The sequence below is a fragment of the Taudactylus pleione genome, unplaced genomic scaffold, assembly GCF_031769625.1.
Source record: "Taudactylus pleione unplaced genomic scaffold, aTauple2 ptg000494l, whole genome shotgun sequence".
Taxonomy (NCBI): domain Eukaryota; kingdom Metazoa; phylum Chordata; class Amphibia; order Anura; family Myobatrachidae; genus Taudactylus; species Taudactylus pleione.
In genome coordinates this window covers 586239-658327 of record NW_028284896.1, presented here as the reverse complement: position 1 = coordinate 658327, position 72089 = coordinate 586239, and the positions used below count along the sequence as shown (strand labels likewise).

General features: G+C 45.5%; 2 protein-coding genes across 2 annotated transcripts in view; both read right to left on the bottom strand.

The window, feature by feature from the left end:
- LOC148502519 (ly6/PLAUR domain-containing protein 3-like) overlaps nt 1-8282 on the bottom strand; it is a 20280-nt gene extending 11998 nt beyond the window's left edge. Inside the window, exons 1-2 of the mRNA XM_088449718.1 lie at nt 8204-8282; nt 1176-1313 (exon numbers count right to left, since the gene is read on the bottom strand). Of these exons, the coding sequence (XP_088305844.1) occupies nt 1176-1313; nt 8204-8282 (217 nt within the window). The remainder of the gene's footprint in view (nt 1-1175; nt 1314-8203) is intronic.
- Nucleotides 8283-25447: 17165 nt separating this feature from the next.
- PINLYP (phospholipase A2 inhibitor and LY6/PLAUR domain containing) lies at nt 25448-46892 on the bottom strand. The gene is made up of 5 exons (XM_088449717.1): nt 46841-46892; nt 40828-40935; nt 34078-34230; nt 29112-29258; nt 25448-25608 (listed from the first exon to the last, which is right to left on the bottom strand). Exons 1-5 carry the CDS (start codon nt 46890-46892, stop codon nt 25448-25450), a joined length of 621 nt encoding a protein of 206 aa, XP_088305843.1.
- Nucleotides 46893-72089: the final 25197 nt, after the last annotated feature.

Below are 72089 nucleotides of genomic sequence, written 5' to 3'. Positions count from 1 at the left end.
GGGAGAAGCAGTGGGTGACAGGGAGAGGAAAGAGGCAGTGGGTGACAGGGAGAGGGTGATAGGGTGAGGTGACAGGCCGTGGGTTACAGGGAGAAGCAGTGGGTGACAGAGAGAGGTAACAGGGAGAAGCAGTGGGTGACAGAGAGGGGGAGAGGCTGAGCCTGACTGCACTGTGCTTCGGTCCCCTGCGTGTAGCTGCCGGCCGGGTCAGTCACAGCCTTGATGACTGCCTGGCAAGCTGCTGCACTGCACCTGCCATACAGGCTTTGTGGACCCCTATATTGCGGCAGGCCCCGGTGCAGGGCACCAGCTGCACCACGGTAGTTCCGCCCCTGACTGGGGGCACTGCATAATGGTCACTACTGGGGGCACTGCATAAGGAGCTGACAGTCTGCTGCCAGTTTTCGTTCGGGCTCGCAGACCCATTTAGCACATGCGCAGAATGGGTCTGTCACCTGCGCAGATTCCCGAACGTCAGGAATCTGAGTTCAGCAGTGCACTAGTGTGCACTGTGGTATTAGGCCCTTGGTTTGTAATTCTCTATACTTTATTCGATGTCTCAGAGCTGCTCTAACTACATTCTGATGCTCCAAGACCAGTGTCGTAACTATAGAGGTGCCGGCCGGGTCAGTCACAGCCTTGATAACTGCCCGGCAAGCAGCTGCACTGCACCTGCCATACAGGCTTTGTGGACCCCTATATTGCGGCGGGCCCCAGTGCAGGGCACCAGCTGCACCACAGTAGTTCCGCCCCTGACTGGGGGCACTGCATAATGGTCACTACTGGGGGCACTACATAAGGAGCTCTAATACAGGGGCATTGCATAATGGGCACAACTACAGGGGGTATTGTATAATAAGCACAACTACAGGGACACTGTATAGGTAGACCTATGGGAGTCCCATGGAAATTTTGCTATGGGCCCCCATACCTCTGGTTACGCCCCTGTCCAAGACCCCACCATGTATTGGAAGCCCACATTCCCAAAATGCAACCCCCCTCTAATTCCAAAATCTGCTCTGCCCCAGACAAAATGAAACTGTTGGGTCTATGTAAAATATTAAAAAATATGCCCACTGAGACCACTAAACTGTACACAGCAAGTGCGTATCAGGAGATGCTCCAGGTGGTACCCAGGCGGGCAACCCTTACGTTACATTACATACGGTACATACCTGTCTTGATTGCTGTAATGGCCTCGACACACACATTGTACTCCAGGGAGCAGGAAACATTCACAGCGTGTTCTGGTAAGCAGCCTCCTTCACCTTGATCTGTGCAAGTGTAACATTCAATGCCCTGAGAGTGGACACCTGCAGATAAACAGTATACAGGTTATAGTGATGCTGGTGAGATGCCCAAACATCCATCCATGCTTAGAAATGTACTGGGAGAAGTTCAGGGATTGATTCTAGAGAGGCCTGAATAGATACTCTGCAGAGCTAGTCTGTACCTGCTGGGACAGCGGCCCACTTGTGTGATCCTACAATGGCTGATCGCAGAGACATTCCATGATCGTTTTCAATTTAGAATGTGGCAGCTGGTTTCATCGCCTAAGCTAATACCACCTCCATTACATTCAGGATGACTGTATGTTCCACGGTACTTACCTGAGTGAGTGTGAGTGTGGCTACTGCTGGAGGAGATGACCTCATACTGGGTCCTGTCCTAGTCTGCTGCTACTGAGGCCATCTCTGTCCTCTGACCCATACTGAGCCAAAGGGGTTAAGGCCACCACACTGTCTTCAGTCAGGTAACCCAGATCGGTACTGGGATATTTGATCAGTATGAGTTGTGGTGTGTGTAAGCCTGTCCAGGAATAATACTCTAGGGCGCCGTGGTTCAAAAAGTTTGGGAACCTCTGGTATAGTGTAATGATGGTATTACAGTGACTCTCAGTTGTCCTGATACCACCTTTGGAACGTTCATCACGATTTATGGGAAATAGGGAAGTGTTTCCCTGGGTGCATGCAGCAGAGGGAGGTGGGTCAGCAATCAGTGGTATTTTTGTAGGAGGGAAGGGCAGCCAGGGGTGGTCTAGCATTTCACACTCTCTAGGGGTGTGGCCATGCCAGCACTGAGGCATTTAGGCCCCCGTGTTGGTCTTAGCATCTTGCAATAGTGTATGCATAGAAAATGATACAACCCCTTCAGTAAAAAAACAATACTGCACCATTCATAAAAATACAATAGATTCAGTTCTGCCAACTAGGTTTGGCACTACCCAGTACAGAGATGCGTAGTCTAATACACCAGTGGTATTTACTGGGGACCACCGCAAGGTTGCGACCCTCTGACCGGATACCTAGTATAACTGGTTGGTAAACCTGAGAAAAGATCTGGTAGTGCGGTACAGAATAGTCAGGCAAACCACAGATCAGGACCAGGAAACATGGATGCAATGCTAGCGGAGCAAACATTGCTTATCAACTGCAGAAGTACCAAGGGGTCAGATGAGGAGCTAAGTCAGAAACAGAAACTGCAGGAATCAGATAATTAGGATAGAGGGACACTGTATCACAGTGTGTAGTCCTAATATTCTGACACTGCTCTAGGGATGGCCAATCTACCATCAATACTTAACCATCGATGCTTAACTGTCGATGGCCAATGGTTTTGCAATCGATGGCAGAGAGCCAATTGTTTTTTGCCATCAATGGCTAAGTAAGACCCAATGTCACGATCCTGGCTAATTTTTCCCATATTCTCCTATGTGTTGTTCCAGCTAGTGCTGAGGTCCGCTTGCGCTGTGACCGCACATCACTCCCGGATGACGCAGAGGTCCAGCTACACTGCACATCGCATCCAGCTGGCTAGGAAGTCTGGGCCTGATTCAGAGACGGACGCTCTGAACGAGCGCTCACTCTGAACCAGGGCGTTTTTTTTTTTTGTTCGGCCTCCTGGCCGCTCGCATAGCTGTGGGTGACCATCCACAGCTATTGTGAGCGGCCAGGTTGATGGTCGCGATGGTCAAGACCATCGTGACCATCGGGCTTGCGACTAGACCCTTGTGGTAGGGTCTCGTGGCCGCAAGCCCCAGAGAGCTTCTGGCTCTAATAGATGGTGATGTCAGTGGGGCCACCCCCAAACGGCAGGCGCCCGCTTTGGTGCGAGACCTGGAGCGACGGAGCATCCGTCGCTAGCCGGGTCTCGTGCATGCACACGGCGGAGCCGTCTCCGTCGTGCGCATGCCCAGTGGGCAAACATTGACCCGGTTGTGAGCACTCAGCGCTTACGACCGGGTCTGAATCAGGCCCTCTGTTCACACTGTTCGAGCTCTGTGCTCTCAGTGTGTTTGCTCAGCATGCTAGCATCCCAGAGTTCCTTCCAAAACTTAGTATGGGCGCAGCCATGTTGAATTTAGTCACCTGACTCTCATCCACCACTCAGAGTGCTGCTCCCAGCCCAGCTGATCGCAGCATCCAATCCCTGGGGATCGACCCCTATAAATTCCACTTCCTGACTGGTCTCCATTACCGGTACAACGTTGCTTCTGCTGAAGTTACAGCTCCGTGCTGAGCTCCCAGGTACTCTGTATCTGAACGTTTCCAGTCCGTGTAATGCCAGTATCAAGTCTGGTTGCAAGTCTCCATTCCATCTGTGCTCCAGTCTGGGTTATCCACTGAGACTTGTTCCTAACTACTGTACAACCATCAGTCCCAGCCGATATTCCCACCATCGGTTCCAGACGATATCTCCAACCATTGGTCCCAGCCGATATCTCCAACCATCGGTCCCAGATGATACTTCCAACCATCAGTCCCAGCTGACACTTCCATCATCGGTTCCAAATCGACCCAGTACTGCAATTCCTCCTCATCAGTTCCAAACCGACCCAGTACTGCAACTCATCATCATCGGTCCCAAACTGATCCAGTACTGCAATTCATCATCATCTGTTTCAAACCGATCCAGTCCTTCAATTCATCAACATCTGTTCCAAACCGATCCAGTCCTTCAATTCATCAACATCTGTTCCAAACCTATCCAGTCCTTCAATTCATCAACATCGCTCCCAACTGATCAAGTTAATAAATTCTTCAACATCGGACTCTTATCAATTAAGTTATTCAATTCATCAACATCGGTCCCAAACAATCAAGTAAATCAATTAATTAATATCGGACTCATATCAGTTTAGTTCTTCAATTCTTCCACATCGGTCTCAAACCGATGAAGTTCATCAATTCTTTAACATCAGATTCAATTCCATAAAGTTCTTCAAATCATCAACATCGGTCTCAAACCGATCCAACTCTCAATCCAGCATCATCGGTCCCAATCCGATTCTGCTCATTGATTCAGTATACTATATTCAGTTCCATTCCAACCTGCTGTTTAATAAAGACATTCTATTCCTGTCCTCGTCTTCGGGCCCATCATCCACTGCCGTATCTTTATCTCCTTACATCATTACATGAGGTAGTCCTGGCTCAAGCCACCGAAGTACCTTCATGCATCTCTGATCTCCCCTTCAGCCTCCCATGCCTGTTCCTACCCACACCAACCCTCAGGCGGGATGGAGCTTAACTTAGTCCCCAGTGGCCGCTAAGCCCCACCCCCATTTCTGATTGACCGGCGGCCCACTGTGCACCCAGCAGCAGTGGTCATCGAAGGGTGCAAACAATTGATGATTTACCATAGATGGCTTTTGTGCCATCGATGGTAATAACTGATGGAACCATCGATGGACACTCCACCAATGGCCACGCCTACACTGCTCTAGCACCAATGAGAGGTTTGGGAAGTAGGTTGAAACCACTGACAGGTGTGAAGTGAATAATGAATATCTTGTTACCATGGCACCTGTCAAGAGCTGGGATATATTAGGCAGCAAGTGAACACTCAGTTGAAGTTGATGTGTTGGAAGCAGGAACAATGGGTAAACGTAAGGATCTGAGCGACTTTCACCAGGGCAATATTCTCATGGCAGCTAGGTCAGAGAATCTCCAAAACGGCTGGTCTTGTGGTATGCACTTCTTAGTACCTACCAAAAGTGGTCCAAGGAAGGACAACTGGTGACAGTGTCATGGGTGCCCAAGGCTCATTGTGGGGAGGAAAGGCTAGTCCATCTGGTCCCATCCCACAGAAGAGCTACTGTAGCACAAATTACAGAAAGTTGATGCTGGCTGTGACAGTGTGGTGTACGAACACACAATGCATCCTAGCTTGCTGCCAAGCCGCAGACCGGTCAGAGTTTGCCATGCTGACAACTGTCCACCACCGAATGCACCTACAATGATCACCATGAGCATCAGAACTGGGTCTTGGAGCCATGGAAGAAGGTGGCCTGGTCTGATGGATCACGCTCTCTGTTTTTATCATGTGGATGGCCGGAAGCATGTGCATCGTTTACTTGGGGAAGAGATGGCACCAGGATGCACTATGGGTAAAAGGCAAGCCGGCGGGGGCAGTGTGACGCTCTGGGCAATGCTCAGCTGGCATTTATGTGGATGTTACTTTGACACGTACCATCTACCCCTTAATGGCAATGATATCCCTTGTTTGCAGTGGCCTCTTTCATCAGGATAATGCACCCTGCCACACTGCAAAGATTGTTCAGGAATGGCTTCAGGAATATGACAAAGAGTTCAGGTGTTGACTCCAAATTTCCAAGATCTCAATCTCATCCAGTATCTGTGGGATGTGCTGGAAAAAGTCCGAGCCATGGAGGCCCCACCTCGCTTACAGGACTTAAAGGAACTTCTGCTAACGTCTTGGTGCTAACGTCTTGGTGCCAGATACCACAGGACACCTTCAGAGGTCTTGCGGAATCCATGCCTCGCCGAGTCACAACTGTTTTGGTGGTGTGTATGTAATATATGGGTGTATATATATATATATAAAGTGTATTCGGAATCCTGCATTTCCCAGGTCCATGGAAAGATTTTAACCCACTTTTTCCCTTTGATTCCTTGACCCATCTCATCTGCTATTGGTTACAACATATGAGGAGCAATTTGCATGTCCGCAATCTGCTGAGTGAGGATGAAATCCTTTATTTTCTTTACTTTGCTACTGTTTGACTGTCTGATGACTTCATGGTACATAATTTGATCAAAATTTACCACCAACAGCCTTGCCTTGTATATTCTAAATAACCACCTCTACCATATTATTAAACGAGAGCGTATGGTATGATTCATTATATTTATGTGTTCCCACCGTCTTGTTATTCTCAGTACATTAGTCACATCTGCCTTTGCACAAAATAAACCCTGCCTTGTTCGGCTTTAAAAGCTAGAAAGTCTGTGACTGTCCTCTATTCTAGTTCAGGGCTCGCCTACAAACCATTAGGTGTTTTAAAGTGCCCACGTCTCCTATTCACAATGGAAGCAGCAATTTTGCCGGTGATTTCTGCAGCGTCGTCGGAGAGGTAACTATAGTCTATGGGAGCAAGGTGACCGATGTGGTCACCCCTGTACTGCGCACCATGCCCGCATTATTCAGTTCACCCCTGAATTCAAGAATGTTTTGTGTTGGGGGCTACAGAAGCACTGGTCACATGTGACATTCTCCCCAACATGGTGTGACTCTATACCACTCACCTGCCCGAAACATGCCCAGTGCACAGCAGCGTTGATCAGTTTGTCTCACCACCCTTCAGCTTGCTGGTATGGGTAAATATCTTTACTGGCTTTAGTTGCCTTTTGTTTTGTTGAAACTGATGATCTGTATGAAGTAACCTCAGTGTTGGGTATTGTAGTGGTTACAGGCTTGGTGGCATTAATCAGCCACCTGTTCAGACCCTGGATAAATGGATTAAACCCCCCTCTCACTACAAGATGTGCAGCCCAAGATGGAGTTTGAAAAGGTTAGACAGAAGTCTAGAAGAGGGCCCGCTGCGTTCATTGTGGGTCAGATAGGAGGCCTTAGCAAAAAGGATAGCTTGGAGAAGTCTGTGGAGACCACATTGAGGGATGAGACAGCCAAGTGAGGAATAATCTGCTTAGAAAGTACTGTACTTTGTGCAGCTACGGAACTACTTTTATGCATACCGAGAATGCGTGTGTGTGTGTTTGTGTGTATCGTGTTTTGGGGATTTGCTGCCACCTAGTGTGCTCCAAGGGTATGAACCATACCTGCCTACTTTTGAAAAAGCATTTCAGGGAGATTGTGAAAGCACCACCTATGTGCACGGCGCTAAAGTGGGCGTGTCCTGCTACATCTGAGGGGCGTGTTATAAAATTGATTTACACCCAAATCAAAATGAGCCCCAACGCAGCAGTTGTTGCTCAGTAAGATCTACTTGTTGATGAAAACACACTGATACATCATTGTGCCTTATAACCAATGCAGGGAAATGACACTAATGATCCAATTTGAATATATATATATATATAGCTTATTTCTTTTTTTCTATGTAAAATGTACATAATGGAGGTAAGGTGCAATCAGGGGGATTGCTAGACTCTTTAGGGAGTCAGGGAGTTTGCTACTATTTCAGGGAGTCTCCCTGACATTCAGGGAGAGTTGGCAAGTATGGGATGAACCAGGCCTTCGTGTCGCTGAAATTCTGAAATTCATTCTATTCAAACAGTATTGAAAAGAGCAGAATTAATTTCAGTCGGAGCTGTGAAATGGGATCATTGATCCCTATGACAATCTCAAAGGCCTTCCACATAGACATGCTGGGCAACGCTGGGAGAATGCAGGACAGGACAATGATTGGAAGTAAAATTATCTTACATTACTGCATTGCCCTAAGCTTCCTTGTGACTGTGATATGGATAATTAACACTTGTGTGAGCTGCATTATTAGATCAGCTTATGGGGGGAGGGGGTTGCATTGGACCACTGCCCTCTGTGTAATGCTCCCTTACAGACACCCAATAACATAACACAAAACTTACTACACCATACTAATGACACACTGATACACTAGAACTGAACAAGACACTAATGACGAAATAATTGATTTATCCAATATCCTTATGAATCTTTATGAATCTTTAATCCAAGTTCATACTAACGCACAATGGGGAAGAAAGCGAGAAATTCGATTTTAGTTCCTAAAAGTTGCACAGACTCCCAAAATGTGTAGAGAAAAGTAATGTCTTTTCCTCCTATAAACCTATTAAATAGCAAATAACAACTTCTTTCTGAAAATGAATACTGTCTGTAGGCTGTAATTTGCATTGCAGGCACATGATAAATCCGTCTTCCCATCTGTATATATTTAGGTAAGTGGAGGACACCTCACCTGTTAGTCCCAGTGCAGTGATTACATATATGACTGTTATAGGAAATCCTCCCCATGCCTTATTAGATATCCTGTTCATCCTCAGCGGCAGCCTCTACTCCTGGCTCTAGAGAGAATTATTGTGGTTCCAACCAGTCAGAGGTGCAGAGAGATCTGTCGCTCCTGTCTTGTTGTTTATCAGGAGTGTTTGGATCAAGTCCACAAGTCATAGGTGAAGGAAACTCCCATCCTAACAACATCATCACCAACATTATTTATTATACACCAGCTTTCCCTCCAGCCATTTCTACTCCAGCCATTTAAACTATAAGATCAGCATAGTCGCTGCTGTTAATCCGCTTAATTGGCACGGTACAGTATGTATATCCAGTTTTATAGATGTTACTCAGTGTTGTTGTTGCTACTCTACATAAACAGCGATCTCTCTCTGATACTTCATAAGACCTATAGTATATTCATGCTATCTAGTGTCTAGAGTTCCTCATATAATAAAAGTGAAATACACTTATCCATTTCTACTTTGCTCTAGCGTATAGCAGAGCCGAGCGTTATAAAACACGCTCTCAAAGGCTCTCACCAGAATAGTGTACTATGGGGCAGTGGCGTAAGCTCATCCCAGATGCCAGGAGGCAAGTTATAATTTGGTGCCCCCCCTCGTCACAGCCGCTGAGACTGTAATGTAGCATTTCGCAAGCAGATACACCCGCAGTCACACACAGAATACAGGCATGCCGCATATCATTCTAATCAGCAGAAGCCGCTAGTGCATCCACAGTGTGAATAAGACACATTAGAAGGGGAAAACTAGTACAAAACTATGCTCAACGCTACCGAGTCACTCTGTGCTCATACGTCATGTGTTGCACGGAGGCTATATGTATGTGGTCACATCTCTATGCATTAGTCACAGATAAGATAGTGACCTGTCTGGTGCAATTAGAGCCATAGAGGCTCAGAGTCCTCCTGATGGAGATGAAAGCCACCGGATGCGGGGTGGGGAGTCCTCCTGATACCCCTGATGGAGGGGAAAACCACCCGATGTGGGGGGGTTGAGGACTGAGTTTAAGTCAAAATACTGTAAGACTGCCACTGTGGTGGGACTACAAATCACAAAATGCCCAGTCTACTGCCGACTGCATTACATGCCGGGAAGTTGCTCCACCAAAGATCTGCCCCCCCAGACTCAGTCGCTGGTGCCCCAGGCCCCTGCCTACCATGCCCTCTTACCCGCAGCTCCCGTTCCATGTATCCTTGTTGACATCCAGCCATGGTTATCCTTGGGCCAGCCACTCAGGACTCTGCTGCACAGGTCCACGACTGGGGCTGTCCCCAGGGAAGAGTGATACGGGAAGTTGTTGGTGAGGGGATGCGCCGGGACTGCTGCCCGGGTCCGAGCATAGGCTAGTGCTGCTGCCAGGGAGGAGTGCGACGGGGAGTTGTGGGTGAGGGAGCCGCCGGACATGTCACACTGACATAAGAAGCAGCGACACCAATGAGTAGGGACAGGTTATAGATAGACGGAGGCGGCAGCTGATGGTCTGACACGGAGCTCTCCACTAGTGTATGGTGGCTTCTCGGGTGCCGGGAAGAGGTGCTATGAATTGGGCGGCTGTGACGGTACACTCCGGGTACATAGTTACAGCCCTAAGTGGGGTGAATATATATGGAGGAGGTGCCCCTTCAGTGCTGGAGCCCGACGTCAGGCGCCTCCATTGTCTCCCATAGTTCTGCTCCTGCTATGGGGCCTATTCATTAGCTCTTAAGGTGCATACACGGGCAAGTTTTTGCCGGATGAAAGATTGGACGATTGAACGATTAGCAAACGATCTGCAAACGATTGAACGATTTCAGCCTGTATTAAAATGAATGGAAATCGTACAAAACTGACTGCAAACACATCAAATGTCAGATATCGTTATCTGACAAATGGGAACGCGCATCGTTCATCGTTATTCGTTCATTGTTGCACACATGTCAGATTTTTCTTTCAGATATGAACGATTGAACGATTTTTAAAATCGTTATTGTTCAGATCTGAAGAAAAATCTGACCGTGTGTATGCACCATTACTGTCTACAAAAGTAGGTGAAAATTTAGATTTTCCCCTACTTTTGCAGAAGTGAAGTAATGGGGCCATTATTACAAAGGTAATGCCGAAAATATCATGAATATCTTCTGTTTACTTTTCACTACCAATCTGGCTCACTGTCCCCATAATATAGTATGGGGAACCTAAATTCGGCAAGCTTGGAAAATACAACATTTTTGGAACTTGACAGTGGGAACCATTGCCATCTTCAGATGGCTTTGGTTCCCAACGCCCTGGTCTTTCCTATGGGAAGTAGGTCTAGGTTGCGAAAAGGCTCCGACCCTGTTCAGATCCCTCCTATCAGTTACCCAATTTTATAAAAATAGAATCCTAAATTTAAATAATTTGCTTACGGTGTATTCTCACAATTGAAGATATAAAAATTTTTTTTTTCTTTTAATTCGTTGAAAGCTACTGTATATAGATGTGTCCTGCTCTGATTTGCACCATACGCCATATAGCGCACCATGCTAATCATGCCCTGCCGTGCCGCTACTTGGCGTTCTAAGTCGCATCATACTGCAGTAAGTTGCAACGTAACGTATTGAAGCGCTGGAAAAGCCAGAGCGTGTAATACAACTTTCTGTCCACCAGATGTCGCTTTTCCTAAACTGCACTGCGCATGTGTCAAATAGCCAACAAAGCTTCTGTAGTGCCGCCTGCTGGTTGGCTGACGGAACCTGTCATTCGTTAAACTATACAGTAGCACTGAACTGCATTTTGTCATGAATACAGAGCTGCAGTTGACTGTGCAATAAAGGATTAAATTATTTGGTGACATTATACACATTGTATATAATGTATGCTATAGACATTGTATTGTACTCATTACATGCCGTCCGTACGGTAAACTTATGGTACATGGTGTAAAGACGTCTGCTTTAACCACTTAACTGACATTTTTTTTTTCCAAAAACCCCTCCGAAATTGTAGTTTTTTTTATGATTGAATTAGGTCAAGAACATAATTTTAAAACTTATCCAACACAATTTAAAAAAAAAAAATTTAAACACAGTATACCATAAAAATAGCAAATTGGTATATTGTATTGATGGCTATTGACAGCTGTAACATTGATGGTCAATGGGCCAACCATTGATTAAAAAATCATTGATTGAGACCGCAGCTACTGATGTTTCATTAACACATATAGATAAGGCATGGATGGCGCGACTAGCGTGCCTGCGGCTATGGCGTTCGCGTGTGCATGCACGCACACTCCATAGACTTCAATGGGGTGCCTGGCGATTGCCGCGTTGCATGATGAGGCTGGCTACATCTGTATATACACACACGCACACATATATATATATATATATATATATATATGTATATATACACATACATACATATGTATATATATATACATATACGTATACACGCAAATATATATGTATATATATACACACACATATATATACCTATACACACATATATATATATATACATATACACGCACATATATATATATATATATATATATATATATATATTAGGGATGTGCAGGCTCGGATAGGTTCGAGTTTGCACGTTGAGTTCGGATTTTTCCCTCCAAAAAAACGGAACTCAGAAAGAGGCAAAACGTCATCTTGCACGGACGAACATCATCATTCCTGTACTTTTGTCCATGCAAGATGACGTTTTGCCTCTTTCTGAGTTCCGTTTTTTTGGAGGGAAAAATCCGAACTCAACGGGCAAACTCGAACCTATCCGAGCCTGCACATCCCTAATATATATATTTATATATATATATATATATATATTTACACACACACATATATATATATATACACACATATTTTTATATATATATATATATATAACACACATACATGTATATACACACACATTATTTATATATATATATATATATATATATATAAACACACATACATATATATATATACACATACATACAGTCAGGTGCATAAATATTGGGACATTGACAGAATTTTCATATTTTGGCCTCTATTCACCACCACAATGGCTTTGAAATGAAACAAACAAGATGTGCTTTAACTGCAGACTTTCAGATTTAATTTGAGGGTAATAACATCCAAATCAGGTGAACGGTGTAGGAATTACAGCGGTTTCTATATGTGCCTCCCACCTGACTGTATATATGAAGTCCTGGTAATAACAGATGGACGAAACGCGTTGAGGCTGTAATTTACGCCGGCTCTGGGACCTGTATGGTTTGCTGCTCTTCCCTCTGGCTCAAATAAGCTTTTTTGCACTGATTAAAACTCTGTGCACATTCTTTTATATACTCTTAACTCATATTTTTTTTGTTAAATAAATCACTTTTTTTAAGCATACTGCACTTTATTTATTGTTTTGTATATCTGCACTTCTTGTGAAAGTACCTGGGAAGACCGGTGGAGCTGGGATTTGATTCCAGGATTAATCACTATGTATTCCCTGGGCTTTATGTATGGTACATATTCTATAGAATGTATATGACACTAGGAAAGTCTACATTTAATGCCTTTATTTTATCACAGAAACTTCACCTATTGGGATATAGGAATTGGCCTGTGGCAGCCACTTGAAGTTTCGGGGAGTGCACATAGTGAGAAGACTTCCATAAAGGACACTTATTTATTCATTTGGATCAAGTTAAGCGCCTTTACCACTATTTGTTTAATATATATATATATATTTATTATTTATTTATAAATATATATATTATTTATTTAGCGCACACATATTCCGCAGCACTTTACAGAGAATATTTGGCCATTCACATCAGTCCCTGTCCCAGTGGAGCTTACAATCTTTATTCCGTAACACACACTCACACACTAGGGGTAATTTGTGTTGGGAGCCAATTAACCTACCAGTATATTTTTGGATTGTGGGAGGAAACCAGAGCACCCGGAGTAAACCCACGCAAGCTCAGGGAGAATATACAAACTCCACACAGTTAGGGCCGTGGTGGATATTGAACCCACGACCTCAGTGCTGTGAGGCAGTAACGCTAACCATTACACCGTCTGTGCTGCCCTGATTTCTTGTACTATTCTAATTTTCTTATGTATGGCAATTATTGTGCTGCCACATATATATATATATAGTTTGAATGAAACGGCGGCACTCAGGGTCTTGTCAGAAAATCAACGGTGTATTAAAAAATAAATCACAGCATGGTTCCAACATTTCAAGGCTCGTAGCCCCTTTATCAAGGTGAGTAACAAAGGGGCTACGAGCCTCGAAACATTGGGATGTTGGAACCATGCTGTGATTTATTTTTGAATATACTTCGTTGATTTTCTGACAAGACCCTGAGTGCCGCTGTTTCTTTCATACTATTTAAATAACTTTTTCAGAAGGCTCCCGGGCAGATTTACTCATTTAGAGGAGTTCCGGCCCATATTTACTTTTTATGTATGTGTGCCTATATATATATATATATATATATATATATATATATATATATATATATATATATAAAAAAGTAACAGACCTGCACACTCAAACTCAGTTAAATCGGTAGGATGCGTGACCATAAAGTCCAGATCAGATGATCAGCACACCAATGTTCATGCAAAAAGAGAGGCCTTTATATTGTACAATAAGGCATATGTCCCACAATCAGTTCCACAAATGTGCAAATAATGCATAAAGTGCAATTTCAAAACAGTGCTTCATATTGTAAAATTGGCACATAATACTCATCACTCCTTGCCAGGAACAAAAATTGGGGTCTGGGCGCATCAGATGTGACCATGTCAGGGAAAGCCCAGCCTGCTGTGGTTGCATCTGATGTGACCATGCCAGGCAAGTGGTTAAAGATATGATAAGATATGTATAAAGAGAGATCATTTCACGTATAATACTTTTAAAGTACTTTGCTCAGCTTTTTGCATTGCTCCGCACTTTCCTCGTCCATTCATCTCCATGTTATGACACCCAGCTTCTTTAGACTATAAACCGATATTAACACTGTATTGTACACGTTGGTGTAAAGACGCACGATAGACTTGACATACTCAATAGGTGTAACAAGCTGCCATGGCTGGCTTGCGTGGCCGAATGGGCAAGGTGAGTACTTTCCAAAGCTTGTGCCTCGGGTTCGAGGCCCGGAAAGAGACAATATAATTTTGTAATTCAGTATTTTTTTTTGGTGTGAAGACGCATGCACAGAATTTCTTAAAGACTACTTCAAGGTCAATAATTCTTAAGGTACTTTGCTGTACTTAATACATTGCTCCGAACTTGCCACCACCTTTCAATTCCATGTTATGACACCCAGCTGCATTTTACTATAAACCGTTATAGACATTGTATTATACTCATTACGGGCCATCCGTACTGTACAGAGCCGGATTTAGACCTCATGGGGCCCTAGGCGAGATACCAGTTTGGGGCCCCCCTCCCTCAAACAATCCATAGCACTTTATTTGCGTTCCTGATTCATGCAAAGCATCCCTACCATAATCCTGACCCTAACTCAACCATAAGCTCAAACCTGACCCTAACCATAACCTCTAACCCTAATACCCTAACCGCTAAACCCTACACCATCCCTAATACAACAACTCAAACACCTAACCTGACCCTAATACCCTAACCCAAATTGATACACCAACCCTAATACCTTATCCCTAATGCCAAAACCCAAACTAAACCTAATATCCTAAGGTTATACTCCTCATTATCCATTAAATACATCACATAAGCCTGAGGAGTGCTAAGGATTAGAAGGTAGCTGCGAGGTGGCATCTGCAGTGGGGGTTGTGGTGTGGCCATGCCCAGTATTGTGTGTGACTGTGCTCAGCTGAGTACAATGATGGGGAGGAGTCATCATCATTACAACCCCCCCCCCAACCCCCCCTTTTTTTAAAGTACACTATAGGATTTATTTTTGTAATGGTAAGTGGGGAGTGGACAGGACTGCAGTATAGTATAGTATATTACAAGTACCTAACATGAAAATACCATCGTCCTGGATTGATGTACTAATAATACTAATAATATCATGATTATCATAATGTATATTACTATATGCTTGTAATATAAGGCAGTCCTGTCCACTTCCCAGACCCCATCTACCATAAAAAATAAATCCTACATGATTCAATCTATATTAGAGTAGTTGAGAATAGCACAGTACTTGACCCTACCTGCCTGGCTGCTGTGATTCCCTGAGATCTGGATCCTCGGTCACTGTCTCACTCAGCCAGACTCTGCCTCTGCCTGTCCCTCTGCTCCTTGCTGGGTGCCACCAATGCATGCTGCTGGTGGCAAACTGCAAGCCTGGCAGTCAGTGGCAGAGGCTGCTGTGATAGGGGAGGGTTGGAGCTGTATGGGGCTGGTCGGAGGACCCGGTGACCCTTGTCCTCCCTCTTATGCACAGTCACTCTGTGACAATGCAGACAGCGGTGCCGCAGCAGGACTCTATAAGCGTGTCCTCGTGACATCATGATGTCACACGGTACTTACACAGTGCTCCTCTGGAAGCATTTTGACCGGCCAGATTTCTTGGGGAAAAGGGGGCCGTCTAGGGCCCTGCGAGTCAAAAGGGGCCCATCCACGGGCCCCTTGGGACTCGCAGGGCCCTAGGCGAGCGCCTAGGTTGCCTTGTGGGAAATCCGGGCCTGGTACTGTATACTGTCACTACATGGTGTAAAGATGCCTGGCTTAAAGACGCATGGGCAGTTTTTCATAAAGAGAGAACATTCAGGTTCAATAAAGCTGTGTGCCATAACATGGAGATGAAGGGATTTGGAAAGTGCGGAGCAATGCATAAAGCTGAGCAGAGTACTTTAAGAATATTGAACCTGAAATGATCTCTCTACGAAAAACTGCCCGTGCGTCTATAGGCCAGGTGTCTTTACACCATGTAGCGACCGTATACAGTACAGATGGCCCGTAATGAGTACAATATAACGTCTATAGCGGTTTAGTCTTGAGACAAAGTGATAATTTTAAGCACCTGGAGGAGTAACTGTTTACACTGCCAAAACGTGATTGGCCAGCCTCTTACGGATCACCGCCCACTGCTACAGTATTGTATTCAGTACTGTAGTTTTCATCTGAGGGGCATTCGCCACCCAGGGGTTAAACTGTGTACTGCATGGTGTGTAGACTATCGTGGCATATAGCACACCACACCATAATGCATACTATTGACATGCCACAGCAGGGAAGCTATAATGCAGTGCTATGAGCACAGATGTAGCAGGATACATCTGCACATCGTACCTCTTGGATAGAAAATGTTTTTGATGGCGGCTGTACCCTTTTGGCCTTCCAGCCAGCATGATCCAATCGGGAAAGTGATGGCTCAAAGTCAGGGTTACCCCAAAGAGGCAAATATATAGTAAAGTGAAGGTTAGTGCCACGATTGTTTTAATTTTAAAGGCAATGGTCTCTATTTAGCACAATACACATTTTTAATGGAGGTTGCTTTGCGTTTGTAAATGGAGGGTCTTACATGAGGACGCCCTGTTACTGCAGAGTTACGCCTCTTCAGAGATAAATTATTTACATATGCTTGGTTCCAAAGCATGCACAGCACAAAAAACACTCAAGTTACGCTCTACAAGTATCAGACCCTGTGTGTATAAAGTCATTCAAGATTGTGATTGGTTGGCATGAAGTACACTAAACTTCAGAATTATATCCATATCGTTCCTTTGCTGTCAATGCTAGCATGACAACTATCCCAGTCCCAGTACTACCCAGCTCAGTATTACTCTATTCTCACCCGCCCATTGTATTGGATTGGCTGCTGTAGTCATACTATTGACATTATTTTCCAGCTTAATTCACAGGGATCCGTGCAAGAAATTACATGCTGGGATCTTAGGATGAACTAAAGTAATTCAGTGTGAAACTAATCACGCTCCGTGACCTAATTTCTCCTAATTATATTAATTAATAATAATCAAGCAAGATTAGTTTCACATATTTGTTTTCTCTGTGATGTTGAATCAGGCATGTAAAAAACACTGGCACCTTCAGAGTAAATACCATATGTAGGGTAGGGGTAGTTGGTGACTTGCAGCCTGGAAATTAAAGAACGTCCCAATGTAGTCCCAAGGTGCAAAAGTGGATATTTTTGTGTTATTCTCGGGTGCAGGAGAGGGTACCTTCTAGAGGAGGTTAATGTTTGCCCAAATGCAATATTGCCCGAGGAAGCAGTCAGCGTACCAGGAAACGCGTTGCAAAACATCCCCACAAAGTGAGAAATTCTTTTGTATTTTATTTTTTTTATGATTTCTTTTTTATTGCGTATGCTCTTTTAATTTGTTTTATCGGATGTTGTTAAATGTTTTATTGGCTCAGAACATTGTATGTGTTTTATATATTCTTTATTTTTCTGAAATGCTATCTTGCGCTTTATATTTTAGCGCAGTTTATAGATGAAGAGATTAACACATTTTAATACGGTGCCTTAATTACCAATATTCATTTAAATACTGCGGCGAAGGATTGAACACCGCCGTCAACTGATAAGTTTTGCATAAATAAATAAATAAATAAATACTACTATTTTAATTCCATATAGTGGTTGTTTCAGTATTGTAGGTCTCACAAAAAAAGAGTGATAAAACTCACTGTGTATGATAATGGTGCTCCAGCCAATCAGCTCCCAACTGTCACCTGTTTGAAAAATGACAGTTGGGAGCTGATTGGCTGGAGCACCATTTATCATACGCAATGTTTTAAAACTCGTTGCTTATGATAAAACTTATTTATTTTTAAAGTAGCCTGCTATTGCCCTCATTCTGAGCCCACAATATTCATACATTTGGGCAAATACTTAGTGTCAGGACTGGGGACTTAGGACTGCTCAGTAGAGGCTCAGGTACTTGCTCACTGATGGTACGGGAGGTTTGAAGTAGAGATAGTCATATATGTCCTCCTCGTAGATGGAATAAGCAGCAGGACAATATACATGGATGTTATCAGATAGCAAAGTCTACGAGCATCAGTTATGGTAGGCACTGGGCTGGACTACGACCAGAGTGGATACGGGCTTGGAGAATACACTGGTAATTGAATGACACCAGAGTTGGAGAATACACTGTTGTTGGAGTGGAACCAGAGTTGGAGAATACACTGGAGCTTGAGTCGTCAGAGTGACTAGCACAACTAGCATGGGAGCTAGGAACAAGCATGTGTCAGCGACGAAGTTCAGGCACTGAATGCTGTAAGGAGCGAGCCTTTATAACCTGATGCCGTCAGGTGGCCACCAATCTGGATACCCATTGGAGACTTAGCGGTTAGCTGACCAGGATCAACATGAGGCGCCTAGTGTCCAGGGCTGGTGAGAACGCAGAGGGAACCCCGAGCCCCTTGAGACCACTAGCACACTGAGGACCCTCCAGAGATACACCTAGCTGGACAGGAGCCGCCATGACTGCGCTCAGTGTCCAAAGCCGGTGGGAATGCCGCCGGAGCCCCGGGCCCCTGAGACCACTGCCATGCCGGGGACCTGCCAGCAGCACTCTCAGGGCCTGATTCAGAGTTCACGCAATCTGCACGCAATGTTGATGTAGTTCAGTGAATATTTGCAACTGCACATGCGTGAACAATTCGGAAACATCCCACGTTACAGAGTGTACGCACAAGGGTGCTGGTACGATCAGGTCAGACGGTATCATAAGTGTGGCGCAAAAGTGATGGGTGTTCCTGGGCGATAACTCTGAGCTGACTACTACAGCACGCCAAGATGGTCCGTTCAGTGGGCATATTATGGGAGTGTAGAGGGCTATTGAAATACATCTTTGCCTTTAAAACTGTTTGTTTCCTGCTATTATTGAAGGTCATACAAATGATAAAAATGTTCTAAATCCCCTTGGAGTGTGACATAATGGGGATCAGATCATACAAATTCAACATCGCTTTATTGCTAATGTACATGTTTGTATTTAAACCATAGAATATATCCACCCACATGAGGCAATTACCTGGAAATACTATGACCAATTCTTCAAACTCAGTGACAAGTGGAAATACGGGTTTGACTAATGCAATCCATAATGACCTGCTGCATAAAATCTACTCAACAAAATAATACAAAAATAAATGACAAGCTGAAAAAGTCACTACAATTATAACTGCAGCAAAAGTGATTTGTAAAGTGTCAGAGAGCCCCGATAGGCCGCCTCTGGGGGTAGGAAGGGAGCTGCGTTATGCAGCCCTAGTGATATTGGCAAATGGCTAGTGAGCGGTTTTCCCGTTAGATTATGAATTCATCAAAGGGGAAACTGTTCTTTCTAATAGAGCCATTAAACACCCTCCGGGAGATGACGTGGAATTGTTTGCACTTGTGTAACTTTCCAACCACTAAGCTAAGTGATCTGGAAATGATAGTGTTACAATGGAACTTCATGGACTGTGCATGGCAGCACCAAACAGCAGATTCTCAACGCAGCAATTTAGGGTGTAGACCTTGCTAAATAAAGATCTTTTTTGCTTTATCACTCAACTACGGTTAGCTACTCATGTATATTAACTAAGGAAAAGAGCGTGTGCAAAGTTATATGATAGCAGTCCATGTAAGAAGTGGGCTCCTGTCGTGGGGTGCAGTAGGTATCAAATCCCGATAGCGGCAGCCCGGCAAGGGTGAAGATCCCGATCGTCCCTAAGGTAAGTATTGCTAACCTAATTCTACCCCCTAACCCTAACTCTCCCTTAGGGGTGCCTAACCCTAACCTCCCCCCCCCAGTACCTAACCCTAATCCCCCCTCTAAGTGCCTAAACCTAACCCCCCCTTCCCCGCTGCCTAAACCTAAGTCCCCCGGGGGGGTGCCTAACCCTAACCTCCACGCGGGGGTGCCTAACCCTCCCTTCCTCTAGCCTAACCCTAAGCTCCTGGGGGGTTGCCTAACCCTAAGTCCCCCCGGGAGCCCTAAACCCCCCCCCTGCGGCTGTCCGTGCCCGGCTTACTTCGTTCGGTATGCCGGGCGTCGGTCTTCCGGCGTATGGTTAATGATAGGCGTCAAGTTTTCGCCGCCTGTCATTAGTACCACACCGGGATTAGAGAGTCTGGAAGCCGGCGGTCGGGATTTAGACCGTCGGCTTCCAGTCTACATCCCCTGTCATGCCAGCACTAATGCACTCTGCAGACCCAGAGCTGGTGCTAACGTAACAGGTATCCAACATTTATTTTACCTTCCACCTGAAAGTGGGGAAAATCAGATAGGGCCAATGTACCCGAGGCTCGTATATATACCAGTGCATGCACACACACATTCACATACTAATCTCTAAACCTCTCTGTGCTTCAGTTATGGCTTCAAGTGTTTTGGCAGATGTTACATTAGACGTTAATGCGCGGTAAAGATCCATAATTGAACAGATTTATAAAGTGGAATCTAAAATTTCCAAATCCAACTTTAATTGTCTTTTGGAATGTGAGACTGATGTAATATGTCATTTGATAGTGTTGTGTTGTGTCTCCTTAAGCTCGTAGGTGAGAGGCTGGTAAATCACACTAGTATAAATTAGCAATGATCACAAATCCAAATTGAGTGAGGTTAGTAACTCTGGATCTTTAATAAAATATTCTAAAATATTGACCAAAAAAGTTCTGTTTGCTTTACTAAACAATGGCATCTATCATACTGAACACAAACATTGAAACAAATTCAGAGTTAAAAAGAACAATTGTTGCAAATAATTCAACTCCTGGGTGGAGGAAAAATAATGCACATACAGTATATGGTAAAATCCAGTTGCTGTAACAGAAATCCGGATAATAAGTATGTTGGATAATGTTTCCCGGGATAATAGGTGACCCGTATTCTTTTATCCAGCATGAAGGGTTAAATAAGCTGTATGTATACCGGGTAATAAGTAAGTCTCATTTGTAGTTAGAAGTTCTTACCCGGTAAGCTCCTGTGACTCCAATCTTGTAATAGTCACGGAAAGAGAACCCGCTGTCTGCTCCACAACTAATCCCGGCCGGGTGAAGTGAATAGTGGTGCAGGCTGTGAATCACCCTGTCTAGAGCTGTATTGTGTCAACTGGCCATTTCCTCAGAGGCAGTTGATACAAGGCAGAGAAATGCGTTAGTACTCTCACCACGACCTGGTTACACTTGTTGGGATACTTGTATTTACCCCGGATCTCCCTGGTTTACGTCCGTGCTTCCAGCGGCTTTAATCACTGGTAGCCGCTGTCACATACAGCTCCAGACAGGGTGAATTCACAGACTGTTTGCGCAAGCGTATGCAACGCAGTGCGTGAACCGGCCACTGCGATCACAGTGACGATGCAGACCCATCGCAGAGTGATTGACAGGAAGTGCCGTGTGTGGGTGGTGACGGGGGGGGGGTTGGTCTGCAAAACGCAGGCGTGCCAGTGTGTTTGAACGCGTTGCATGGGCGTGCCTCATAGCATGTGATCAGGTTAGCAATATCTGAGTAAGGACAGAGCTGATGGTAATCGATTGTACCGATGTTTTCGCAGTCTTGCTAAACCTTCCAAGCTGAATCAGGCCAATAGAGTGCTATTTAAACAAGGTCTCTTGTATGTAAAAAGTTGAAAGAGTAACATGCACTGCACAATTAGAGTCTGACTTCTAGTGTAATAAAAAAAATGCTTTTTATTATCTCCTTATGTGCCCACTCCAAAAATCTGCCACTACTTTGACTGTCAGAGTGGTGGAGGACAGCGGGACTAAGTGGTGGAGGACCAAGGGACTGTCAGAGTGGTGGAGGACCAAGGGACTGTCAGAGTGGTGGAGGACCAGGGGACTGTCAGAGTGGTGGAGGACCATGGGACTGTCAGAGTGGTGGAGGACCATGGGACTGTCAGAGTGGTGGAGGACCATGGGACTGTCAGGGTGGTGGAGGACTAGGGGACTGTCAGGGTGGTGGAGGACCAGGGGACTGTCAGGGTGGTGGAGGACCACGGGACTGTCAGGGTGGTGGAGGACCATGGGACTGTCAGAGTGGTGGAGGACCATGGGACTGTCAGGGTGGTGGAGGACCACAGGACTGTCAGGGTGGTGGAGGACCACGGGACTGTCAGTGTGGTGGAGGACCACGGGACTGTCAGAGTGGTGGAGGACCACGGGACTGTCAGAGAGGTGGAGGATTTGTGGAAGCTATTAGAAATGTTTCTCTTTGAAATAAGTGGCTGCTACAACTGAATGTTTTTAAATTACTTTTTTTTATATATATTTCTGTGATTTGGTGCTTAATTAAATATTTAAAAATTTATGCTGACATATTTGTAATTTACTTAGTATCTAGACACACCCACTGCGCTGTTGTATTGTACATTACTTTTGTTTTTTTATTTTGTTTGCCGACATTTGTCAACAGCAGCGGGTTATTGTCTATACAGCTATTTTTTCATTATAATTGTGATTGGAATTCCTTCAAAGCGCCAGAATGTATATTCTATCATTTACATTCTGTAATGATTCTGATTTCTCATCATGGAGTCTATGGGCCTGATTCAGAGCCGGACGCTCTTTCACAGCGCTCACTCTGAATCAGGGCGGCTTTTTTTTTTAACAGGCCTCCTGGCCGCTCGCTAAGCTGTGGGTGACCACCCACAGCTTTTGTGAGCGGCCAGGTGATGGTCGCGACCATTGGGCTTGCGACGAGTCCCTTGTGGTAGGGTCCCGTCCATCGCAAGCCCCAGTGAGCTTCCAGCTCTAATAGAGCCGGAAGCTCACTACTGAGGCCGCCCCCAATAGGCAGGCGTTCCTTCGGGAACGCCTCCGTTTGTGTAGCCACCCCCCCTGCCCGCCTCCAAAATGGAGCGAGCGGTCAATCACAATCGACAGCCGCCCCGTTTTGGTGCGAGACCCGTAGCGACGGAGCGCCCGTCGCTGGCCGGGTCTCGCGTATGCGCAGTGGGGGACCATCGACCCGCTTGCGAGCGCTGTGTGCTCGCGAGCGGGTCTGAATCAGGCCTGATGTACTATAGCCTCGGAGAGAGATAAAGTGGAGAGAGATAAACTACCAACCAATCAGCTCCTAACTGTCATGCTTCAAACACAGACTGTAACATGGCAGTTAGGAGCTGATTGGTTGGTTGGTATTGTATCTCTCTCCACTTTGTCACTCTCCAAGGCTATAGTACATCTCCCCTTATATGTTATCAATTGCCTCATTATAAGTGACCCATGTGTTTGATCTGATATATTATAATATGTGATCTAAATAAATGTAGAGATATTAAGTTCCCATGACTATTTGGGATACAATGCTGAATCTTCTCTCATCATGTAATAATAACTGACTCATCCCTTATGATTGATCGATAATTTATGTGATTGATCTGATACAACATGTGCAAATGAGTTGATCTCAGAGATATCCCGTCACGCACGTCCCCTGGAGTTACACACCATCCATGCCATAGGTCACGTAGTCATACAAGTTCTTTCAAGTACAGGATAAACCTGTCAGTGAATTGAACCGTTCCTATAATTGTAATTGACTGTGGTGCAGTTTCTAATTATAATCTGTGTGCTCACATAGGGGGAGATGGATCAAGCCTTGGGGAGTGATAGAGTCCAGATAGTCGTTCAAAGCGTCCAATCAGCTTCTGTCATTTCAAAGACTGTGCCAGAGAGAAGCTGATTGGTTGATTGGGGGAACATCCACGTTATCACTCTCCAATGTTTGATACATCTCCCCATATTATTGTATATAATATTATCGTATATATTTTTGATATTTTTTTCATGATGGGTCATAGAGCACTAATAATAAACCCGCTACTTACCTTCGGGATTCCGGCAGTCGCAATGCCGGCGCCTGGACTCTGACAAGTGTTGGGATTCCAGTGCCGGCATTCTGAGTGCAGGAATCCCCATGGTCGCCATAGCGACCTCATCCCGATTTATAGAAGTATAATTTTATGATAAAGCTGTAAGAGACCATTGTTTCCAAAGGTGGTATTATCATGTCATGATGGCGCTGTCGACGGGTAGCACTAAATTGTGGAGGAGCCAGGTGAACTAGGACTTACCTAGCTAGATGCAGACTTGGGGAATTCATTCATCTTCATTAAAAAAAAAAAAAAAAAAAAGTGTTTTGTGAGATGAGATATTAAAATAAGGTTGAGGGGATGAGAAGGGGGTACATATGTAATAACAGCAATCCCAATGCCCCCTCAATCTATAGGCATAAATAACAGTGGATTCTAGGAGAAAAAAAATAAAATAAATGAATTTCATGAAGGGGTTTTCCTACAGTACTTGTAGCCAGAAAGTGACTTATTTACAGGGGAAGCTAAAAAATACTTAGGCCCTCATTCAGAGGCGGTCGCAAGAAGCGATCGCTCTCTCTGAATGAGGGCGGGTGCTTCTTTTTTTTTAGTGTGGCCTCCTGGTCAGTAGCTAAGCTGTGGGTTACCACCCACAGCTTAGCGACCGACCAGGGTGATCGTTGCGATGGTCTTGACCATCGGGGCTTGCGACGAGACCCTAAGGTTGGGTCTCAGCAACTGCAAGCCCCAGGGAGCTTCCTGGTCTGATCGAGCAGGAAGCTCCCCACTGACATCACTGCTGATGTCAGTGGGGCCACCCACAAAACGGCAAGCGTTCCGTCACTCCCCCGCCACGCCTACAAAACGGGCCGAGCTGTCACTCAACATCGACAGCCGGCCCTTTTGTAGTGAGCTCCAGAGCGAGAGAGTTTCCCTCTCGCTCCGGGGCTTGCGCACGCGCAGTGCGACCAAAACATCGACCCGGTTGCAAGCGCAGTGCTTGCGACCGGGTCTGAATGAGGTCCTTAATGTGGGCGGTCACCTATGTGTGTTCATAAACAGGCACATTTACTTAAACAGAAATAGGTTGCTGTGCAGCCACCAAAAAAAATGAACAATGAGAGACGACTTTTATAGACTGAGCAGACTCCAAGTCACAAGGAACCCCCAGTTTTCTGTTTTAGAACCATGTAACCACATCACAAAAGACACACAAGCATGGATGCAGGTCTGCACTTTATGAATATAACCACCAGGTTATTATAGGAAACTCATTATACTACAACTAACATGACATAATGGGAAAAGTAATTCGTTCACTCTTCTACGTTCCAGAAAAATCTAACGATCCCTGAAAAAACAAAACAACACATACATGTTCCCCATCAGACTGGTAAAGGAAAACTAGATGGGGTACATATTTAAATGTCTTTTCTTGATTGCTGTTGATACATGAATATAGACAGCTACGGCACCATCAGGGCAATCGGAGTGGTGCTGCGGCTGTCCGAGCAGTGTAGGGTGCTGTTCCCACATATCGATGATTCGGGGCGCTCCAATATATTATCAGTTTGCTCACAGACACTGTTGGTCACACAGCCCTGGAATGCGCATGCCTGACAGCGTCCTGGAGACACAGAAATAATGATTGGTTAGTAATACTGTCTGCCCTATGTGAACTCTCAAATGTGCCTAAAAAGAGTTTTCCAAATTTACTGACCAGTGCTGACGCCATCAATGTATACGTTTAATGTACTTGAGTCTTCTAGTGCAGTGTTGCACCACCTGTGGGTCAGGACCACCTCTGGGTCCTTTGGTTGTCAGTTATAGTATCAGGGACAGATTACCAATGGGGTGGATGGGACTATAGCTCCAGGCCTCCACATCAAAATAGGCCCATCATGTCAGCCTGATGATGACTAGCCACCCAGCTTACCACACGGTCGGCCGTACATCATAAGTATTAAATTATATTTCTATTTTTTATCATAGAATGATGCAATTTTTCTACTTTTAAGTATTTAGGGAGATGTTGGAGCTGATAGTGTAGGGGTGTACCCACCCACATGGCACTGACCACACCCACATAGCACTGGCCACACCTCCGTCACTTATCACAGTAGGGTCCACGTGGTCCTTATTCTGGCTGTAAATGTGGCTGCAAAGCTGAGACCTACAAATCGTATACTGTTTTCCTTTTTTGTGATGATGTCAAACAGTATACTGTAGCTATTTTTGAATGATTGCACCCAACTACTGTATACAGAATATAGAAGACTCCGCACTAGATTGTAGTAAAGTTTAATATGCGTTTTTACATAAAGGTAAATTAACTAACACGAATAGGGGAAAGTACCAGACAGGGCTGTAACTAGGGTAGTGTGACCAGTGCCATGGCACAGGGCACCGCAGGGCAGGTGGCGCTGTTTGGGCCTGTCAATTTTCCTGTTTATTATCATTCTCACTTGTAGCTTCCTCGTCTTTTATCCCCAGCATCTCCTGGCTGCCCTATCTCTTCCCTGGCCCTTCCCCATGAGGCCATGGCCATTTTTCAGGTGCACTATCTTATGTCCCTATTTAAAAAATGGGGGGGGGGGGCAATGCTCTCTCTGGCCCTGATTCAGAGCCGGACGCTCTGACAGAGCGCTCGCTCTGAATCAGGGCCGTCCCTGCTCCTTTTTGGAGTGGCCTCCTGGCCGCTCGCATAGCTGTGGGTAACCACCCACAGCTAAAGCGAGCGGCCAAAATGATGGTCGCAATGGTCAAGACCATCGCGACCATCGGGCTTGCGACGAGAGCCAAAGCTCTCCCAAAGATCAGAGCCAAAAGCACTCCCACTGACATCACTAGTGATGTCAATGGGGCCGGCGCCAGACGGTAGGTGTTCCCATGGGAATGCCTCCGTCTGGGCAGCCACGCCACCGGCACGCCCATCAAAGGGGGCGTGCTGTCAATCACCATCGACAGCACGCCCCCTTTGGTGCGAGACCCATAACGACGGCTTGGCCGTCGTTATTCGGGTCCCGCGCATGCGCACGACGGAGCCGGCTCCCTCGTGCGCATGCGCACTTGGGCAACATCGACCCGCTTGCGAGCGCTCAGCGCTCGCGAGCGGGTCTGAATTAGGCCCTCTGTCACAGGGCACCAAAAAGTCTAGTTATGGCTCTGGTACCAGATATTGGATTTCCCATAATTACTCATCATTTAGGAGATGAGTTCTCCACAAGTTGATGTTGGTGGCGTACCCCAGCACTCATTGGAGAACGAGGAGAAAGAAGCACTGCTTGGTGGGGGGCACTTTTATAGATCAGTACTAGGAATTTATTTTAAAACGTAACCCTTTATATTATATTTAATGTAAAATATAGGTAGATGAGACATAACAAAAATAAATAACTGTAGTTTTAGCAATCCCCGTGTAATGACAGGGTGAAGAAACTAATTTGTGCAGTATCCAAGGGTAGAATTCTCAGGGACTCGGATTCTTGCTTTATAATACAAACATAGATCTACTTTGTTTAAAACTGTTGAAATAATATTAATGCAGTATTAGGTAATATTAATTCTCCATTTTGGAGTGGTATTGCTGAATTGTCCTATTTTTATCTACTGGTCATTAGTTGGTTTCCATATCTACTGGTCAGTGATGAGCCAGTGGTGAGGGACCATACCTACTGATCAGTGATGGGGTACCTAATCTACTGGTCATTAGTGGGTGACCATATCTACTGGCCAGTGATGGGTCAGTGGTGGGTGACCATATCTACTGGTCATTGATGGGGGATCCTATCTACTGATCAGTGATAGGTCAGTGGTGGGGTAACTAATCTACTGGTTAGTAGTGGATGACCATATCTATTGGTCAGTGATGGGTCAGTGGTGGGGGACAATATCTACTGGTCAGTGATGGGTCAGTACTGGGTGACCATATCTGCTGGTCAGTGATGGGTTAGTGGTGGGGGACCATATCTACTGGTCAGCGATGGGTCAGTAGTGGGTGACCATATCTACTGGTCAGTGATGGATTAGTGGTGGGGGACCATATCTACTGGTCAGTGGTGGGTCAGTGGTAGGTTCCTATCTACTGGTCAATCATGGGTGACCTTGTCTACTGGTCATTGGTGCTTTTCCTCATTGAGCAGCCAATGTTATTAGATTAGTTCTACCAATGTATGATCAGCTCATTAAGAGAAACCCTGACATACGCTGTCATTCTCCTGGTAATATTTAGAAAGTGTTGCTACAATGATGGTGAACTAATAAAATCCTGACAGTTTCCATACCATGCTTCACTATTGGGAGGAGGCACATTGTTGCTGGACAATAGGGTCTTGTTTCCTCTGTTGCGTTCAGTATTTGTCATTCACCATGTTGACACTGAGAAAATGTTGACTTGGTATGGATGCTGACAAAGTATGATTCAGGTAAGCCTCACTATAATCATAACCCTACCGCTAACCCAAACCCAGAACCCTAACCCAGCTAGTGGGCAAATAAGTCTCACCGGTTCCCCTTGTCGTACTGGGGGAGTATCTGCACAGCTAACACGTTTCCCTGGGGTTATAATACGGCTGCTTTTGGGACTTTATTTTTCCAGTGTCATCTGTCCAGGAAATTATAAGAAGCCACATCATAAAGCAAAGGACTTCTTTTGCCTGTGGGCTATCCACCTGGCCACCTTCTGGTAACAATACTCCTATTGCTGGACACACAAACCCAAGTCTTGTACCTGGTCAACCAAGGAACATGCTAATTACCATCTTATTACATTGTTGCAGTGATTGATATCCACTGATGCCAGGAGTGTCAGAACGATTTTACGTTGGGGGGTAACATATAATCATTCTGATGCCCCCAACTCTCCCCTTCCTCCCTCCCTCTCTCTTACTTGGGTGCGCAGGGACTGTAGCGTGGCCGCGGACGGTCAGGGGCTGTGCTTTATAGCCATAGGCTGCATGGCACATGCGCAGAATGGGTCCTGCGCACGTGCATATTCACGATAAGTGGGAATCTGTGTCCGGCATGGCTGAACCAGGCCATTGAACGTTAGTGACATCACAAATGCATACTTAGCTTGCTTTAGAGGAGTCAAATTGAAATTCCCAGTTCTCTGGAAACAGCAGGTCATACCTTGCAGAACGTATTGCCCTGTAAACATGAGACATCTGGTCTCAGAGCCCGTGCATGGTATGGTGCCATTGGCCACACAGCTCTCTGCATCTGTCGTCTGGCATGACGGACACACAATGCCATTTTCCGTGTTGTTCCGAGGAATAACTGAGAATGCAAAGTGTGAAATGAAGATTAGTCGTAGAATGAAAGAAACACAATTTGCTGATCCATGACCCCTGTCCAACCCACGTATTTGCTGCATGGACAAATGCAGCGTTTCCATGTGAGCAAGATCAGTGCACACGTGTGGCACTACAAGTGCCATCATGCCACAAAGGTGCGCTATAAGTGGTACCCCATCATGAAACTAAAAGTGCTGCCTGTCATAAATAAAATGTTAGCAATCAAATATTATTGCCCCCATAATATAATTAGTAAATATAATGTTATATCATTGCCCCCTTAATATAATCATACATTAATTTGCCCCCCCTTATAAAGGATACATAAAATAATTTTGCTCGCATAAGATAATTATTTATGCCCCCTTAATAAATAATGTTTGCTCTGATAATTAATACGTTTTTTGTGCCTCTTACGTTCTAAGCGCAGATATAGCTCAGACTGCAGGCGGTGTCACCTACCTCACCTCCCACATCACCTCTGTCCCCGGGCATTTTTGTTCTGCTTGCCAGTTTACTAATTGCTCAAGAACACTGTAATTTTCCAGGTGCTGCACAGAGTCATCTGGCAAAAATGAGTGTTGTAAATAAGGAATTGTATGTGTGAACATACAACAAAGTAGACCTGCGCCTGTGTTGTAGCAATAATAATCAAAAATAAATGGATGTCACAGTAAGTGGTGTTAAATGTAGTTTAATGAGTGTATACAAACTGAATAAAATATGAATAATTTAACTGTTTCTTGGCAAAGATTATCAGGGGCGCACAGATAGTGCATGCAGTTATATTACTCCCTCAGGAAGGCCGGATGGGCGAGATGCATAGGAGGAACCGTGGACATCTACATACTATACCCCCGAGGATATACCCGGAAAGAAGCCTCCTCACCAACGGGTGAGTCGAGCACGCAGCTAGCTCCGGAACCGGATCACTTCAGGTTCGCGGGGTCCACCGACACCGCTGAGCCGGAAGCAGAGGAGTAGCGTGGAACCATGGCGCCCGGAAAAATTGCATGTCATAGCGCCCCCCCTCCCTGTACTGAACTGTGCCAGTGGGGCATGGCCAGCCTGCGGGGGAATACTGAAGTGAAGAGAAAACAGCAAACAGTGGCAGTATCACGCTGGGGCATGGAGGTCCTATTGGGGGAATAGAACGCTTCGGTGATGCACTATCTGACATTAAGCGGTAGCTCCTTTGTCACTGCTTTATTTATGTATAGCACCTAGGATCTGACTTTTATCTCCTTCAAATCATTATTATTAGTCAGTAGAGCAGATTGTATTATATATTCTGATCATGTAACTTAAATTTACAGAATACATGTGTTAGAGTGAGATTCCACAGGGTGCACAGCTTATTACTGCAATTACTGCCCCAAGCACCTGTCACTGGAGTGGTAACACCTATAGGAAGCTCCCTTCTCAGCTATGCTCCTACTTAGCAAATATACATTGTACCTATATTAATGTGAGTACTACTAACCATGTCATGTTCTGTCTCCCACCATTATTATTATTCCAAGTCTCCTAATAATTTTTAAAAGATCTTTCAATAACACTGTGTGGTCATGCCTGGGAACACCTCCATTACTTTATATAGCAAAGCAGTGACTCTTTTTAATCTCATACCTTATCATTGAAGTTTAGGATTTTACCTGTGTAACTATTAAGTCCATTGAAGCACAAGCCAACAAGTAAAGGAGAGGACAGGGGCAAAGAGTTGATCAGAGAGGGGTGGTGACAGAAGCCAATACGTAAAGGAGAGGGGAGGGGTAATGAGCCAATCACAGGGTAGATAGGGGAGGGAATTAAAGAGGTGAGAAGTGAATGTAATCAATGTGACAGGAAAGGGGAGGTGACAGAAGATGATCACAGAGGAGGGAGGGCCGGAGGGGAGGCATCTGGGCAGCTTGTGGGAGCATGAAAAGTAGTAACTGATAATAATTTATTTAGGATATAGAGCAAACAAACCGAGATAAAACTAACATGTGGCCGTCATACTGTGCAGTTCCCCATGAATTCCGGGACCCTGGATGGCGCCCTCTGTCCATTTTGGCGCCCGGAGCTCATGCTCCACTGGAACCACCCTTGCTATTCCCCTGACTGGAAGTGACACAAGTTCCAGGTCACTTTGTGGGGACCCATAGGCAGCGGCGAGGCGCACACACCGGCACTCACATACGGCACTACCAGAGCCGGGTACTATCTGGCTCGCGGCATCTCTAGATGCTGTGTAACCAATAGCAGCCTAGGCTAGGAACATACCGTAGGGAGACACCGGTCGTGAGCGCATGCGTACGCCTACCGACAGCAGGCCCGCACCATCATCAGGAAGAAGACGCCGACATAGGACATCTAAAGACAGGTGAGGCCTCATCTGCTTCAAAGGACTTCCGTTTTTGACTTTTCAATTCAGCTCAAGGGACCAGCGACTTTAGTAAGGGGCAGGGATGCCTGCCCTTACAGACTCTGCCCATTTGTACCTCCTTAACGCTGCCATCACTCTCTCATATCTACACATCACTTTTGGTTGCAACTGCATGCACTATCTGTGCGCCCCTGATCATCTTTACCAAGAAACAGTTACATTATTCATGTTTTATTCAGTTTGTATACACTCATTAAACTAGATTTAATACCACTTACTGTGACATCCATTTATTTTTGATTATTATTGTTACAACACAGGTCTACTTTGTTGTATGTTCACACATACAATTCCTTATTTACATTGACCGTGAGATACATACAAGGGGTATCTCTCTAGTACCTTGCTGTCCGACCTTTTAGAATAGTCACACCAAGTGAGCGCTAGGTGCATACCCATCTAGTCTGGGTACATATTTGATACAGAAATGAGTGTTGGGCTCGTTGAGTGTATTTTAACATTAAATCCATTAACATATTACTGAGTATCAGCACAGGAGACATTTGTATAAAACTACTGCAATTGGGAAGGTAGGGTTTGCCCATTGCAACCAATCACGTGTGCATTCATTTTTTGAACTCCCATAGACAAGTGAAAAATTATAATTGGTCGTTATAGGACCCAGCTCCTTTTTCTTTTTGCACCTATATTAATCCATATATCCCTATTAACAGATTTCTAAATATACACTGCAATCTATACGATGTGGTGACAGGGTGTAAGTAATGCCATAGCGACCCACGCAGCTGTTATGGAGCCGCCATTAAGGGGTGGGGTCAGGATTGGACTGGCCCACAGGGGCCTGAGGGTCCCATCTCCTCTTCTAATGTCCGGTTTCAGACCGTGCACTTGAATTATATAAAATGTTACTCTATCACAGAGTCAGTTACCTGGCAGAGCAGGAACATGGATGAACACACCATGCACTGTAGTATCCATGTTGTCTGCAGGCTATGTCCTCTACAATGGTTAGCCACGCATCTGTGGTGGCTGGCCACAACCCCCCTCTGTAGGCTGGCCACATCCGTTAAGCATAGACCCCTACCACTATCTTCCCCTGGATAGCCCCGGGCTATCAGCCTAGGCCAGGGGTGCCCTAGAGAGGAGGAACCCTTTATTGGAGGGGTACTCAACTCCCCAGGGATCCCTGGCCTGGGCTGACTAGCGCTCAGGACTGATGCTGCGGCTGGGGGGCCCGGTGAAAGGGCACCCCTCAGCCCCCCGCTAGAAAGGGTCCAGGGTTGGTTTTAAATATACGTGGAATCTCACGTCATTTTTTTTCTACGTATATTTAAAACCAGCCCTGTCCCTTCTGCCGGTTGCTGGTTCTTAAATTTACAGTGGAACTCTACACATTTATCTCGGGTGAACAATCTCCTGCAAAACGAGATACTCGGGAGAGATATTTCGTTCTGCTTCACCATTGGCCAACTCGTTTAGCCTCAAATCGCCTGTTGGTAAATATGGTTAAAAAAAAGGGATTAAATCACCCGAGTTTTGGTGAGTACTAGCGAGATAAATCACTTTGAAAATCGGGACCATGTCGAATCTTAGTAAATTTACCCCCTAGGAGTTGTGGTGATTCACCTGGTGAGTGTTTAAGACACCAATTACTCTGCTATTTCATATTTTCATATCATATTGTTTTTTATTGCAACCTTAACATATAATAAATAGAGCTGTATGGCTCGGTTCTCCAGAGATCCGAATCCACCCAAATTTCTTGAATCCAGACAGACTGGAGTCGCAGTTCTGATCTCCTGAAGAGATCTGGATAAATCACATGTTAGATTTGGATGAGACACAGATCTGATCTTCCAGCGGTTTGGAATTTGCATTTTAAATCCTAATTCGGTATTGTATTGCAAAAATTTGATGATTTTAGCTGGGTTTTTTTAATTTTTTTTATCATATTTAAAAAAATGATTAAAAAAATCCAGATCCAAAACCAAAACACTTGAGCGTGGTTTTATAAAACCAAATCCATATCCAAAACCAACACCAAAACACAGGAGTCACCACACATCTCTAATAATAATGTATCTTCCATGAAGTCTTATCTGTGCGATACTTCTACCTAAGGTACAGTACCTTGGGTTACCTAGTGGGTCCCAACTCTAACATCCAGTTACCCCACAGACAGTACTTATTCTCACGTACACAATGCCTGATAGTCAGTGACTTGCTTGTATAATCTTGCTTAGGAGCATGAGGATATAACTGCTTGATCTTTTACTACATGAAATGTACAAATATTTATTTGCCCTTACTTGGCCTTTATCATAGGTTATCTAAGGGCTACTAGAGTTCTAGAGTTATTGTGGAGACAGCCATGATACAAAAACTATTTGTGCCCCCTAGGCGGTCCTCTTACCCTGGGCAGTCTGGTTGTTGCAGAGGTCGGTGTCACAGCTGAAAGACATGTAGCTTGTGGTGAAGTTCTCTGACGACAAACTGTATGTATAGTTCCACGCCGATGAGGACAAATCACATGTTTTCTTCACCGAGTACGTTATGTTTTCACTTCCTGTTAGGAGGACACCATTATTTATAGTAATTATTATAGTCATTATAATAGTCATTATTATAGTCATTATAATAGTCATTATTATAGTCATTAAAATAGTCATTATTTATAGTCATTATTATAGTAATTATTATAGTCATTATAATAGTCATTATTAAAGTCATTATTATAGTAATTAAAATAGTCATTGTTTATAGTCATTTATAGTCATTATAATAGTCATCATTATACTCATTATAATAGTCATTATTATAGTCATTATTACAGTCTTTATTTATAGTCATTATTAAAGTCATTATAAGAGTCATTATTTATAGTCATTATTATAGTCATTATAATAGTCATTATTATACTCATTATAATAGTCATTATTATAGTCATTATTACAGTCTTTATCTATAGTCATTATTAAAGTCATTATAAGAGTCATTATTTATAGTCATTATTATAGTAATTATAGTCATTATTATAGTCATTATAAGAGTCATTATTTATAGTCATTATTTATAGTCATTATTATAGTCATTATTATAGTCATTATAATAGTCATTATTTATAGTCATTATTATAATCTTTATTTATAGTCATTATTATAGTCATTATTATAGTTATTATAAGAGTCATTATTTATAGTCATTATTATAGTAATTATAGTTATTATTATAGTCATTATAAGAGTCATTATTTATAGTCATTATTTATAGTCATTATTATAGTCATTATTTATAGTCATTATTATAATCTTTATTTATAGTCATTATTATAGTCATTATTATAGTTATTATAAGAGTCATTATTTATAGTCATTATTATAGTAATTATAGTCATTATTATAGTCATTATTTATAGTCATTATTATAGTAATTATAGTCATTATTATAGTCATTATTTATAGTCATTATTATAGTCATTAAAATAGTTATTGTTTATAATCATTATTATACTCATTATTATAGTCATTAAAATAGTCATTGTTTATAGTCATTATTTATAGTCATTATAATAGTCATTATTTATAGTCATTATTTTTTAATCATTATTTATAGTCATTATTTATAGTGATAATTTATAGTCATTAATATAGTCATTATTTTAATTATTGCATTATTTTCAGAGAAATTGGTACATAATTGGCAGAAATAAAGAACTATTTTTGTGCTATTGTAGGTGTACAGAAGTGGCCAATTCGTAAGGTACCTCGGCACCGGCTCACACGTTAATGGGTGACAAGTTGATGCAGACAGGTACCAATGGCTCATCTGTATGTGGCAGAAAAATGGGCAACTCGGATGTTTTAAAGTGGAATTAAGATTTTACAGAGATATTTTATCAAAGCAGATGTGTTTTATATCGACTATCCTTGGCGATAAAGGGTCACCAGATTACTAACGCCCTTGTGATTTAGGGTACCTAATTATATCTTCCCACTAAGTGGTACACATACTATTGAATCAGTGCCTCCACCCAAGTAATAGTAGTCAATTAGGGCCTACTTGGGAAAACCCATTTAAATGTTATAGTATATATAACTGGTTTAGTATTTCCCGTTAGTCTATGTACCCATAGATCCTAATGTTGCATAGTAAAGCAATTACTACTAGAATGAAACATTGGATATAATAATTATTTCCCCGCTTATGATCAAACAAGTAACCACTCCATTTGTTACAGAAATAAAACCTGTTTATATTAATGGTTAAGTACATATGGAACTTAGCATACAGTTACATTCCGTACCTTGAATTACCAGTAAATCTGTTGCATACAATAAGATGAATTCACAGACAAAAAATATTCCTACAGGATATTACACGAACACGTTTAGTAACATATAACACATTCCCTTCCTCTGAGTTAGTGGGATAATCTGCCCACAGGAGATATTCCTTTTAGCTGCAAAATAATAACAACTATACAGAGTGACTTACAATTTTATGAGGCCCCTTCATCCATATTGGATTCTAACAGATTATGGATGTCTTACTCTTATACTGCATACACACACAACGATTTTGTTACCAACGATTTATGAACGATTTTCTGTCAGATTATCTGTCGGATTTTTTAAAGTGTAATGAACGATTTTTTTGAACTACAAACGATTGTTGCATATTCCCTTAATAAAAATCGTTCAGTTGGTCAGTCTGACTGAACTACAAACTACAAACGTGAATGCGCATGAACGATTATTGTTCATCGTTTTAACTCAGAAAGCGAACGATTTTTTCAATGATTGAATGATAAACGATATTGTTATCTATAATCGTTCAAAAAATCGTTGTGTGTGTATGCACCTTTAAATATACATTAGCAACATATGTATGTTGTACAGAGACATATTATCAAAACTCTTTCCTACTAACCATGTAGGTAGAACTCAGGCAATTTTACATGACAGATGGTTCATTTTATATATCCCCAGTCTCACATCATATAACTAGTCTCTGTGAGTATCCTTTGGCTGGTTAGTGGTCTGCTAGGGTCAGTCTGCTGATACACCATGTTACTTTGTGTCCTTATCCACGTGAGACTATGCTTTGTCACTGCTTATAGTTATTACCTCTGTATACTAGTCTCTGTGAGTATCCTTTGGCTGGTTAGTGGTCTGCTAGGGTCAGTCTGCTGATACACCGTGTTACTTTGTGTCCTTATCCACGTGAGACTATGCTTTGTCACTGCTTATAGTTATTACCTCTGTATACGAGTCTCTGTGAAAAGTATATCCAACTCCCAGATCCTCATTGTGTTATGTTGCCAGACTGTAGAAAACCTAGCTGTGATCATACAGGCACATAAAGGCAGATAGTCTGATAGTGCCTGTTACTGACCCTCATTTCTTATTTTTGGCAACTGAATATAGATTAATCCTGAATCTTATTTAGTTAGTCTCCTCTGAGGCTGTATCTATAGGATGTATACTCCCCCAAATCCCTCTCAAGGAACTATATATGGTGAGTATTAAGTGCAATAAGGGCTCCAATTAAAACTAGTGTCTTTTCTAATTACTGTTGCATAAAGCTGCCCATATAGGACCTCATTCAGAGGCGGTTGCAAGAAGCGATCGCTCTCTTTGAATGAGGGAGGGCGCTTCTTTTTTTTTGGTGCGGCCTCCTGGTCGCACCCACAGCTTAGCTGGCGACCAGGGTGATGGTCGCGATGGTGATCACCATCGCGACCATCGGGGCTTGCGACCAGACCCTAAGGTTGGGTCTGGGCACTCGTAAGCCCCAGGGAGCTTTCTGCTCTGATGGAGCAGGAAGCTCCCCACTGACATCACTGATGATGTCAGTGCGGCCGCCCACAAAATGGTAGGCGTTCTTCAAGGAACGCCTCCGTTTTGGAAACCACCCCCCCCCCGCCCGCCTTCAAAAAGGGGCGAGCTGTCGATCAACATCGACAGCCGCCCCTTTTGTAGCGAGCTCCGGAGTGAGAGAGTTTCTTACATTTGGGAAATGCGGTCAAACCTCCGGAAATGGCAGTTTTCAGAGCTCTGACATTAATACAGCCCGCCCTTTGTCCATTGGCACTAGGGTCTCAGTAACAGTATCGCTGCTGATATTTTTGCACATGAAAAGGTCACAGGTGCTTTGAGAATTACCTGTTGTTCAAATAATATCCAGCTGGCAACATTCTAGCAAATTATTCATGATAGAGGCAGACGGAGCGAGGTCAGAACAACTTGTACGCAACAATTAACCAACAGTTAAATAGAACAGCTGAAAATGGCATATACTAAAACTCCTCATATCACCTAAAGGATTTTACTTTTTTGATGGCCCTGGGGCAAAGCAACCGGTTAACACTGTAGACAGGCGCGCCCCCAAAAAGTGGTCCCTCCATAAACACGTAATTCGCCTCTGACCTGTGAGCAATAAATGACAATGTGCAATATCCCAGAATATTGAGTTGGCAGGAGGAGACTAAGGGGTATATTTGCTAAAGTGCGGGCTTTTAGAAGTTGAGTTATTGCCCATAGCAACCAATCAGATTCTTTGTATCATTTATCTAGCACCTACAAGAAGATAATAGCTCGAATCTGATTGGTTGCTATGTGCAACATCTCCATTCAAAGGTGTCACTGGGTCTGGTGACACCCAATGCTCGCAACCGCAACTGGAAAGTGGGCATGACCTAAAATAAAGGGGCGTGACCTCGAGGGGGATCCTGATTACTTCACTCCGGGGGCAACCCAGCATCGCCGGAGACTCTGGGCTTCCCCCGGAGACTAGGCAGTCTGCACTGTCAGCTCCTCCTCCATGACAAGAGTCGGGTGCTGCAGGAGAATGTCACACTGCAGCACCCGGCTCCTGTCACTGCAGAGGAGCCAGCATTTTGGTGTCACCACAACCCAGTGCGTGCCTCCCTCATGATGCCACAGGCCTCCTTCTGAGTATGACCTACAATGTGAGCCATGATTTGTCTGAGTTTGTAGCCACTCCCACTGCCTGTGACACACCCATAACACGCCCATGAGGCGGACCATCTTTGTGCATCTGACTAGCCACCTCCCTGACCCCGCCCAGGAGCACCCAGCATATCTCCAATACATTTCTGATAACGTGCGTCTCAATCGTAACTGCACTAAGCAGTATGCGTGAGGCTGCTGTGCTGGAGAACAGACTGGGAAGGCTCCAGCTGGTCATCACACTTCACACAGAGAGGTTCCAGGGACACTGGGAGTTAGGTTGAGCACCGAGCACAGAGATTAGTCTGATAAAAAAACAGATATCTGCATTGTCCATTTCCTCCTACAGCTGCCGATCACGAACTCCGGGACCAACTGCGATTGGAAACGGGTCCTGAAGGCGAGCACCCTTATTTCACCTCATTCTCACATTTACATTGTTGTCTGTAGCAGTTCAGAATATTAGGTTGACAGTGGACATTCATCATGTCAACACTATCACAATGGTCACAATGTTGACAGTGTAGTTTAAGAATATGCCCTCACACTAACCTTAACTCCTAGCCCTAACCAACAACCCTAACCACTAAACCAAAGCCTGACCCTAACACTAGCCTTAATGCTAATGTCGACATTTTCACTACATCAACATTTAATATGTCAGCATTCTGTCCATGTCGACATTTTCCAGATGTTGACATAACAGTCGATGTTTTGGTGTCAACATTGTGAACGTGGTTGTAGTGACCCTCAACTTTCTGACTGCATACCGGGGTAAATGTTACAAGCGGCGGCTTTGAGACATCGGCGTGTCCCGTGCGAGAATACCCAACGTCTTAATCAACCTGGTTTTGCCTAATAAAAGACTGCTACTTTATAATGTTGGGCAGTCTCGCACGGAACTCGCCAATGTCTCAAAGCCGCAGCCTAAGTCTGCATAAGGACTCTCTCTGATTAATTTTATCTGCCCCGTGTAGTGAAGTGTATAGGAATGCAGTAATATAAATATATTTACCTTATTTGTGTGCTAGTAAAGCTGGTTCAGACCCACTCACAAGCGGCTGTCCGCTCGCAAGTGGGTCGATGTTGTGCACTGCGCATGCGCACGACGTCGGGAGCACCGTCGTGCGCATGCGCCAGACGCGATGAGCGAAGGACTTTCCTTTGCTCGTTGTGTCTGATCAAAGGGGGTGTGCTGTCGATGTTGATTGACAGCACGCCCCCTTTGGTGGGCGTGCCGGGGGCGTGCCTCCCTGACGGGGGCGTTCCCAAGGAAACGCCTACCGTCAGAAGCCGGCCCACTGACATCACTAGTGATGTCAGTGGGAGTGATTTTGGCCCTGATAGAGCCAAAATCACTCCGGGCCTTGCGGTTGAAAAACTCAACCGCAGGCTACGGCTCGCAGTGGCGATGGTCGCGATGGTCAAGACCATCGCGGCCATCAACCTGCACGCTCGTATAGGCTGTGGGTGGTGACCCACAGCTATACGAGCGTCCAGGAGGACGCTCCATAATTATGGAGGACGGCCCTCATTCAGAGCGTGCGCTCTGCTCAGAGCGTACGGCTCTGAATGAGGGCCAAGGTACCATCTAGAACTAACTCTCCGGCACCAGGGTTATTATTTATGCATAATAAACTCAGACTGCACGATCGTTTGGGCAGAGTCACCTGTATCTACTGTGTCATTGTATGCTAGTTTAATCCCCTCAATGTACAGTACTGATTAATATGTTGGTGCCCGATGGCGCGACCCAGCATTGTGATGATCGATGTAACAATACATTGTGCGCACTGTACACAATGCACGATCCACCATACAATGGTGTGATGTATCGTTACATGCTGCATGGGACTAAATAGCGTTGTTCATTGCATCGTCCCATCTGATGTGTAGCACAGCAGATGGGATGATTCAATGAACGACATCCGGGAACGACGGATCAGGCGTATACACTATACGATGTGTGTGATATATTGTTCCAATGTGCATTGGGGCGATATATAGTATGATATATCTCATGGTGTATACCCAGCTTAAGTGTTACAAAGGTCTTTACAGCCACGGGGATGACACGGAACAGGGAACATATTTTCCAGCTGATGTACTTATATTATTAATCACACATACAGATTAATAAGAGGCAGTCTAGGATGAACGTTGATGATGTGAATGTAGAGAGTTTTTCTTACCATATCTTTCCTCTTTGAGTACTGTCAGACAGGCTCCACAGGTCACTAAATCACCATAGCAGTCCAGGCCGTTGTTATTAGAGCACTCGACACACATTATGCAGTTACCTGAAAGACAGGAAGCCGGGGAATTGTAATGGCGTTCATGCTAAATCATTCCAGGTGTTCATTCCTAAATCATCCCAGGCGTTCATCCTAAATCATCCCAGGCGTTCATTCCTAAATCATCCCAGACGTTCATCCTAAATCCTCCCAGGCGTTCATTCCTAAATCATCCCAGGCGTTCATTCCTAAATCATCCCAGACGTTCATTACTAAATCATCCCAGGTGTTCATTCCTAAATCATCCCAGGCGTTCATCCTAAATCATCCCAAGTGTTCATTCCTAAATCATTCCAGGTGTTCATTCCTAAATCATCCCAGGCGTTCATTCCTAAATCATCCCAGACGTTCATCCTAAATCATCCAAGGTGTTCATTCCTAAATCATCCCAGGTGTTCATTCCTAAATCATCCCAGGTGTTCATTCCTAAATCATCCCAGGCGTTCATTCCTAAATCATCCCAGGTGTTCATTCCTAAATCATCCCAGGCGTTCATTCCTATATTGTTTTAGACATAAGGTATATACAGTGCCACTTTCAAATCATTTTACTTATACAGTACGCAATATGTATTATTATTAGAGTTGTGTGGTTCGGTTCTCATGAATTACAAACACACCCGAATTTAGGGGTTCGATACCTAGTTCAGAATCACTTTGGGGTTCCGAGTCCCGCTTCGGTTCTGCAGTCAGTCCGGAACTCGAATTTAAAAACCGAACTGGGGCTTTGGATTGCATATAAGCAGGTCCAAAATAGCTGGTTTATCAATTTTTTTATTGATTTTTAACGATTTCGATCTATTTTTAAGGAATCCGAGACTGAACCAAAACCGAATTTGAACCTAAACACTTGAGGGTGGTTTTGTCAAAAACTAAAACACGATGATGAATAATGGAGCATACACACGGTCAGATTTTTCTTCAGATCTGAACGGTAACGATTAAAAAAATTGTTCAATTGTTCATATCTGAAGGAAAATCTGTCATATCTGACATGTTTGAATGATGAACGATGAACCATGCGAGTTCCCGATGGTCAGATAACGATATCTGACATCTGATGTCTTTGCAGTCAGTTTTGGACGATTTCAGTCATTTTAATGCAATCAAAAATCGTTCGGAGTTCAAATCATTCAAATTGTTTGCAAAATCGTTCAAATCGTTAGTCAAATCGTTCAATCGTTCATCTGACACATCTGACCGTGTGTATGCTCCATTAGAACGAAAACCAATACCAAAACCAAAACACGGGGGATCCGCACACATCTCTAATTATAATTATTATTGTATTTTAGCAGTGTATAGAGGGCCTGATTCAGAGCTGAACGCTCTGACCAGAGCGCTCGCCCAGAATCTGGGCCCTCCTACCTGTTCTTGGAGCGGCCTCTTGGACGCTCGCATAGCTGTGGGTTACCACCCACAGCTATAGCGAGCGTCCATGATGATGGTCGCGATGGTCAAGACCATCGCGACCATCAGGCTTGCGACGAGACCCTGCGGTAGGGTCTCGCTGCCGCAAGCGCTGGAGTGATTTTGGCTCTATCAGAGCCAAAGTCACTCCCACTGACATCATTACTGATGTCAGTGGGGCCGGCCCCAGACGGTAGGCGTTCCCATGGGAACGCCTCCGTCTGGCAGCCACGCCCCCGGCACGCCCACCAAAGGGGGCGTGCTGTCAGTCACCATCGACAGCACGCCCCCTTTGGTGCGAGACCCCGAGCGACGGATTCCTCGTCGCTCGCTGGGTCTCGCGCATGCACACGACGGAGCTCCCTCTGTCGTGCGCATGCGGATTCGGGCACCATCGAAACGCTTGCGAGCGTCCTGCGCTCGCGAGCGGGTCCAAATCAGGCCCAGAGTCTAGACCAGTGATTCCCAACCTCGGTCCTCAAGGCACACTAACGGTCCTGGTTTTAGTGATATCCATGATTGTGCACAGATGGTTTAATCAAAATAACTAAGGTACTAATTAAGTCACTTGTGCTCAAGTATGGCTATCCCTAAAACCTGGACTGTTAGTGTACCTTGAGGACCGTGGTTGGGAATCCCTGGTCTAGACCATTCCTCCCAGCACACAATGTTAATTTACTACTGAATTTAAAGGTTTTGAATTAACTAATGTAAAATCTCACTATTATCAATGAATGAATTCAGCCCATATAATTGCAATAGTAAATTAAGTGAGAAGTTTGAGAGCATTGCTATTTATATATAAGCATCCACAGAACTTCAAAATCACATAACTTTATTTATTGACATCACACCTGTTTTAGGGGAGTGTGCAATCTACAGATTGGAAAATGAAATCTAGGACATTGGTCTCAACTACTGGGAATAACATGAAGTATATCCTGCTAGGGGTGGCCTTCTACCATCAATAGCAGAGAGTGTGGCAATGTTCTTTTTTTCCCCAGCGAAGGGAGCGTGGTGCATAGCTCTGCTCCCTGGTGCATCACATAGCTCTTCCCTACTTCCCTGATTGGCCTGCTGTGTCTCGCCTCCCTCTCAGTCAAAGCCACTGCCTGGTACTAAGTGTGTGATAGTAGTGATGGCCTTTCATGGTTTCCTGTCATTGATGTCAACCACCAATAGTGAACCATTTGAAGGCCATCCCTATGTCCCTCTGTAAATCAGAGCAGCAGACAACAGGTTGCCTTTTTTCTTTTTGTGGGCCCCACTTTCCATGTGATACCAGCCTTGTGCTGACTGGATTAGGGCTGGTTGGCACTGCAGCTGGAGAAACCCACTCTGTGTTCCCCTGTTATAGTGCCACAATACCTAGTACTGGAAGGAACATCAGGAGGACCCTACCCTCTTTCTCCCTCAGATTTTTCCACTACTGGCCTAGGCTTAAAGGCAACCAACCAATGCAAACAATTTACCTTTTTATCTTATAGGAAATACAGGGAAAAAAGTACCACTATAGATTAAAATTATTAATTTTACAGTTTCACCAAATTTTATGCATATTTATACCAGCGATTTTTCATACCCGTTTTGCAGTTGATGAATTTTTTTAATGTGAGTTTTAGGGAATATGTTGTACAAGGTGATAACAAGCAATTGCTCCCAATTGATATAACTGCATTGACATTTATTATATCATCTTATGATAACATCTCATTAATGTTGTTATTATTGTGAGCTGTGATATTTTCATCTTCAAGTTTTGTTAATGTGAATTGTGTACCATGTCACTGCTGACTGCCATGCAAGTGTATGCAGCCTCATGTCAATGTTTTCTATCAAGTCTGCTTATTGCCATTTACAGTATCTCGGAACTTTATGTTCTTCTGCGAATGTAACATAAGCCTCTTTCAGTCATCCGAGGAGTAGTCCATCTTTCTCATCATTATGCATTGATTTGCAGGCCTTTTAGTGTTTTTGGCCTATTTATAAATGTACTAAGTGGTTTGACCCCTTCTTCAGGTGGGGTTGGGTACGAAGTGTCGGCAGTTGAAATGTCGACATTTCATCTTGGTGGCCCAGTGGTGACGTACCTTCTCCTGGCGGCTGCAGCTGTGTCTTCCGGGTCAAGGTGGTTATGTGAGATTCACTTCCGGGTCAGTACTCCGATCCTCCAGCATTCCTGTAAGTATTTCTCCATTATCCATAACCCTAATCCCTACCTCTAAACCTGACCCTCTCTAACCATAATACCCCCGCAACATTACCCTAACCACCACCTGCAGCCTAACCCTAACTTCCCCCTCCCGCCTGCAGCCTAATCCTAACCTCACACCGCAGCCTAACCCTAACCCCCCCAGCCTAACCCCAACCCCCCCACCTGCAGCATTATCCTAACCCCCCACCGCACCCTAACCCCCCCCGCAGCCTAACCCTAACCTCTCCCCCGCCTGCAGCCTAATATTAACTCTTCCACCATAGCCTAACCCTAACCCCACCACCACAGCCTAACCCTAACCCCCCCACTGCAGATTAACCCTATTCCCCCCACCGCAGCCTGACCCTAACTCCCCACTGCAGATTAGTCCTTACCTCCCTCCCCTAATGTCCACATTCTGACGATGTCGACATTTCACCTGTCGACATTCTAAGAATGCCGACCAGTTGCCTGTCCACATTTTACCACTTTTGGCTTTTTAACTGTGTCGACACTGACATTGATAGTATGAGCAGGTGCCAAGGGTGGTAATATTAGTGGTAGATTTTGGAATACATTTTAAAAAGGTGCAGGTTTATAAAAATAGACCTGCTGCTCATAGCAACCAATCAGATTCTGGCTGACATTCATCTGGTACATTCTAGAAAATGGTTGGTAGAACTTGACTGGTTGGTTTGGAACACACCTGCACTTTTGTAATTCCTTGTGTACGTGAACTTAAGGCCTGATTCAGACTCGAAATGGACGGATTGGCAGAGCGGCACACAAGCAGATGTGCAATCCCATCCATCTCAGATGCAAATGCAGAGGGAGGCGTCAGCCACCTCCTTGCTGCATCCGCGTGATCCCAGCACTGCCACCGACGTCGCAGGCTGGGACCACCATTGTCTGTTTGGTTAGGCTGCAGGAGCTGAAGCTTCCCGCAGCCTGAGCAGGTGCTGGTCACATAAGAGGCCAGGAATCTGCGTCCGATGCCGCAGACCCTGGCCTCGTCCCTCCCGGAAAACGGTGATCAGGCTTGTCTCCGCTCCGCCCCCCAAATGCCGCAGCATGTCAATCATTGGATGAACATTTTCCACCAAAAATCCTGGGCACACTTGCCTATTTTTGAAAAAGCATTTCAGGGAGATGTGAAAGTAACACCTATGAGCGCGGCGGTAAAGTGGGCGTGTACTGCTACATCTGAGGGGCGTGTCATAACATTGCCTTACATCGAAATGTAAATGAGCCCCAAAGCAGTTAGTAAGACCTACTTGTTAATGAAAACACACTGATACTTTTCAGGGCTTAGTCATCTATCGTGTTTTACAAGGGCTTCCATGTAAGTGTTCAAGAGAAACCTTATATGAAAATGCATGTAGACATAGGGATCATTGTGCCTTATAATCAACGCAGAGATGAATGGCGCTGATTATTATACCATTTGAATAAATATATCCTGGATTTCTTTTTTCTTCCCCAAGTATATACCAGCTACATAATGGGGGTAAGGTGCAATCAAGGAGATTGCTAGACTCTTCAGGGAGTCAGGGAGATTGCTACTATTTCAAGGAGTTTCCCTGACAATCAGGGAGAGTTAGCAAGTATGGTCCTTGGTCTGTCACAGTTCCAAGCCGGGTCAGACCCAGGATTTACCCCATTTCCATTGTGGCGTCGACCCGGAAATATCTCGGGTTGACGCCGTTTACACTGCACCCGGGTGCAATGCCGGCGCTTGGCAATGATGTAATCACCAAGCGCCGGAAACTACTGCTCTCCCCTGAACGCCGGACCAGAGCAGGTAAGTGACCAGGGAGGGGCTGTCATTCAGGAGGCTGTCTGTGACAGCTGTCACTGGGCAGGGAGAGATTACAACCTCCCCTTATGAAGCGGGGATAGGGTAAAAACCGGAACAGTCCAGACCATATAGGAGGCTGTAATCTCTCCCTCCCTGGTGACAGCTGTTACACAGACAGCCTCCCAAATGACAGCCAATCACCATGCGGGAAACGGGTCCCGAGTCGGAAGTCCAAGGTAACCCGTTTCCACTGAGCCTGACCAGGGTTTTACGCTCATAAAACCCTGCTCGAGACCCGGGAAGAAATGCCAGGTCAATCGACCCGAGATTTTTTCCTAGGACCCTTTTCCACTGAGCCGCTACCCGGGTTGACACGGCAATAACCTGGGTATTTTGGCCAGTGGGGGTAGTAAGAATCAGGCCCTTAATGCTTTAAGTTCAGGTCCTGGCACCATCATAGGACGTATCAACCATTATTGGCTACACATGGGAAACAGAGAGGTGTCTCACCTGCAGTGATGGAGGCTGAGATGATACACACGACACTCAGGAGCGTCCTCATGGTGTGGCATAGGCCTGGGTCCTGCCTGCATTCGGATGTGGCAGCCTGTGTTTATCTCACAAACCTCGCTTGGCATTTATACTCAGGTACAGAGGAGGGAGGACAATATTAGCAGGAAGGTCTAATTATTTTATTCCCTTTTTAAACACCACTTGCAGAGTACATACTAGGTGGATACCACCAAGATATTCAGTAATGAATCCCTGCACCAGGTTTAATTACTGTTTGCCCAATAAGGGCCCGGTGGCACAACTTCAACAATGTGAAAGGTGGAGAAATTAAACTTCTGAACCTCAGAGATGACGTCTCACTAAGTCACATCTAATCATTATCTTGTACCGTTCTGTTTTCTTCCACATCACAATCTTTTATTATACTCTCCAAAGCAAACCAGAGCAATTTTGTTTCAATCCCGAGCACCGCAGAATACACAAAGACAGGGATCTACTATTGTCCCGGAAAAGGGGAGATGATTTCTTAATGAGCCTCCAAGTGCTAGTAATAATCTTAATTAATAAAAGTAAAAATCATAAAAGTTATTGAATTCAAAATAAGACAATAGTATCACTGTGTTTACATGTTCCAATTTTGAAACATACAAAACAGTTTGTGGCGATTATTCTGGGGGAGATGCATCAAAACTTGGGGCCGTATTCAATTAGAGGTGAAAAGCCGTAATCGGCGCAAAAGTTATGCCTATTGCCGCTTTTCGCCTGGTCGTAACTTATCTCCAAATTCAATTCCAGTCGGAATTCGCCTACGCGGAAACTCAATGTAATGTAATAGGTGAAAAAGATTCGCCTATAAATAGCAGGTGAAAAAAAGTGCAAAATCTTTATTTTGGGGTGCACACTTGGGGAAACGAACCAGAACCCTTGGCACACTCCCCCAAAGGACGAATCTTGAAAAAAAGTTAAAAAACCCACAAAGAACACCCCAAAAACTACTTTCATTTTTGGGGCAAAAAAGAAAAAAGAGGGGGAACAGGCATAAAAACTAGCAAAATAGACTTCTTGGGTGTCTGCAAGGATGGGTCAGGTGTTTTTGGGATTGCAGGTGCGTTTTTGACATTTTATAAAAGTTACCATTAGAAACATTAAAATATGCCAGCACCCATCTTCAATGACTGGAGTACTTATTTACACCAAAAATTACTGCTTTATGCCATTCTTCACCACTTTTACAAAGACGCTAATAAGAAGCAATTTAAACTACTTAAGTACCCCAAACACTTTTATTTGGGGTATTAGTACACATGTACATTGATTCCCTATGTTAGTGCATCTTTTTTGGGGGGTACAGACTGATTTCCCCACTTCTGAGACAGTACTTTCTGCCTGTTCTGCATTCTCTGCTTTACGTTTTCACGTGGTTTGGAATTGAATGGGGCGAAAAGCGGGGACGCGCAAAACCTTTCCGACTTTTCGTCTTTAATTTAATACGGGCCTTGGTGAGAGATAAAGTGCAAACTAATTACTGTAGTTACTAACTGTCGTTTTTCAAGCACAGCCTGTAACGTGGCAGTTAGAAGTTGACCGGTTGGCCCTGTATCTCTCTCCACCTTATCTCACTCCAAGGTTTGATACACTTCCCCCCCCCCAATGGCAGACATTTGCAAAAAATATATACATTTTAGCTTCATGGGCAGATTTTAGAGATGTTCCCTGAATGGCAGCTTTCACTTGTCCCACAACATGCATGGCATTGGACAAATATCTTATTAGTAGGTAGGCAGCATCGCTGACTAGGTCTAGCCAAAACGCATTGGGACACATCGATTGCCACACAACCCACCAGAGTTGACTGATGTGTGAGCCATTTGTTGCCAAACAACACAATCAGACCCCTACCTGCATAGGATTTGCTTTTCCTTTGGGTGAGGCATCACATGGAACTATTTGGAAGGGAGCATCGAAAAAGCCGCAGTATCACCCGATTCTTCAGAGACTAATCGGTCAGGTACCTCAATGAGCCATCTTTGTAGTATTCAGCAGGCACATGCTATAAAGTTTCATCACCACATCACCATAGAAGGTGCCCGGTAGAAATTAGTGGCATACACAGTCGAGTCACATTATTATGACCACCAGCTAATAGCCAGAGTAACATGACACTTCGGAGAAGGCAACTCTTCACCATTCAGCGGAGGTCCAATACCGATAGAGGTGTGAAAATGTAAGCCTTTTCTGCTTATGCACCTTTGTTAGCATAGGTGCAGTGACCATCCGTTTGCTTCAGAGCCCCATACGCAGCAGGGTTCACTGAACTGTCAGTTTAGACACACGTCTGGTGCCCCCAGGTTCATTTTGGTGGTGAGCTGTTGCACTGTAGCGTGTCGGTCAGCCCTCACGCACCTTTGTAGCCGACGTTCACCTCTCACATCAATGGTTCATGGTACGCCGCAGTTTCCACGTCGGTTATTTGCTATGGTGCCATTTGTCCAGTCACGATACACCTTCACCACAGCAGCATGCGAACAGTTCACAAACTGCGTTGTTTCAGAAATACTGCCACCCTTGGGCCGAAAGCCAATAATCATCCCTTTTTGCAACTCGGATAAATCCCCCCTTATACCCATGACAGCAACGAGTGATACGTGTGCAGACGGCCTATCGCACACCTTATATACCCACCAAGCCAGCGCACGCCACGTGACGTACTTCATGGGCTACGCGCTGCCGACGTCAAAAGTAGATGGTGGTCATAATAATGTGACTCCACTGTGTATTAGGTATTTAGAGGCTTATTCTGAGTTGGGAAAAACGCAAAAAATTAAAAAAATAGAGAGTTTCAGGGGTCTATTTACTAAGGGGAGAAAAGGGGGAAAACGCTAAAGGCAGAGAAAATCCCTGTACATAGCGCTTCTCAGTATGTACTAAAGGGATTTTCTCTGCCAGCGCTAAGTGCGGGCTACAACATCACACTGCACCCGGGGGCACTTAGCGCTGCCATAAACACCTATTGCAGCGCTAAGTGTCCCAGGTATCACTAAGAGGAGATGTCACTTACCGTCTGCTGACTTCTCCAGCGCTGATATCGCCTCCCGTAGCTGCCGGTATCTGCTTCTCCTCACTGGAGAAGCAGGACTTGAGCTGTGTCAGGTTGTCCGTTTGTAAATAAAGTTTGTTGAAAAAAAAAAAAAAAGTCACTGCTGCTGCCGCCGGATGGAGCCTGGAGATGGTGAGTCACACCCAGGGCTGCAGGGGAAGGGAGTCTCAGCTGTTACCGCTGAGGGGGTGACTTAACGTTCACCCTCCTCGGCTGGTCTATTTTTAGTAAGTGCTGCGTTAGCCAGCTCCTGCCTCGCAGCGGTAGCAGGCGAAGCAGGAGTGGCATTAACACAGTGTCTTAGTAAATAGACCCCTTAGATTTTGACAAATATAAATTGCAGTGTAAAAATAAAGCTGTCCATCATTTTGCTACATGCAAAAGCAGCCGGTATTACACTGCATGCATATAATTAAATGCATACATTTTCACCCCTTGTATTTGCATATAATTTGTTCCAGTGTAACGGTTGCTAACTTGGGGGTCTATTTATCAAGCAGTGAAAAGTGTAGAGAAGTGAACCAGTGGAGAAGTTTCCCATAGCAACCAATCAGCTTTCAAGTAGCATTTATGAAGCACAGTCTATAAAATAATAGGTAGGATTTGATTGGTAGCTATGGGCAACTTCTCCACGCTTTTCACTGCTTGATAAATAGACCCCTTGAAGTTGGTCTTGGTGGCAGATTACACTGCTACTGTGTGTAGTGGATTCCAGTCAGACGGTGCCTCCACCCAAGTTTTGTATTATGCATAATACAGTGGACCAACCTGGGTAACCCATAATCACACTTTCCATATGCAATTGGAATATGAGTCATATAATTGGACAACTTTATGGGAATTACAACAGTTTACTCCAGCAGATGAGTATAGCATATATGTATGGGCAATGAGTTCAAAACATAAACTCAAAACCATTAGGCCCTAAGTGCCTATCATTATACATTATAGTAACATCTTCTATATGTGAAACATCAATATACACAGTTCAACATTTTCAGTCTATATACCATTAATATTGTTTCCTGTCAGGTTGAGGCCTAGGATCGACCTTTACTCACCTCAGAGCCGGCCTCCCCTGATCTCTCAAGCGGTCAGATGCCAGGTGCTGTGGCGAGTGATGCGCTGAGGATTATACCTGGGGTCTGCTAGGACATCCATCTGCTGCTTTGGTATATGGTTCCTGCGGTTACCGTCATGGATGCAGCCATGACAGCCTATATCCTGATTAGCCCTTTACCCAATGGTAGCATTGTGTCAGGTTGCGGCCTAGGATCGGCCTTTACTCACCTCAGCTTCCCCTGATTTCTCGAGCGGTCAGATGCCAGGTGCAGTGGCGAGTAATGCGCTGAGGATTATACCTGGGGTCTGCTAGGACATCCATGTGCTCGCTCTGTGATTTGATTCCTGCGGTTACTGTTATGGGCGCAGCCATGACAGTCTACATGACCTGATTGCCCTTTACCCAATGGTAGATTTGGTTGATGTCAGCTGACACTATCCTCCAATGGGCTGCTACCTTAGGGTATTTAGCCGGGCTGCAGACAACAGGAAGTTGCCTGTACAACGTCGTTACTTCCAGAGTATACTTGCTGTTGCAGCGTTCCAGGCTTCAAGCTCCTTTCTACCAGTGATATTCTCCTAGTGTGTACCCACGGTGTGTGTGTACTCAGGGCCTGATTCAGAGCCAGACGCTCTGACGTGTGATGTCAGTGGGGCCGGACCCAGACGGTAGGCGTTCCCATGGGAACGCCTCCGTCTGGAAACCACGCCCCCAGCACGCCCACCAAAGGGGGCGTGCTGTCAATCACCATCGACAGCACGCCCCCTTTGGTGCGAGACCCCGAGCGACGGCTTCCCTGTCACTCGCCGGGTCTCGCGCATGCGAACGACGGAGGCGCCTCCGTCGTGCGCATGCGCATTTGGGTACCATTGACCCGCTTGCGAGCATCCTGCGCTCACGAGCGGGTCTGAATGAGACCCTCAGTACGTCATGCAAGTACTATCTCCGAAGAGCCATTCTCCTGTGCCAGTTCTGCGTCTAAAGCCACAGTGTGTGTACTCTATACATCATCCAAGTACAATCTCTTAAGTGCCATTCTCCTGTGTCAGCACTGCGTCTGGATCAACAGGGTGTGTACCCAGTACATCACACAAATGCAAAACTTCCAGTATAATTTTCCTGTGATAGTGTTCTTCCATTTCCCACTTGTGCTGGATACCTGACGGGCCGTAACCTGCTTGCTGGGTGCAGCTTAAGCCCAAATCCCACTTGGAGGGGTCACTGGTGAACACCTCCCAGCAAGTTAGACTCCGCGCCTTTGGCCAGGTCTAGCCACCGGTACTTGCGGATGAGGAAGGCACTTATCCAGGCCCCTCGCCTAAGATTCCTTTCTCAACCTGGATCCACGTCTTCCAACTCCTCTATAGGGGACCACCATAGCCCGAACGTAACACATTGGTTGCGGTCAGCTGACACTATCCTCCAATGAATGGCTACTTTAGGGTATTTAGCCAGGCTCTGGACAACAGGAAGTTGCCTGTACAACGTCACTACTTCCAGTGAATACTTGCTGTTGCAGCGTTCCAGGTTCCACACTCCATTCTTCTAGTGATAGCTTCCTAGTGTTTATCCACACTGTGTGTACTCAATACATCACTCGAGTACAATCTTCTAAGTATGATCCTCCTGTGCCAGTTCTGCGTCTGGAGCCACAATGTGTGTACTCAATACATTCTGAGTACAATTTCCTAAGTTTCATCCTCCTATGCCAGTTCTGCATCTGGAGCCACAGTATGTGTACTTAATACATCACCCGAGTACAATCTTCTAAGTATGATCCTCCTGTGCCAGTTCTACGTCTGGAGCCACAGTGTGTGTACTCAGTACGTCATCCAAGTATTATCTCCTAGTGCCATTCTCCTATACCAGCTCTGCATCTGGATCAACAGTGTGTGTACTCAGTACGTCATCCAAGTACTGGCTCCTAGTGCCTTCCTCCTGTAATTTATCTGTGAGTGTGTTCCTCTGTTTCCCACTTGTGTTGGATACCTGACCAAAGGGCTGTGACCTGCCAGATGGGTGCAGCTTAAACCCAAATCCCGATTGGAGGGGTCACTGATTAGACAAATACAACAAAAAAAATGCATTGTTTCAGTCCAAAAATTTCATGCAACTCACACTATAACGTGTTTAATATCTTGTGAGTGTCAACAAATGTATATAATTTATTTATTTTTATTTATTTTTTTCTAAATCATTTCAAAATGTGACTGATTCAGCAAGCAACGCAAGTGAGAGAACGCATGGTGCAAGCTGATGCATGCATCGCATTGCGCGTGCGCGAACAGGTTGCTAAGGGCTCTCTCAGAGTACGCTCGGAGCCCGCAGAGGCCTTCGATGTTGATTGACAGGAAGTGCCGTTTGTGGGTGGTGACAGGGGGGTGGTTGGCCGAACAAAGGCGTGCCTGTGCATGCGCGTGCCATTACAGGGGCGTGCATAAATTAATCTCAGTGGCACCGCATGCAGCCGGGCGTGTCTCTGCGTGCAGGAATCTCTCAAGTCCTGCGGCAGGATCAGGTCTACCCTTACCTTACACGCAGCTTCGTTGGCGCTCGATGTTCCCGATGTTTACGCTGTCAATCACGGCAGGTGGGCGGCTTTATATTTTGCTGGGTGTCTGCTTCTTGTGCTGCGGTCTCTGGCCCTGATTCAGAGCCGGACGCTCTGACAGAGCTCTCTCTCTGAATCAGGGCTGGGCTATTTTTTTTTTTAGAACGGCCTCCTGGCTGCTCACATTGCTGTGGGTGACCACCCACAGCTATAGCGAGCGGCCAGGAAGATGGTCGCGATGGTCAAGAGCATCGCGACCATCGGGCTTGCGATGAGACCCTTGTGGTAGGGTCTCATTGCCGCAAGCCCCAGAGAGATTTCGGCTTTAACAGAGCCGAAATCTCTCCCACTGACATCACTCGTGCTGTCAGTGGGGCCGCCCCCAAACGGAGGCGTTCACAAGGGAACGCCTCCGTTTGGGCAGCCACTCCCCCGGCCCGCCCACCAAAGGGGGCGAGCTGTCACTCAACATCGACAGCTCGCCCCCTTTGTTGCGAGACCCGGAGCGACGGAGTGCCCGTCGCCATCTGGGTCTCGCGCATGCGCGCTGGCCCACAATCGACCCAGTTGCGAGCGCATAACGCTTTCGACCGGGTCTGAATCAGGCCCTCTGTGTATGCATTGATTAGTATATTCTCGCAGCGGCTGGGTGCGTGCGTCTGCTAGCGTGCGTTCCTTGCTGAATCAGGCTCTGAATGCTATTTTGATACTTTCCCCTCAACTCACTTACACACTTGCTGATATTTTAAACGACTGTACTATAACGATATTGTTATCGTTCAGTCGTTCAATATATCGGGCCAGTGTGTACGCTAAAACGATGAACGATAACAACGCACGACCAACGATGCGCGCTCCCGCAGGTCATTGGTCATTGTCGTTCATCGCCCGGACATGCAGATCAACCTGACGATATTGTCAGGTTGTTGCATGTTTGGGGATGAGGGAGGGTGCCCGGCACTGAACGATATAATTTATAATATCGTTCAGTGTGTGTGCTCAATGTCGTTAACGACATTGGGCACACCCCTGCTGTGGACACACTAGACAATATTGCTCATGGAGCGAATCCTCTAGTGTGTACGCACCTTTAGTCACATATTCCGCAAAGACACACATCCATTATTATAATCAATTCTCCATAAACTCCCCTCATTGTATTGTCTCCTCAGTCTTTACCCTCTAAGCCTGCAAATCTCACATCTTTTCCAGTCCAAAGCTGGGTACACACTAGACAATATTTTGATGCATCGGAATGACAAATTGTCCAGTGTGTACGCACTATGGGCCCGATTCAGAGCCGCTCGCAAGCGGCTCGATGGTTCCCCACTGTGCACGCGCAGCATCCGGCATGCGCGAGCCCCGCTGAGCGACTGTAGTTCAGTCGCTGTGGGTCTCGCAACAAGACGGGGCGGCTGTCGATTTGTTGATTGACAGCTCGTCCCATTTTGTGGGCGCGTGCGGGGGGTGGCCGGACAAACGCAGGCGTTCCTTTAGGAATGCCTCGCGTTTGTAGGTGGGGTTACTGACATCACTAGTGTTGTCAGTAGTGGACTTCCTGCTATATTAGAGCAGGAAGTCCACTCGGGCTTTCGGCAGCCGAGACCCTACCCCAGGGTCTCATCGCAAGCCCGATGGTCGTGATAATCGCAACAGTCTGCAGCCTGCTCGCACAAGCTGTGGGTTGACACCCACAGCTTTGCGGGCGGCCTGGAGACAAAAAAAAAAACGCCCACAGACCCTGCAAGCTGCCTGCGGCAGCGAGCAGGTCTGAATCAGGGCCTATGGGGGTAATTCAGACCCGCTTGCGAGCAAAGTTCGCTTGCGAGCAAAGTTCGCTCGCTAGCGGGTCGATGTTGTTAGACTGCGCATGTGCACGACGGAGGGAGCTCCGTTGTGCGCATCCGCAAGACCCGGCGAGCGACGAGAAATACGTCGCTTGGGGTCTCACACCAAAGGGGGCGTGCTGTCGATGGTGACTGACAGCGCGCCCCCTTTGGTGGGCGTGCCGGGGGCGTGGCGGCCAGACGGAGGCGCTCCCATGGGAACGCCTACCGTCTGAGTCCGGCCCCACTGACATCAGTAATGAGCCAAAATCACTCCTGGGCTTGCGGCAGCGAGACCCTACCGCAGGGTCTCGTCGCAAGCCCGATGGTCGCGATGGTCTTTGACCATCGCGACCATCATCATGGACGCTCGCTATAGCTGTGGGTGGTCACCCACAGCTATACGAGCATCCAGGAGGATGCTCCATTTTCATGGAGGAGGGGCCCTGATTCAGAGCGAGCACTCTGGTCTCTGGTCAGAGCGTCCGGCTCTGAATCAGGCCCTATCCGTCGCATCTTCAGATGTTTAGTACATGCAGGAAGATCTGTCATTCTCGTTAGCGATTCCCCTCACCATGTCAACAGCTGGAAGATCAGTTGAGGAAAATACATCTGAGAAATATTTAGGATTTTCTCCAGTAAATAAATATAAAGTGCTTGTGGAGGGGTGGGGTTAGGGTTATGCATTAGGGGGAGGTTAGGGTTAGGTAGTGGGGTAAGATTTAGGGGGAAGCTAGGGTTAGGTAGTGGGGTTAGGCATTAGGGGGAGGCTAGGGTTAGGTAGCAGGGTTAGGCATTAGGGGGAGGCTGGGGTTAGGCATTAGGGGAAGGTTAGGGTTAGGTAGTGGGGTTAGGGTTAGGCATTAGGGGGAGGTTAGGGTTGGATAGCGGGGTTAGGGTTAGGTAGCAGGGTCAGGCATTAGGGGGAGGCTAGGGTTAGGTAGTGGGGTTAGGCATTAGGGGGAGGTTAGGGTTGGATAGCGGGGTTAGGGTGAGGTAGCAAGGTCAGGCATTAGGGGAAGGTTAGGGTTAGGTAGTGGGGTAAGAATTAGGGGGAGGCTAGGGTTAGGTAGCAGGGTTAGGCATTAGGGGGAGGCTGGGGTTAGGCATTAGGGGAAGGTTAGGGTTAGGTAGTGGGGTTAGGGTTAGGCATTAGGGGGAGGTTAGGGTTGGATAGCGGGGTTAGGGTTAGGTAGCAGGGTCAGGCATTAGGGGGAGGCTAGGGTTAGGTAGTGGGGTTAGGGTTAGGCATTAGGGGGAGGTTAGGGTTGGATAGCGGGGTTAGGGTTAGGTAGCAGGGTCAGGCATTAGGGGGAGGCTAGGGTTAGGTAGTGGGGTTAGGGTTAGGCATTAGGGGGAGGTTAGGGTTGGATAGCGGGGTTAGGGTTAGGTAGCAGGGTCAGGCATTAGGGGAAGGTTAGGGTTAGGTAGTGGGGTAAGAATTAGGGGGAGGCTAGGGTTAGGTAGTGGAGTTGGGGTTAGGCATTAAAAAGTCCAATATCATCCACCATAAGTATCTTTTTTAAAAATCTAACCTATATGTCATAAAGGTGCTATCATATAAATACATTCCAATTAGTCTAACATTATTTCCCTAATTCTTATATTTATGTATTGTAATTGTGCAAGTGACCCCGCTAAAGATATCCGACGTATTAAATAAAAGGAAAAATACTGTGAACAACTCTAAACACCACTCAAGAATTAACGTATAAATTGATCTACCAAACATCTCATGTCACAATGAATATATTAAGTATTTATCCTTACCTATAATAACCTTTCCTTTTAGGGCGTATATAACCTTAACCCTATTTACATTCCCAAATATTCCTATAATCACACCTCTTATTAGAATTATTCATCTTCTCTTATTCGATCACCCAAATTTAGCTTCCAATATTCATTTTAGGAATCAGATCTTTATAAAAACCAATTATTACTTAGATTGCTCATCATTCTACCAGGATTAATAGACAAACTCCTTGCCTTGCCACGCTAGTGAGTTGTACAAATCTATCTTGATCTCTTCTAGTATTCCTGATATTTCCAAGATGTTCAAGTAGCCTCTGTTTAAATTTCCTACTCATCATATCAATATATCTTTTCTGGCAACTGCACTCCAATCAGTAAATAACTTCTTGTGTATCGCAGTTAATATAGTTCTTGATCTTATTTTTATTTCCATATCTATCCACAAATTCTTCAGTCTTTGATGTTTTGGCTTGAGAGATGGCTACGTACTAGGCTATCTTTAATGTTTGCTGATTTTCTCCAACTAATTTCTATTTTGTCCCCAATCTCCTTCGCCAAGTCTTTATCTATCTGGAGAATGTGCCATTGTTTCTGTAATGTATGACCAATTTCTTCCCACTGGTTACAGAAAGTTACAATGAATCTTGTTTTATTGTTTAAAGTTGTTTTATCCTTGTTCTGGGGTTCAGAAGTTCTCCCCCATCACTCTTTTTGGTGGTCTTATAGGCTCATTTAATGATTCTTTTGCTGTATCCTTGTGTTTCCAAACTTATCCTGGAGTCTGGGCAGGTGATGCAGCTGCTGCCGTCTTCAGCGATGCCACGGTGTTCTACAAAGAGTAGCAGATATTGTGTCACAACCTTCCTATTAAAACATCACGCCATCTAGTGGAGCAGATACTGTGTCACACCCTCCCAGTCACATCATGCCATCTAGTGGAGCAGATACTGTGTCACACCCTCTCAGTCACATCAGGCCATCTAGTGGAGCAGATACTGTGTCACACCCTCTCAGTCACATCAGGCCATCTAGTGGAGCAGATACTGTGTCACACCCTCTTAGTCACATCAGGCCATCTCGTTGATCAGATACTGTGTCACACCCTCTTAGTCACATCAGGCCATCTCGTGGAGCAGATACTGTGTCAAACCCTCTTAGTCACATCAGGCCATCTTGTGGAGCAGATACTGTGTCAAACCCTCTCAGTCACATCAGGCCATCTCGTGGAGCAGATACTGTGTCACACCCTCCCAGTCACATCGCGCCATCTAGTGGAGCAGATACTGTGTCACACCCTATCTGTCACATCACGCCATCTAGTGGAGCAGATACTGTGTCACACCCTATCTGTCACATCAGGCCATTAATGGAGTAGATACTGTGTCACACCCTCTCAGTCACATGAGGCCATCTTGTGAAAGCCCGGCATGGAACTAATGATAGGCATTTAAATACCGATGCCTATCATTAGACCCACACCGAAATCCTGACGCCCGGGATACCGAACGTAGGTAAGCTGGGTGTCAGGAGCTCATAACAGTGAGGGGGGTTAAGGTATAGGGACTCCCTGGGGGGATTTAGGGTTAGGCTAGGGGTAGGTGGGGGTTTAGCGTCAGGCACCATCGGGGAAGGTTAGGTTTAGGCACCACACTGGGAGGGTTAGGTTTAGGGTGCGGGGAGGGCGGTTAGGTTTAGGCACCCCTGGGGGGAGGTTGAAGGGAGGAGAGGGGAGGGTTAGGGGTTTTACTCACCTCATGGATCTTCATCTTCCGGCATCAGTATTTCATCCGCCGGGCTTAGGTCCATCGGTAATACGTACCGATTCCAAGCTCACAGCTACAATACTTCTCCTTGTACATTAAGTACATTGTAATATATCATGGCCTATGTGACCCTAACCAATCCCGTGCTCATCACTTTTACAGTGGGATATATACAGATTACAGGTCGCCCGCTCCCACCTGCCAACCTAACTACTGCCAGGGTGGGACGTATGACGCATCGATGTACCCCACTGTACAATATCTAAGTACTAGATACTGAAACCTATATATTTAGCAAAGGCCACAGGTGGGTATACTAGTACATTACAGTGACCTGGAGGTGTATTACCCCACATAGGACTGTTTTGTTTTTTTCTTTGTATTAGCAATTGCCCAGATTGTCTTATAATAACTTGTCTACATAATAAATGAGCCATTTAGTAGAGTTGGGCAATAACCCCACCAGGTGCAGCTGGGAAAGTGCCCTGACTGTGCTATAATAGGTGTAACACAAACCTTAAGGGAGGTGATGGTTCTGGTGTATTCCACAGTTTCCTGTTGGTGCTGTGCCCGGAGCTCTGTAGGGAAAAGGAGCACATTTACATCGTAGGTCACAGGACAAACACACATAGACCAAAGCCTCCAGCATGACCCCTTCCACCAGGTACTCAGTGCCCCTGTCAGGCATCAGTGATGTCACTGGTAACCAGAGTCTGATGGGCACAAGTCAGGCCTCAGTGGTGTCACTGGTAACCAGAGCCTGATGGGCACGTCAGGCATCATAGATGTCACTGGTAACCAGAGCCTGATGGACACATAGGTCAGGCCTCAGTGATGTCACTGGTAACCAGAGCCTGATGGACACATAGGTCAGGCCTCAGTGATGTCACTGGTAACCAGAGCCTGATGGACACATAGGTCAGGCCTCAGTGATGTCACTGGTAACCAGAGCCTGATGGACACATAGGTCAGGCCTCAGTGATGTCACTGGTAACCAGAGCCTGATGGACACATAGGTCAGGCCTCAGTGATGTCACTGGTAACCAGAGCCTGATGGACACATAGGTCAGGCCTCAGTGATGTCACTGGTAACCAGAACCTGATGGACACATAGGTCAGGCCTCAGTGATGTCACTGGTAACCAGAACCTGATGGACACATAGGTCAGGCCTCAGTGATGTCACTGGTAACCAGAACCTGATGGACACATAGGTCAGGCCTCAGTGATGTCACTGGCTCCCAGGAACATTATAGGAAGGAAAATATTGCTTAGCAAACCCTGATGACACATTACCTATACGTGGCACAACAGAAATCTACCTATTATCACCTTACCTGCACACTCCCTCTCCACCGCAATGGACTGATCCCTAACAGCCTGCAATACACAAAGTGTGGCAAAACATTTACAGTTTAAATGCAGTAAGATAATTAATATTAGTTATACTATTATTATAAAATAACACCTGTTGGTAAGTCTCCTAACCCTACCCCTAACCCTCTCTCACTGTACCCTAAACGTAACCCTCCCACCTAGTGCCTAAGCCTAACCCTCCCCCCTAGTGCCTAAATGTAACCTCCCTCCTAGTGCCTAAGCCTAACCCTCCCCCCTAGTGCCTAAACGTAACCTCCCTCCTAGTGCCTAAGCCTAACCCTCCCCCCTAGTGCCTAAATGTAACCTCCCTCCTAGTGCCTAAGCCTAACCCTCCCCCCTAGTGCCTAAATGTAACCTCCCTCCTAGTGCCTAAGCCTAACCCTCCCCCCTAGTGCCTAAACCTAACAGTGCCTTACCCTAATTCTCCCTCCCTAGTGCCTAACCCCACTACTTACTGTCGGGATTGTGACTGGTGTCGGGACTCAAGCGCCAATTTTCTGAGCGCCAGCATCCCAACAGGCAGGTTTTCAACTGCATCCCCCCTCATCTGGCTTTGTCCCCCCTAGAAGCATAGCTAAGTGAGAGCACTCTGTACTTACTGTCTAATTGTACGAGAAGCTCTTAGGGCCACAAAAGGTCTATAGGGACTAAACTAGTGCAAATAAGCTCTCAGGGAAATTAGGAAGGCACTTGGGCCAAGTGTAATTCACCCTCTGCTATTCCAGCCCTGTTCTACCTAAAGAGAAAACTCTATGTATAGATAGATCTGCATCTGACCTGTTCCCTCAGCTGCATCAGCTCATCCTTCAACAGCTTATGCTGCAGCTGGCTGGCCTCCCGTACAGCCTGTAACTCCTCCAGGTGCTGCTGGAGGACAGTGAGGATATCCCTCTCCTGTTGCTGGAACTTTGCTGTGTATTAGGACAAGAGAATATCAGACTGAGCCATCATACTCCATAATAGATTTTATTTGTTTCTAATGACATACAATCTACACAGCATTACAAAAAACAGTGGCGGTGTTCTAAGGCGCAATACAGAGGACATTACATGTCACTCATGTTAGTCACAAAGACAATACAGTGGGCACTTCTATACAGATTCGGTGAGCCAAATAAGGTGTTTTATCCAGATTGCCTAAGTGGTGCATGACCTTGTTCACAACGTGTCACCATCTGATAACATTTGTTGCAAGCCAGGACACGTTCTCCACTTGCCCATTCCTCCTTGACTTGGTTTAGTACATCTCTCCCTATGTTCTATATCTACAAAATACTCTTCAGGCAAACGTCAACCAAGTAGACCAGGCCTGTCCAACCTGGGCTCTCCAGCTGTTGTGAAACTACAAGTTCCAGCATGCCCTGCCACAGTTTTGTTAATAGGGAATGTTAAAACTATGACGGGCATGCTGGGACTTGTAGTTTTACAACAGCTGGAGAGCCACAGGTTGGCCAGGCCTGAAGTAGACCATTAAAATCAACATTTTCTTAAAGGGATTGTCCATCTTCGCAGGGCACCTGCTCTGTAAGGGGATGGAACATGGACCCTTTCAGAGAATGTCCCTTCTTTACAGCCCAAATCCTATCAGTATATCAGCTGTGTACAGCAGCGGGGAGAGTACAGGTCACGTGGAGCAGATAGACTCAAATGGGGCTCAGTCAATTAAAGGCAATGGGTCGCCTAGCATCTCGCGGTGTCAGGTTGCGTTCATATGTGAATATTACGGTAGACTGAACATCGCTAGATTCCTGTGTACCTCTGTGAGATGCAGGGAAAAACTACATTAAGTCACATAGAATATATAACATATCCAATAAGGACCTGTAGGGATGGCTGTCAGAGGCAGGTGGCAGCAGCTGTAATGATCTTTCCCAATCTTCTCCCCATATATAAATCATCATTGTTTTTTTTTTTTTTTTTTTTAAATCTTCTCTTAAATCCATATATAACATTATATTGCTAGTATAATTGGTTACAGGTCATGCAGTAACATTATACAGATGTACATTAGCTTAGAACATGTATAAGTCATGTTATATGTGCTATAGAGCGTATTTATTACTGTTGGGGGGGTATTTGTATAGTTACTGTGATTTGCTTGTCTACACGCAATAGGGATTGGTTGATGTAGCAGGTTATGTCCCATTGAGTTGGGTTAAGGAGTGTTGTGGAAGTAGGTGGAGTCAACTGTTTTTTTTTTATACTACTAGAATGCTGCTGAATCTGTCCCCTCCTTGTATTACTAGTGAACTGGGAAATGCCAACTGGAAATGAACAAAGCAATCATGGGTAAAACCATATACACACGCATCTCTCCATGTCACATGTCTGTACAACATAGCAGGTAAAATGATTCTCTTACCGGTCAGCTCCTCAATTTGCTGAGCCTGCTCCGCCAGCTGGGCCTTACGGCGGCTCTAAGAGAGAGAGAATAATGTATTTACAGCATTAGTTATATTACGCAGACATTACCCTGGGGCCCTTGTCATGTGTAGGTGTAAACAGTGTGATACAGAATGACACCTACTCATTAGTGCCCCATGTTACAGGTGTACTGGTACATGAGCTGGGCTTCCCCTCTTATCGCTGCCAGTCAGTATTGTTACATTGTGGGGATAACTGATTTTACAGCAATATTATAAATAATAATTATACATAGCCCCTTAGGTGTTAGACTTGGGCAAGTATCAGATTGTGATTAGGGGTGAGCAGGGGCAGGATAGCATACCACTCAACTGCTCCAAATTACAAAGCCTAAAAGGGACAATATTTCAACCAAATTGGGCATAGTTTGGCAGATTGGGGAGGGCTTATTTTGTTCCAATGTAACATGTCTGAATGTTGTGCAGTGGATCAGGCAGTGCCAAGCACCATAGTAAAGTTTGGGTAGGAGCCTGGCGATACTGTTCCAGCCTCCTAGGACATACACTGTGCCCTTCGTAGGCCAGAACGGGGCACCTCTTCTGATAATGTGCAGCTCTGTACTGGCAGGGGCATATCTCGGCTTTCTGTCACCCAGGGAAAGACTTACCATCCCCCCAACCCCCAACAGAATAATAGCGATAAGAGAGGAGCATTATAAAGGCAGTGATGGCTGTCATACAATGTAGTAATGCAGAGCCAGCGTGACAACAGGGCAGCTGGGGCAGTTGCCCAGGGGCCCCAACTTACCAGGGCCCAACCCACAATCACCATATGAGGATTGATTATTCTGTGTGACATAATGGGGACTGGGGGCACTACACTGTGTATAACACACTTGTGGTACTGGGAGTATTTATATATTATATTTTTTAATAACATCGTCAGTATATCTTATTGACAATTTTATCAGTAGGGGCCCCAACAACTTAGCTGCTCTGGGGGCCCCACAAACATTAATCTGGAGCTACAATTACCAGCAATACATCACAGCTGTAACCACAAGAGCAGATAACCCCACATTTGGGCAGTAACATGCACCAGTGCAATGTGCCATGTACCTAATATAACATAAATAACCCGCTCAGCATGCCAGCTGTGTGTAACACTTTCCACAAAGATGTTTTTTAAAAAAAACATTTTGCTTTGAACAAGACTATTCTATGCTGCCAAACTCCCCGTCCCGAGATATAGAATGAGCGTGTGGGGGTTGTACCATAGTTGCTTACCTTTGGCTTCTCCTCCCTGGGAGAAGCCTTGGTAGGAGAAGCAGGTGGGCTGTGACAGGGGCGGGGTCTGACAGTGCGCGTCATTAAGCCCCCTTCATGGCAAATTGCCGCGATTGACTTAAATTTAAATAGGGGGTGGGGCTAAATGAGACGAGTCACTGAGAATCGTGTCAATAAGCCCTGCCCCCTCCATATGCGGGAGACGTGCCTACCCTTCCGGGGGTGCAGGGTGGTACACGAAAAATCGTGAGCCTCCCGCGAAAACCGGGAGGTTAGGCATGTATAGGTTGTATGGAAGTCTGGGCGCCCGAGTGCTTGTCTTGGAGTCTACTTTACAGACAAGTGATGTCAATAAATGACCTTGTATAACTGGCATGCTATGCTTTGCTATTAGAGCTATTTTCCTAATATCAGTAACCCTCCAGTCCAAGGCAGTTTACATGGGACCGGCCCTGGGGAGCAAATGTCACCTGTCCCTGATGTAAAACTTTTTGTGACTTCATTGTGACCAGAGGTGGAGTGTGGAGCCCAACCAGTACAAGTGCATGGTACAGTACCCCATCTCCCATACTGTGTGAGGATGGGGCCAGGCGGCACACAGAGGCAAGATCAAATAGTAAAAATAGATTCCAATATTAGGGGCAGTGTGGAACTGGGGCTTGAAGGGACCACTAGGATAAAGCAATGGTAGAAGTCCATGAAGAGCACAGCTGACGGGACGTGGGTACAAGCACACAGCACATGCTGTATGAGCAGTGCCCATTTCTTAAGGTGCATTCAGGTGCCAGGAATAGTGAAACTGCCCATGTAACCTATGGCTCTCCAATTATTTTGGACTACAAGTTCCAGCTTGGCATCTGACAGGACATGCTGTGCTTTGTAGTTCCACAACACTGAAGAACTAGATATATTGAAAAAACTAGTGTCATTAGCTGAAAGCCACCTACCATACAGCGTGCGTTCTGGCTGGTCTTCCCCTCTGTAGTGTCTCTGGGTCAGTGCAGGGGACAGGACCGGTGCTAGACTTCTAGGCACCCTAGGCAAGACTTCTGCATGCATAATATATAATTTAAAACACAAAACTCATCCGCCACTCCACCTGTGCAAGGTCATTTTCACCTGAGGGGCTAAATGAGTATGAAGAGAGGGGCACAGGCAGAAATATGTATATATACACACGCACATATATATATATATATATATATATATATATATATATTAGGGGTGTGCACCGGCCACTTTTCGTGTTTTGTGTTTTGGATCTGGATCTTTCTTCGTGTTTTGGATCTGGATTGGTTTTGCCAAAACCACCCTTCCGTGTTTTGGGTTCTGGGTTTTGTGTTTTGGATCTGTATTTTTTTTTAAAAAAGCATAAAAACAGCTAAAATCACAGAATTTGTAGGTTTTTCTGCTCCTATGCTATTATTAACCTCAATAACCTTAATTTCCACTAATTTCCAGTCTATTCTGAACACCTCACTCCTCACAATAGTGTTTTTATGTCCAAAAGGTTGCACCGAGGTAGCTGGATGACTATGCTAAGCAACACAAGTGGGCGGCACAAACACGTGACCCATCTAGGAGTGACACTGCAGTGGCAGACAGGATGGCAGTTTGAAAAACTAGGCCCCAAACTGTACATAATGCAAAGAAAAAAAAGAGGTGCAAGATGGAATTGTCCTTGGGCCCTCCCACCCACCCTTATGTTGTATAAACAGGACATGCACACTTTAACAAAGCAATCATTTCAGCGCCAGGGTCTGCCACACGACTGTGGCTGAAATGATTGGTTCGTTTGGGCCCCCACAAAACAAGCTGGCAATTAATCTGTCCCTGCACAAACTAGCTCTACGGAGGCAAGATGTCGTCCTCACCCTCTTCAGTGTTGTGTACATCCTCATCCTCACAGAGTGTTAACTCCTCCCCACTGGAATCCACCACCACAGGTCCCTCTGTACGTTCTGGAGGCTGGTCTCCCTGGAAGAGTTGATAATTCATTTTGATGAACTTCATCTTCTCCACATTTTGTGGAAGCAACCTCCTACGCCTTTTGCTGACAAGGTTCCCGGCTGCACTAAACACTCTTTCGGAGTACACACTGGAGGGGGGGCAACTCAGGTAAAATAGAGCCAGTTGTACAGGGGCCTCCAAATTGCCTCTTTTTCCTGCCAGTACAGGTATGGACTGTCTGACATGCCTACTTGGATGCTGTCACCGATGTAATCCTCCACCATTCTGCCAATGGTGACAGTATCATATGTAGTGACAGTAGACATGTCAGAAATTGTTGCCAGATGTTCAAACTTGGTCCTGCCTGCCCTGCATCACCGCCAGCGGGTTGCTTAGGATAGCTAAGTTTTTTCCTGGCAGCCCCAGGTGCGGGAGAAAATGAAGAAGGAGCTGTTGACGTGTCACGTTCCGCTTCAGCTGACAGTGTGTTCACCAGCAGGCCTTTGCACCTCTGCAGGCTTGTGTCGGCCAGAAAGAGAGACACCACATAGGCTTTAAACCTAGGATCGAGCACGGTGGCCAAAATGTAGTGGTCTGATTTCAACAGATTGACCACCCTGGAATCCTGGCAAAGCCAATGAAGGGCTTCATCCACAAGTCCCACATGCCGAGCGGAATCGCTCCGTCTTAGCTCCTCCTTCACTTTCTCCAGCTGCTTCTGCAAAAGCCTGATGAGGGGAATGACCTGACTCAAGCTGGCAGTGTCTGAACTGACTTCACGTGTGGCAAGTTCGAAGGGCTGGAGAACATTGCACAACACGGAAATCATTCTCCACTGCGCTTGAGTCAGGTGCACACCCCCTCCTTTGCCTATGTCATAGGTGGATGTATAGGCTTCTATGGCCTTTTGCTGCTCCTCCATCCTCTGAAGCATATAGAGGGTTGAGTTCCACCACGTCACAACCTCTTGCTTCAGGTGATGGCGGGGCAGGTTCAAGAGTGTTTGACAGTCTGCAGTCTTCGGCACGCAGTCGCAAAATGGCGAAAGTGGCCAGAAATTTTTCGGACCACCCAAAGCGTCTCCTGCACGCCCCTGTTGCTTTTCAGAAAATTCTGCACCACCAAGTTTATTGTGTGAGCAAAACATGGGACGTGCTGGAATTTGCCCAGATGTAATGCCCGCACAATATTGGTGGCGTTGTCAGATATCACAAATCCCCAGGAGAGTCTAAGTGGGGTAAGCCACTGGGCGATGATTTCCCTCAGTTTCTCTAAGAGGTTGTCGGCGGTGTGCCTCTTACTGAAACTGGTGATACACAGCGTAGCCTGCCTTGGAACGAGCTGGCGTTTCTGAGATGCTGCTACTGGTGACGCTGCTGTTGTTGCTGCATAAGGTGATACATCTACCCAGTGGGCTGTCACAGTCATATAGTCCTTAGTCTGCCCTGTTCCACTTGTCCACATGTCCGTGGTTAAGTGGACATTGGGTACAACAGCATTTTTCAGGATACTGAGGACACTTTTTCTGACGTTTCTGTACAGTCTCGGTATCGCCTGCCTAGTGAAGTGGAACCTAGATGGGATTTGGAACCGGGGACACACTACCTCCATCAATTGTCTAAATCCCATTGCACTAATGGCGGATACCGGACGCACGTCTAACACCAACATAGCAGTCAAGGCCTCAGTTATACGTTTTGCTTCAGGATGACTGCTGTCGTACTTCATCCTCCTCGCTAAGGACTGTTGGAGGGTCAATTGTTTAGTAAAAGTAGTTGTGTTCCTACTTCCTCTCTGGGATGATGAACGACTCCCAGCAGCAGCAACAGCAGCAGCAGGAGGCGTAGCAATGCAGGATCCTCCGGAGGAATCCCGGATAGGAGAGTCAGTCATGCCAGTGACATGGCCTGCAGGACTACTTCCGATCCTGACTAAGGAGGAAATTGACGAGGAGGGAGTTGATGGTGTGGTTTGCAGGCGCTTGGATACAGCAGGACAATGGGATTTAGGTGTACCTGGACTGCTTACGGTCTTAGCCAAAGTTTCTGAACTTGACAGTAACTTTTTATGAACGCGCTGCAGGTGCCGTATAAGGGAGGATGTTCCTAGGTGGTTAACGTCCCTACCCCTACTTATTTCACCTTTACATATGGTACATATTGTAAGACAGTTGTTGTCCGGATTTGGATAGAAATATTGCCAGACCAAAGAGGTGGAATGTTTGGTCTTCTGCCCAGGCATGACCGTGATGGGCTTTTTCATCCCACGGACAACAACTGTCTACCCCAGAGCCTGATTTAAACAAACCACATCACCATCAGAATCCTCCTCGCAAACTTCCTCCTCAGCGCCAGCTACACCAGTATCCTCATCCTGTTGTACTTCAACAGTGACATCTTCAATTTGCATATCAGCAAGTGGACTGTGGGTGTTCCTTTCAGCATTTGCAGGGGGCGTGCAAATGGTGGAAAGAGCCACCTCTTCCCGTCCAGTGCTGGGAAGGTCAGGCATCGCAACCGCCACCACACTTGGACTCTCCTTGGGGATTTGTGATATCTTCTTAGAACGCACAGTTCTTTGCTGTGCTTTTGCCAGCTTAACTCGTTTGATTTTTTTAGCGGGAGGAGGGCTTCCATCGTCATGTGAAGCTGAACCACTATTCATGAACATACTAGTCATACTAGTATGACACACACTAGTCATAGGGAAAGACCTTAGCCGTTCCTTGCCACTCCGTGTCATAAATGGCATATTGGCAAGTTTACGTTTCTCTTCAGATGATTTAAATGTTTTTTTTAAGGTCATTTTCCTGAACTTTGTCATTTGGGATTTTATGTGGCCTCTACTATGACATTGGGCATCGGCCTTGGCAGACGACGTTGATGGCATGTTATCGTCTAGATCTTTCTCTATTTTATTTTTATCGGAGAAAGTTTGGTCCTCCATTTATGTTATATCGATTTGATATATACGTGCGGCTAAGGCGCACACAAACACAGAAAATATTTTTTAATTTTTGCTGGAGAGTAGTGCACTTTGTGGGTTACACCACCCTTTAAGAAATGAGCCAGCCGGCTCTTTACTTATGGGACACAGGCGCATGCTTGGCGCTGCTCCTTTGTTGATACACGTGCAGCCACAGTGCACACAATTCACAAACACAGAAAATATTTTTTTATTTGGCTTGGAGTGTACTTTGGGGATTACAGCACCCTTTAACGGTCAAGCCAGCCGGCCCTTTACTTATGACACAGGCGCACGCCTGGCACTACTTTGTTGATGCACGTGCGGCTACTGCGCACACAATTCACAAACACAGAAAATATTTTTTTATTTGGTTTGGAGTGTACTTTGGGGGTTACAGCACCCTTTAACGGTCAAGCCAGCCGGCCCTTTACTTATGACAAAGGCGCACGCTTGGCACTACTTTGTTGATGCACGTGCGGCTACTGCGCACACAATTCACAAACACAGAAAATAATATTTTATTTAGTTTGGAGTGTACTTTGGGGGTTACAGCACCCTTTAACGGTCAAGCCAGCCGGCCCTTTACTTATGACACAGGCGCACGCTTGGCACTACTTTGTTGATGCACGTGCGGCTACTGCGCACACAATTCACAAACACAGAAAATATTTTTTTATTTGGTTTGGAGTGTACTTTGGGGGTTACAGCACCCTTTAACGGTCAAGCCAGCCGGCCCTTTACTTATGACACAGGCGCACGCTTGGCACTACTTTGTTGATGCACGTGCGGCTACTGCGCACACAATTCACAAACACAGAAAATATTTTTTTATTTGGTTTGGAGTGTACTTTGGGGGTTACAGCACCTTTTAACGGTCAAGCCAGCCGGCCCTTTACTTATGACACAGGGGCACGCTTGGCACTACTTTGTTGATGCACGTGCGGCTACTGCACACACAATTCACAAACACAGAAAATATTTTTTTATTTGGTTTGGAGTGTACTTTGGGGGTTACAGCACCCTTTAACGGTCAAGCCAGCCGGCCCTTTACTTATGACACAGGCGCACGCTTGGCACTACTTTGTTGATGCACGTGCGGCTACTGCGCACACAATTCACAAACACAGAAAATATTTTTTTATTTGGTTTGGAGTGTACTTTGGGGGTTACAGCACCCTTTAACGGTCAAGCCAGCCGGCCCTTTACCTATGACACAGGCGCACGCTTGGCACTACTTTGTTGATGCACGTGCGGCTACTGCGCACACTATTCACAAACACAGAAAATATTTTTTTATTTGGTTTGGAGTGTACTTTGGGGGTTACAGCACCCTTTAACGGTCAAGCCAGCCGGCCCTTTACTTATGACACAGGCGCACGCTTGGCACTACTTTGTTGATGCACGTGCGGCTACTACGCACACAATTCACAAACACAGAAATATTTTTTGATTTGGTTTGGAGTGTACTTTGGGGGTTACAGCACCTTTTAACGGTCAAGCCAGCCGGCCCTTTACTTATGACACAGGCGCACGCTTGGCAGTACTTTGTTGATGCACGTGCGGCTACTGCACACACAATTCACAAACACAGAAAATATTTTTTTATTTGGTTTGGAGTGTACTTTGGGGGTTACAGCACCCTTTAACAGTCAAGCCAGCCGGCCCTTTACTTATGACACAGGCGCACGCTTGGCACTACTTTGTTGATGCACGTGCGGCTACTGCGCACACAATTCACAAACACAGAAAATATTTTTTTATTTGGTTTGGAGTGTACTTTGGGGGTTACAGCACCCTTTAACGGTCAAGCCAGCCGGCCCTTTACTTATGACACAGGCGCACGCTTGGCACTACTTTGTTGATGCACGTTTGGCTACTGCGCACACAATTCACAAACACAGAAAATATTTTTCTATTTGGTTTGGAGTGTACTTTGGGGGTTACAGCACCCTTTAACGGTCAAGCCAGCCGGCCCTTTACTTATGACACAGGCGCACGCTTGGCACTACTTTGTTGATGCACGTGCGGCTACTGCGTACACAATTCACAAACACAGAAAATATTTTTTTATTTGGTTTGGAGTGTACTTTGGGGGTTAGAGCACCCTTTAACGGTCAAGCCAGCCGGCCCTTTACTTATGACACAGGCGCACGCTTGGCACTACTTTGTTGATGCACGTGCGGCTACTGCGCACACAATTCACAAACACAGAAAATATTTTTTTATGTGGTTTGGAGTGTACTTTGGGGGTTACAGCACCCTTTAACGTTCAAGCCAGCCGGCCCTTTACTTATGACACAGGCGCACGCTTGGCACTACTTTGTCGATGCACGTGCGGCTACTGCGCACACAATTCACAAACACAGAAAATATTTTTTTATGTGGTTTGGAGTGTACTTTGGGGGTTACAGCACCCTTTAACGTTCAAGCCAGCCTTCCCTTTACTTATGACACAGGCGCACGCTTGGCACTACTTTGTTGATGCACGTGCGGCTACTGCGCACACAATTCACAAACACAGAAAATATTTTTTTATTTGGTTTGGAGTGTACTTTGGGGGTTACAGCACCCTTTAACGGTCAAGCCAGCCGGCCCTTTACCTATGACACAGGGGCACGCTTGGCACTACTTTGTTGATGCACGTGCGGCTACTGCGCACACAATTCACAAACACAGAAAATAATTTTTTATTTGGTTTGGAGTGTACTTTGGGGGTTACAGCACCCTTTAACGGTCAAGCCAGCCGGCCCTTTACTTATGACACAGGCGCACGCTTGGCACTACTTTGTCGATGCACGTGCGGCTACTGCGCACACAATTCACAAACACAGAAAATATTTTTTTATTTGGTTTGGAGTGTACTTTGGGGGTTACAGCACCCTTTAACGGTCAAGCCAGCCGGCCCTTTACTTATGACACAGGCGCACGCTTGGCACTACTTTGTTGATGCACGTGCGGCTACTGCGCACACAATTCACAAACACAGAAAATAATTTTTTATTTGGTTTGGAGTGTACTTTGGGGGTTACAGCACCCTTTAACGGTCAAGCCAGCCGGCCCTTTACTTATGACACAGGCGCACGCTTGGCACTACTTTGTTGATGCACGTGCGGCTACTGCGCACACAATTCACAAACACAGAAAAAATATTTTTTTTTAGCACTTGGGGGGAGCACCCCTGACGGACAGAGCACCCCTTTAGGACTGGGACACTGCACAGGACTTTGGAGTGGGCACAGCCCCTATGGA

What these genes read in the sequence shown, in the direction of transcription:
- PINLYP (XM_088449717.1), bottom strand. Translation starts at nt 46,892, where the DNA reads ATGAGGACGCTCCTGAGTGTCGTGTGTATCATCTCAGCCTCCATCACT. An exon ending in ACTCAAAGAGGAAAGATATG is followed by an intron (nt 34,231 to 40,827) that starts GTAAGAAAAACT and finishes TCCTCCTAACAG; the next exon opens with GAAGTGAAAACATAACGTAC. An exon ending in CAACAACCAGACTGCCCAGG is followed by an intron (nt 29,259 to 34,077) that starts GTAAGAGGACCG and finishes TTGCATTCTCAG; the next exon opens with TTATTCCTCGGAACAACACG.